At 32.2% G+C, this 72089-nt stretch overlaps 1 protein-coding gene across 1 annotated transcript; it reads right to left on the minus strand.

Moving 5' to 3' along the window:
• Positions 1-34603: 34603 nt before the first annotated feature.
• LOC143244842 (pancreatic triacylglycerol lipase-like) lies at positions 34604-58278 on the minus strand. The gene is made up of 10 exons (XM_076490240.1): positions 58049-58278; positions 57135-57421; positions 56643-56789; positions 53213-53321; positions 52848-52964; positions 51642-51758; positions 44021-44281; positions 41951-42071; positions 38413-38610; positions 34604-36391 (listed from the first exon to the last, which is right to left on the minus strand). Exons 1-10 carry the CDS (start codon positions 58152-58154, stop codon positions 36250-36252), a joined length of 1605 nt encoding a protein of 534 aa, XP_076346355.1. The 5' UTR covers positions 58155-58278; the 3' UTR covers positions 34604-36249.
• Positions 58279-72089: the final 13811 nt, after the last annotated feature.

Here is a 72089-nt window from a genome sequence, read left to right on the forward strand (position 1 = left end):
TCGCCGAGGAGAACGTTTTGCAGCAAACTGTGTGCAGGATGTTGACAGATTTGGTGGTGGTAGCGTCATGATGTGGGCTGCCATCGCCTACAATGCCAGGACAGACCTTTTGCACATTCGAGGGAATCTTACGGCTCAACGATACGTCGACGAGATTCTTAGGCCCCATGTGCAACCCATCATGGTGAACGTCAACGACGTTTTCAACATGATAACGCCCGTCCTCACACAGCCCGACTCACCACTGTCTTCTTGAGACACCACAACATCAACGTCCTTCCCTGGCCCTCCAGATCACCAAATTTAAACCCCATCGAACATCTTTGGGACGAGTTGGACCGACGTCTGCGACGGCGACAACCTCAACCGCAGACTCTACCTCAGCTTGTAGGCTGAGTGGACAGCCATTCCACAGGATGTGATTCGTCATCTAATCGCTTCCATGGGCAGGAGATGCCAAGCAGTTATTGATGCTCACGGGGGGCATACTCGTTATTGACGTTGGGTGACGTTAAACTTCATCTAGTGAGCGTGGACTTCGCCTTTGCGGACTTTGGATGTTCAGCAGTGAATGTGCAAAGTTTCACACATGTCATACAGAACTACCCGGAATAAACTTGTTAACAATTTGTCTCATATTTTGCCTTTTGCGTTTCTTTTTTTGAAGAGTATATATTGAATATTCCAGTTTATTTTTTTCCCTTGAACAAGTGTATTAAATGTGTATATAATTTTATATGTATCTGACGCTTTTGTTAAGAAAAGCATTCTTGGCTAGTGTATATTTGCCCATGATGATTTGTTGTTATCAACATATTTGTGCATAAATTCAATAACACAGATTAAAGTTCTAAAATTCTTTGTAAATAAGAGTTTGTTCTTTTGTGTAAGCGATTATTTAGTTTTCCATGGCTTATCAAGTTGTTAGAGGTAAATATGAAACGTACGGATTACAGCAGACATTAAAGGCCGTCTTTTAGAAACTTAAGCAGCAACTGCTCAAGTATATTTCACGTTGTTACTGAAAAAACATCAAAGCATTGTTTTGGAATTTCGCAAAAAGCTACTCGAGGGCTATCTGTGCTAACCGTCCATAATTTAGCAGTGTAAGACTAGAGGGAAGGCAGCTAGTCATCACCACCCACCGCCAACTCTTGGGCTACTTTTACCAACGAATAGTGGGATTGACCGTCACATTATAACGCACCCACGGCTGAAAGGGCGAGCATGTTTGGCGCGACCGGGATGCAAACTCGCGACCCTCAGATTACGAGTCGCACGCCTTAACACGCTTGGCCATGCCGGGCCAAAGCTACTTAATTTGCCTTTCTCAAATGATAGAATTTGTTCAGCAAGAAGAATGAGTAATTAATACACAAGGATCAGTTTGAATGTTGTTGTTTTTTATGTTAAGAGTAAACGTTCTGATAAATAAATAGGAAACAAAACCTGGGTTACATGTCACGGAATATTTTTTTTTTCATTCTAATATTCTGTCATAATGTACACTGAAACATATCTAAGCAGCTTTTTAATGATTACATTAAATTGCTCATCCGCAAAGAGAATTCACACATTATATTTTCGATTTCACTCTTGATGAAAAGAAAAGAAAAATATTTAATATAATTTTTAGTCATTTGACCCATTACATAATATCGAATTATAAATTAGGCGTACTGCCATAATATTACTTACATACTTAAACTAATTCAAAATTGTGGGTGACGATCCAGCAAATATCTTTAGTAACGCATTCATCTCAAAGATCTAAAAAAAAGCTTTATTTTTAAAGGTGTATTTTTGTGATTTGAAATAGATGGATATTTAAAAACAAATATTTTATTTCTTCAATACGTCAATATAAATATTTTATAACCTTTCTAAGATACAGTATATAAATTGTTTTTGTATACTATATAAAACCATAGTTATTCGTATGTCTTCGTATATTAATCATACATTTATTTAATACAAAACTGGTTATTCCATTTTGATATAGCTTTGTTCACATGCGGCTTAGCAGTAAGTCTGAGGGATTCTCACGCTAAGTACTGGGTATCGATAGACTGTGCGCAGAGTGCAGGGTTTTGCTCAACAACAAACAAACAAATAAAACGGCTTTTTATAGAAAAGTGACTCGAAGAAAATGCGTATTATTACACTCGTTATCTCAGAAAATAACTTGCACTCACCATAAAGCTTGTGAAGAACCTTTCCTCACTAAAGCCATTTGACATTTCTATAGATCTCAATCATTTGCAACTGATGTACGTCTAATGGGTTTTCTGTGTTTCCTCTCAAAGATATTTATTGTCAAGTGTATTGCAGGTAGTCATGATAAAATGAGCTTCAATAATCTACGTCAAGTTTTGTAATTTTTATGTGTAGCTTTCCAGAACTGCAGTTTTTTCCTTAACATGGAAAAACATTAATCACTTCTACTGGAATCTCAGTAGTTAGATTTAGGCTTCAGACGCACCGTAGATAGCGATACTTGTGTGTTGTCCATGATACTCGATGACATCATAGTTCCTAGAAGTGGAAACAGAGGGCTCTGGCGCTATACAATGATTTCAAAAGGACAGCGCGTTACTAAGCCGCCATAACAGGCAGACAAAATGTCAGCGACGATAAAGTAATAGTTCCACGTAGTGGAACTAGAGGACTGGGCGCTCTTAGGATTAGGTATTATCATAGTTCTATAACTGAAGGTCTCTTACTATAAGTGAATTGCCTTATTTAAGGTTTATAAGCATATACTTAATCATACTTTTAATTTCCTGACCTTCATCACTAATTGTTTGCTTCAGCACAGTACATAAGAATTTATATAGTTTATATACAACAGAGACTAATTTAGTATTTCAACAATTGGTTCAGACGGTGTTAATTGGCTTATAATAACTCTTTAAAAATGAAATATCGATTCAGTTCTACTTTTTAATAACAAGTTTAACATGTGAAATTTCGTCATACAGTGATATATAGGTATTATTTTAATCATCTCGTATCATAATGTTTCAAAAGTGGTTTTAAGCATTCTTTGATAGATTGCTTCTACAAAGTTTCATCATCGGTTTTAAGCATTGTCGTTTAACACTAATTCATTATTTCTATATTTAATTACATTTCCTGACCATTTATATGTAAATCGTCCTGAAAAGAACGTTTTTAAAATATCATGCAAGGGTCAAAACTTACACTTTTGTTAGTTTTACTTTATGATACCAGTATAACTTCACATAATAAATTATTTAACATTTAGGAGATAATAAATATGTGTAATCACTATTATAGAATGACAGCACTTACCATTTTTTCAAAAATCTTTCATCACAACTAAACTTTTTTAGATATATATCTACAACGATAATGAGCATATTTTGGACAATATTGTCCACTCACTCCAAGGAATACAGTCATTCTAGTACTTTTTCATTGTACGTTTATGTTTGACAGTTCTTCTTAGTGATTTTCTTATGTTGAGATTATTTGAAGGCATTCTTAATAGATCAAAATAGTAGCCAATGGCTACTAGATCAATCATTCTAATCTAGATTGACGACATACAATTATTTTTCTGCATGATCAGATAATTTATCAAAGACAAATACACCTCAAAAGTACTTTCGCATACACAACTCTTGTGAAAATATTGAATAAATTTGTAAAATGTCTACAGCTTCTTTCAGATAACGTAATGTGGAATACCTGCTGCATCGCTTTCAAAAGTCAATGAAACAAACGTTATAACATACTTTGTTTAGTCACAGATGTCAAAGTAACAAAACGTTGATTGTTAGAAAATACGAATATCCTCTTGTGATCACACTAATAGAGACAGTATTTCTGTAAACGGAGGAAAACCTCTTTGTCTCAAGACATCATCAGTAGTTAAAAAGAAGTTTATGTGTTTGTTTGGAATTAAGCACAAAGCAATACAGTGGACTGTATCGCAAGACAGTTGGTATGGGTATTAAAACAACGGACTATCTATACTCTGACCATTATAAGCATCAAAACTCGGTTTCTCGCAAGGTGAGTTGGCAGACATACGGCTCTGCCACTGGGGAACAGAAAAAAGAAAGAAAACTCTTATTAAAATAAAAGTAAAATATACTACATTGTCGCTATTATTTATATTACTGTTATATCGAAATAAATGGTTCAAACACTAACATATGTGTTTTACATAAATGTGATGTTTACCATACTTTAACTGGAGTTTTTCCTACATCACTGAAACTTAACAGTAAGTAAACAAAGTGTTTTCACATTATTTAGTAATACAAAACACGATATTTTATTTCTTAATATTTCATTAGACATTTTAGCTAACGTATATACAGCAAATGAACTGGTACTCATACTGTGTTAATCGCATTAGAATCATTTTTTTTCAAAATGTAAGAATATATTCAATTCTTATTTATGATATTTACATAAACATGTGACATGTATGATAATTATATAACACAACAAATTATGTAATTGGTATAAATTTTCGAAACAATGTTATAGTAGCATGTATTACTTTTTACCTAAAAATGAGTGCAAAAAATTAACTCATTTACACTGTACTATTTAAATTCATTAGTTTAGTTAAAAATCAAGATAATTTTTCACTAATGAAAAATACCAAAAACGAGTTGACAATCATAATCGTAAGAGAACTATTTGTTATAAATCAAGTGATTATTTTTCTTCTGTTTGAAAACAGATATTTCCTCACGAGGATTTTGAAATTGTTACCGTAACATGAATTATCTTTGACTTACTTTTTATAGATGCATCACAAATTATATAAAAAAATCATCAGTTACGAATAAGTGTTTTGTAATTTATAACGCAACAAATTATGTACTTGAGTGGTCATATGAAACTCATTTCTCATCATAGACTAATGTACCTCTCTTTAGTATCTCAGACTTAAGTGTTACACATATTGAAATATAACTTAACAAAACTTCAAGATATAGTAAAACACTATTCACGAAATTACCTTATTTTATAAAATACTGACTCACAGTGCAATCTAATAATATCCGAGGTATATATATTTGTTCTATCATGTTATTATTTACTATATATGAAACATAAGGGCATTCTTCTTAGTTATCAAAGTTTGCTTATTTCAGAAACTGCACAGAACATATATATCGTGCACTTGAAATCCGGAACTAAATTGACTGCCAAATATGTGAAAATAAACTGAACTAACATGAAACGTCATATTAAAGTCATGCACTACTTAAACAATTGATTAAATTATTCAATGCAAATCTTGTAAAATATGAGTTACTTGACTCAGGAAAATAGCTTATCGACTATTTCAAAGCAAATATTTTCTTACATACATTTTGAAACTATTACAGTAATGTGGCTTTTCGCTTAAAAATCATTCAGATCAGAGCTCTGTGATTTTTTCATATGAAAACACTTATCATCATAGCCTAATATACTATTTTCGTGTATGTAAATAACATCTTATTTTTAAGTATAACACGTTCTGAAACATTTGTTAACGAAACTTCTTGATCGCAAATATACTACTTATTAAAACATCTTTGTTTATATATGTAAAAAACGACTCGTTTGGGTTGAGAAAATATTTTACGTAGAGGAACAAACAACGTTTCGACCTTCTTCGGTCATCGTCAGGTTCACAAAGAAAGGAAGAGGTAACTTACCGGAAGCTGACCCCATATTTGAAAGAGGTTGTGTAACTGAGTGTCGGAATGTAGAGGGCGGGGTTAGATGTTTGAATATATAATTTTATATTACTTATTTTATTATTTTTAATACAGGTATAAAGGTGTTTCTTTGTATTGGTTTATTTTGGGTTTAAGTTGTTGTATAAGTAAGGCTTCTTTAATTTTGCGTTTGTTTATGTTTGTTTCTTTATTTAGTATTTGAGTGTTTTCTATGGTTATGTTGTGTTTATTTGACTTGCAGTGTTCGAAAACGTGTGAAGGTGACTTTTTATGTTCTTTGAATCTGGTTTCCATTTTTCTACTTGTTTCTCCAATATAGAAGTCGTGGCAGTTATCACATTGTATTTTATAAATAATGTTGGTGTGGTGTTTGTCAGTATAGTTTTTACATTGTATAGACCTCAGTTTTGTGCCTGGTGTTTGAATAAATTTGGCATTAACTAGTCCAGTAATTCATCTATGAAGATTTTAATTTTACAAAATTCATTTTAAGAATGAACAGTACAAATTAATTTACTCGTGAAGGTTATAAGTTGGATACCATAAATCTATAAAACATTACAAAGTAAAAAAATGTAAAACTCAAAAACATTACCTGTACATCTTCCATTACCAAAGTCTTCTAAGCTATCTCTTTCATCAGAAAATATCTCAACCACTGATTCCAAAATTGGGGGCAAAGCTGTTATCATGTGTTGAAGAACAGCCAGGTAGCACACAACAACTGAACTGCTGAGACTAGCTGTCAAAACAAATTATGTGCAACAAGATTAGCATATCAGTAAATTAAACTAACTGTGAAATTCTAAAGATACCACTTAACAACTGAGGATGTTGAAAGTCACAGTAATGTTAACATTAACACACAGTACAATACTGATCATAATAAGTATAATAACTTACAGTAGCTACATATTCTATACTCCCACACACAACTTAAATATGTTACCTCCAAGATTTAAAATTTCCAAGACATTAAAAACTACAATAATATCAAAACACATGGTTGTGTTGTGTAGCCAAAACAACCTGCAGGACACACTTTGAATTATTAACAGGAGTACAGGCAAGAAAGGGACTGAACATGCAACATAATAGAATGAAATAAAAACTGGCGGACAAACTTGTAGCTAGCTATACTTAAAGTTAACCTTTAAGTTGCACACTCAATTCTTTTTAGCCAAACATTGTTTCAAACCAAAGATATTTCTTATTAGATCAATAATAACATGAAATACAAAACTAAAAGCTGTATAATAATAAACAGTAGTTTCACATTCTATACTTTACATGTAATCAAAAGATGCTACCTTCAAGAACAAGAGATTCCTCCCAATATTTCTATATAATTAAAATTAATTTAAATAGATTGAGTAAATTAGATAAATGCAGGGGAACATTAAAGTTGAAGTGACAAATACATCAGGTAACTTAATATAAAAATAGAGTGCCTACGTACCATTCAATGACTACGGAAACATGAACCGCTGTTCATCTTAATTTAGGTAGGCAAAATACTTGACTATTAGGTATGCATATTTTATTCATGTCTCATATTACACTGCACAAAATTTTTTTTGAAAAGTTTTTGCTGATTGTGACAGGTATCTGGTGTATATGCACAAATATAGTTTTGGTTTTGCTTCATCACATAGGAAGTCTGAGAAATAGACAGTTAACTGTTTACCAGCTATAACGTAATTAATTGCGTTCATGTTTCTAATACGTTATTAGGTTCAACCTAAAAGTTTTGCTCCTGATTTTCGTTTGTATTCAATATCTGGTGCATCACGTTGCAGTGTCCAACAGTAGTCAGCAAGCATTGACGGATTCCAGTTGCCCTGATATCGTTTTTCCATTGTAGCAAAAACTGAAGATTTTGATGAAATGGTACGTGATGGGCAAATTTGGTGATGATCAGTAGCCAAAATCTATAAGGAACACCCTACATTATATTTATCAATATAGGTCTAAAGGTGTTACTTCGTATTTATAAAATACAATGTGATAACTGCCACTTCTATATTGGAGAAACAAGTAGAAAATGGAAACCAGATTCAAAGAACATAAAAAAGTCACCTTCACACGTTTTCGAACACTGCAAGTCAAATAAACACAACATAACCATAGAAAACACTCAAATACTAAATAAAGAAACAAACATAAACAAAGACAAAATTAAAGAAGCCTTACTTAAACCCAAAATAAACCAATACAAAGGAACACCTTTGTACCTATATTAAAAATAATAAAATAAATAATATAAAATTATGTATTCAAACATCTAACACCGCCCTCTACATTCCGATACTCAGTTACACAACCCATTTCAAACATGTGGTCAGCTTCCGGTAAGTTACCTCTTTCTTTCTTTGTGAACTGACGATGACCGAAGAAGGTCGAAACGTTGTTCGCGACTCTGCGTAAAATAGTGTTCTCAACCCAAACGAGTCGTTTTTACATATATATTTCTTTACAAGTGGATTTTCTCGACATCACTGATCTTTGTTTATAAATTACTGAATTATGTATATGTCTAGCTTAGTATTTTATCATAAATTGCGTTTTGTGAATCTCAGTTTTTAATGAGATGTACAAATCTCCATTTATACTTTTGACACAGAAAACTTATGTTTCATCATAACCCGATATGATATCATTAATATACGTAAAAAAATCACATAATTATCAGGCGTAATGAGACATTTATGAACAAAATTTCAAGATATACGTTTATGCTATTTACGAAAACTTTCTAGTTTAAACTTACTTCGTTACAGTTCGATGTAATAATACCTGTTTTTATACTTGTTGTAGGATATTATTAGTCAATTAGAATAAATCACCATAGACGAAACCAAAGGAGCATTCTTGAAACTAATCAGAGTTTCTTTATTTTAGAAACTACTCAAAACATATTCACTTGAAACCCATAAGTAAATTGACTGTACACCGTTGCTGTGAATATTAGATCTTGACTCTTGCATTACCACTCCATTATAACTTAAAACTGACTTGTTTCACTATATGCTATTTCTAATATATGTAAGTAAAGACTTGTAAAGTATCACACACTCAAACATTAAAGAATATTTAAGTATTTAACCATATGACTGCATAAATAAAACAAATCTCTATAGACTAAACAAAACTATAGACACTTACCAAAATGAATTGTACAGGACACGTCAAGGGAAAACATCTTGACTGCTACCTTCATCTTTGCTCATTAGTCACATGACCACTACTTAAGAAAAATAAGTATTTTGTTCGTTTGTACGAAATGGACAGACAAGCCAGAAAATATATTTTGGTATCTCTCAAGCTTCTTAGGATAAAAGAGAATAATATATGTATCTTTGATTTCACATTTTATAAATCCATGATGTTTACTGTCCATTATTACAAATTAAACTTTGCAAGCAAAACGTATTGTATGTCTACTATATATTAGCTCTTACAATAAAGAATGGATTCTCTATGTCACCGAACTTAACATTCACTAAAACAAAATTATCTATTCGTGCACTTTACATAACAATATAGAAAGCTAAAGATACATTCTCAGTATTTGACGATATATTGGGAAATTACTTTCAACTAATAAGCTATTACTTTCTGCTTTTTATCTAGAACTCATATTTGTCATTAAAATATTACTTTACAAATATAGCTCACATAGATCTACACATAGTCTAACTTCTTGAAGTTATAATTATTTAGGCACATAAACAAATAACTGTCGTCCGTCTTATAATTTGGACAGTATTCTACAGTTTTATCTGAGGGACGGTTTCCTCTGAGAATCTGACAGCATAATAACCATTGATACTTATACATAACACAAATTGATATATGTAGTTATTACCAAGATAAAAGTTTACTTTCATACAAGTCAGTGTATGATTATTTTTATAATTTTTCTGTCAAAAATTAGTTTTGTACAGTTTATAAAATGAAGAAACTTTGAAGAATGCCCTTATGTTTCATATATAGTAAATAATAACATGTTAATAGAACAGTTATATATACCTCAGATATTATTACATTGGACTGTGGGTCATTATTTTATAAAATAAGGCGATTGAGTGAATAGGCTATTACTATATCTTGAAGTTTTGTTAACTTATACTTCAATATGTGTGACACTTAAGTCTGAGATACTAAAGATAGGTACATTAGTCTATGATGAGAAATGAGTTTCATATGAGAAAATTACAGAACACTTATTCATAACTGATTATTTTTATATAATTTGTGATACATCTATAAAAAGAAAGTCAAAGATAATTCATGTTACGGTAACAATTTCAAAATCCTCGTGAGGAAATATGTGTTTTTAAGCAGTCGAAGAATAATCACTCGATTTATAACCAGTAGTTCTCTTACGATTGTCATTGTCAACTCCTTTTTGGTATGTTTCACTAGTGAAAAATGATTTTGATTTTTAGCTATACTAATAAACTTAAATAGTACAGTGTAAATAAGTTAATTTTTGGCACTGATTTTTAAGTGAAAAATGTAATACATGCTACTCTAGCAAATATAACGTGATTGGAAACTTTCTGTCATTTAAGTAAAAATTAAACTGTTTGTTGTAGACCGAACTTGTAACAAGTTTATCAACACCACCTGGAAATAATTAACTATGTTACCACTCAAGTACACAATTTGTTGCGTTATATAATGAAATATCATACACTTCACATGTTTATGTAAATATCATAAATAAGAATTGAATATATGTTTACATTTTGAAAAAAAAAATATTCCAGTGTGATTAATACAGTCTGAGTACCGAGTATCTGTCCATTTGCTGTATATCGGACAGAGCATGCAATAATTGTACGCTAGCTAAAATATCCAATGAAATATTGAGAAATAGAGTATCGTATTTCGTATTACTAAATGTGAAAACACTTTGTTTGCTGTCTTTTAAGTTCCAGTGATGTACAAAAAACTCTAGTTAAAGTATGGTAAACATTAAATTTATTACAAAATATATGTTAAAGTGTTCGAACCATTTTTTTTCAATATAAGGGACTCAGCATGGCTAGGTGGTTAAGGCACTCGACTTGTAATCCGAAGGTCGCTGTTTCGAATCCCCATCACACCAAACATGCTGGCTCTTTCAGCCGTGGGGGCGTTAGAATGTTTTGATTAATCCCATTATTCATGGTAAAAGAGCAGCCGAGTTAGCAGTGGGCGGTGACGTCTATCTAACTGTTTTTCCTCTAGTCTTACACTACTAAATTAGGGATGGCTAGCGCAGATAGCTCTTGTGAAGCTCTGCGCAAAATTCAAAAGAAACCAAACCAATCAATATAATAATGCAAATAGTAGCGACAATGTAGTACATTTTAACTTTTATTTTAATAAGAGTTTTCCTTCTATTTTTCTGTCCCCCAGTGGCAGAGAGGTATGTCAGCTGACTAACCGTGCGAGAAATTGGGTCTCGATGCTTTTAGTGGGCAGAGCTCAGGTAGTTCATTGTATAGCTTTGTGCTTAATTCCAAATAAACCGCTTCTTTCTAACCACTGCTGATGTCTTGAGACAATGTGGTCTTCCTCCGTTTACAGAAATGCTATTTTTATTGGAGTGATCACAAAAGGATATTTGTATTTTCTAACAATCAACGTTTAGCTACTTTGACATCAGTGTCCACACAAAACATCGAACGCCTGATTTTAGCGTTGTAAATCTGTAGACTTACTGCTGTACCAGCGGGTTCAAAGATTTGTGTAAACAAAAGTAGTTTGTAGGTGTTTGCTTATCATAAGTTATCCGACCATGCAACAAAATAATTATATGTCTTAAATCTTGATCCGAGTCATAAATCTGGTAGAAATGGGTCTGTATTTACACTTGTTGGGATGAGAAAAGAGAATATTCTGATATATTAGGAGTACCTCCACATAATCTGAACAGATGAAAATCATCAAGAAGAACAGTCGAACATAAGTGTGCAATAACAAAAAATATTACAAGGATGGTTTTCGTTTGTGTGTGTTAGTGAATATTTTGTACAGGGTGTTCGGAAAATCACTGTGCAGTTTTGTCTGTTAATAAATATATAAGTGCACAGTGACTTTCCGAACACCCTGTATATAATATGATTATTATAATTGTTGACATGTGTCCAAGAAAGCTCAGTTTTGAAAAATTTATAAAAAATGGTAAATTTTGCTCGTCTGTAGTAGTGATTAAACATATTTATTATGTAGTAAAATGTAAGTTGTGATCTCTTTCAAATAACGGATGACAGCAGATTTGTTAAAATCCTAGGGAGTAAAATTGTTGTTGAAATAACGGTTTTAACATAGTTAAATCTAGACATCGATGACGTAATCATGTGTAGAAGCATAGTGTCCTTCCTTGTCAAAATCGTTTAAGATAAAACTATAAATATCGTGTGTAAAATAAAATATTCTCTCATGTTATAATTGTATGATATACACAAACTACCGAAAGTGTAAGTTTTAATTATTGCATAATATTTAATTAAGCTTTGTTTCTCAGATCAATTTACACTTGAAAGGTCACGAAATGTAATTAGACATAGAACTAACGAATTAGTTTTTAATTAAGCATAAAGAAACATGATATGCTATCTCTGCTCCTCCGACCACGGGTTTTTAACCCTAGTTTCTAGTCTTCTAAGTCACACAACTTTGATACTGGAGTGCATAAAATTATTTGAAGGATAATAAATTAGTGTTAAGTGTACTTTTCGCAAGATGATTTATATAGAATTGGTCAGAAAATATAATTAAATATACTACTAATGAAATAGTATTAAGAAACAATACTTAAAATCATTTTCGAAACGTCATAATATGAAATGTTTCAAACAATGCTTAGATATTAGTGTATAATGAAATATCATACATTTCACAAGATTATGTAGTTATTTAAGAGTAGAATTTGATTAATTTTTCACTTTGGAAAAAACATTATAAGCCAGCTGACACTATCTGAATGGTTGTTGAAATACAAAATTAGTCTCTGTCGTTTATAAACTATATAAACTGTTATGTGGTGAGTTGGAATGAAGAAGTGGTAATATAAAAGATCAGAAAGTGTAAAAATATCTTTAGGTATATGCTTATAATCTTAGTAAGCAATCTACTTATAGTAACTAACCTTCTGGTTATGATATCACCCCTCCTTAAAACAGCCCCGTCCTCTGGTTCCACTTCGCAGATCTAATATATTATCATCTCTGACGTCATGACCGTCTGTAATAGTAGCCTAACAACGCGCCTTCTGTGATATTTTGTAGAATTATAACGTCTCATTTTTGATAACATCATCCTCTCTTTCCTCTGAGGTCGACATACAGTAGACGCGTCTGAAGCCTCGCTCTAACAACTGACCTCCATAAGGCATAATTCAACTTCTTGAATATAAAATTGCTCACACATAGAGAAACGAGATAACAAATTTCTCATTAGTGAACCTTCACAGAATCATCCAAACGTTTTAATCTAGCTAGTCATCTTTTGATGAACTTCTATCTTCATTTCTTTCTACTTCATCTTCTCTAAGGTGAAAATTTTCGCTCTGAATCTGTAGGGAATGTTATGAATATTTATCTATTATATGGAAGTTAACATTAAGGAATAATTAGTATAGATAGGTTTAAGTTCTTGTATTAGAAGATCTTCATTAATTTTTCATTTGTTTACTTTGGTTTCTTTGCTTGATATGGTAGTTTTTCTGTGGTTATTTGAGGTACAATAATTAAAACAGGGGAAGTAAATTTTGTGCTCATTCAAACTAGTTTCTATTTTTTCAGCTTGTTTCTTCGATATAAGAATCATTGCAGTTGTTGCATTGTATTTAATAAATAACGTTACTATTATGTTTTTCAGAGTAATCAGCCGTCTTCACTATACATACATATTTACTTCAAATGGGTTGTTCGTCATTATAAAATGTTGTGTTTTACTATAGCCACCAATTTCTTTCTACTGTATAACACTTGTTTTTTCATCAACCACTATTTGATAGTTTTAGCTACTATAGGAAGTGCGTTTATAGTTCGATACAACATGTGTAACTATTATCTTTATACTGCTGTTGTGCTAACGTGACTAAAATTTACTTTGTTTCTGACTACATCTTAACACTCGTGTTAAGATATTACAGTTCATAATATACTGGTACATAACTGTTTCTTAAACAAATGGAAATAATTGTTGTTAATTGTTGGAGTGATATTTTTAAATGTATGTAGAGAAAGAATAATTGAAAGTGTCGATAATAACACATTATGATCATTTCATTAAAACAGTAAATAAATTTCCATTTTTGTTTTATTAGACCTATCGTAATATTCTTGTAATGGATAAATAAATTTTTGTTGGAACTTGAATTTCTTTCATTTTAGTTTAGTTTAGTTATTTACCGTATGATATTATCTACTAATCCAAGACTAGCGCCAGTACTTTTTATTATAGAAGAATGTCTCCGGAGGTCCCCATGGGTTCATTTAAAGCGCAACTTTAAAACCTAAACTTCATACATAAACTCGAACTAAGCATCTTTGTATTCAAATCATTATAATTCGCAACATGAGTACGTTTGTTTAAATATCACCGAAAACAAAACACAATCTTGATGTTCAAACTGTTATAAAGTAATGTGATAATCACGGCGTTCCCACGAGAGCGTAGTTTCACAAACATTTCCTAAATCACATCACTTCAATGGTAGGATCTTTCATCATATGATTACACAGCATACTATGTGGTATGCTAATAAACACAACACAGCAGACTGTCACTTCGTTCATTCAAATAATGGATATAACCAAAATTCATGCGACAGCTAACAAGCGGAATAAACAGACTTTGTCCTTTCTCGTTACCTAATGAGGTCTGTTGGAGGTCAACTAAAGCGGGACGAGTTTATAACCGTAAATTAGTTTCCTGTTGGTTTATTGTTAAAATCAAAACAGATTGATGAGCTTTACTAACTGATTACTAGTATTATCTATGTTATGTAGTGTTTGATAACACCATCTGGGTTCCACATGTTCTTCCGCCATTTCCTTTTTGTCTTGTTGCCATGATATACCCAAACCTACCAGAAATCACTGTCACGTAACGCATAAGTTAGTTTGTCAAAATTCACAATGAAACAGTTCGAAGTTAATGTTTCGTTAGCTAAAATTGTCGCGTGTGTCAATCCTTATTCAGTCGAAATAAAACAGTTCACTCAACGTTATTTAATATCTGTAAGTCTATAACACACACACGTACAGATATATATTAATATTTATAATTGACAAGATACAAATGCTTATTTCTATGTCTATTTCATAAAAGCTGTACCTATATGATGTTTTATATTATGTGAGGCCCGGCATGGCCAGGTGGGTTAAGGCGTTCGACTCGTAATCTGAGGATCGCAGGTTCGAATCCCCGTCACACCAAACATGCTCGCCATTCAGCTGTGGGAGCATTATAATGTGACGGTCAATCCTACTATCCGTTGGTAAAAGAGTAGTCCAAATGTTGGCGATGAGTGGTGATGACTAGCTGCCTTTCCTCTAGTCTTACACTTCTAAATTAGAGATGGCTAGCGCAGATAGATCTCGAGTAGTTTTGCACGAAATTAGAAAAACAAACAAACTTATATTATGCTTTTTAATGATATTTAATCACTATACAAAGTTCATGTTTTATTCTGACAAATTTTAGGTTTATTCCAAGTGAACATCAAAGTTAAAGATAGTCAAAAATATTACACTTGAGTATGATATCTAAAATATTTACTTAGGAAAAGATCAATTCTGAAAACTAAAGGAAAATGCACAGCTCTGAATTTTTTTAAGAACCTGGTCTTTATAAATGAATTATTGGAAAAAAGAGAAAGATAAATTTTAAATTATTTATGTATAATTACATCCAAAATTACCCCATTTGGATATATATTTGAGTAAATACCCGTTATTTAATTTCTTTACTTTTGAGTTCCAAGACAGCTTAGGTTACCTTATTACCTCTGATTTATTATCGGTGATTTTCGGGCAGATTTTATTTGTGTTGCCAATCTTTTCTTCAGATAGCCGTTCCTAATTTAACAACGAAAGACTTGTCAAGTCAATAATATCCACCGCCAACTCTTGGGCTACTCGTTTACAACGGATAGTGGTATTAACCGTTAAATTATAACGTCTTCACGGCTGAAAAGAGCAAGTATGTTCGAAAACGAGGTTTTGATTCGGCGTGTCATAGATTGCAAATTGAGTGCCGTAACCACAAGGCCGTTTTAGGCCTAAGTGTAGTTATAGTTGTATAAAAGTAACTGTGGAACTTGGTGAATGTGGAAATATCTTAAATAAAAATTGTGTTATAAAATCTGAACAGAAAAGTACTTCACTTTATTTAATTATTATCTTGTATGAAAATATTTAATGTGTATTTTGCATTATATACATATGTTTCAAACATATTCTTGATGACGAGAAACATACTTCAAATAAAAATGTATCTCAGAACGGCTATCATAGGCATTAAAACTTTTACTAATAAAGCAGAAACAACGTTTCTACCTTCCTAGGTCATATTCAGGTTAACAAAGAGAGTTTGCAACTCACCGTTGCCGGGCACATGTCTTGAGGACGAGGGTATAAACGAGTGCAGGATTGTAGGTGGCGATGAAGTTACATGTTAGGTTATTAATCAGTATAGGTGTAAAGGTGTTCCTTTATATTGGTTTAATTTTTGTTTTAGTTGTTGTACAAGTAAGGCTTTTTCATTTTACGTTTGTTTATATTTGTTTTCTCTATTTAGTATCTGGGTGTTTTCTATGGTTATGTTGTGTTTATTTGATTTGCAGTGTTCAAAAACATATTTTAGTGTTTTTAAAGTTTATGTTATGCCAAATATACTAGGTTTCACATTATTACATATGTAACCAGCTTTATATATTTTGGTCATATAAAAGGCGCGTAAAATTATAGTTTAAAATGTTGTTTACCAGATATATAATAATATGTATTACAATAAATGTACAAATATGATGGCAAAATCATCAATTTACTTGTGTTTCTATTAGGAGGAAACTAAGCTTGAACTCAGAATTCAAGCCTTATAAACTCCACAAGCTAGGTCATTAAGTTAAAATAATTTGCAGGCACAAGAGTGATAAACGTACCATGATTATTTATGAAAAATCAGCATTAAAACAACAAGATTAACTAGTGTTACACAGTTTTAAATTGTAAATCGATTTTTATATCATTCTTTGTGCCTGGCATGGCCAAGCGCGTAAGGCGTGCGACTCGTAATCCGAGGGTCGCGGGTTCGCGCCCGCGTCGCGCTAAACATGCTCGCCCACCCAGCCGTGGGGGTGTATAATGTGACGGTCAATCCCACTATTCGTTGGTAAAGAGTAGCCCAAGAGTTGGCGGTGGGTGGTGATGACTAGCTGCCTTCCCTCTAGTCTTACACTGCAAAATTAGGGACGGCTAGCATAGATAGCCCTCGAGTAGCTTTGTGCGAAATTCCAAAACAACCAACCAACCAAATATCATTCTTTAAATGATAACAGTAATTTGGCCATGCACATTAAAAATGTAAAACAGTTACCCGTTGAAAATACGATAAATATCTTAAGATAACTTATTTAATGAGGCGAAAAATATCTAAAACAATTTATTCGAACTTCACACTTCTGCTCTATTTAATAGATTTTCAAGAAATATTAAATTTAATATCAGTTGGCTCTGAATGAAGTAAAGAGAAGACAATTTCACGATATTTATTAACTGCCTTAGCTTCTACCACAGGGAAATTTATATGTATAGCGTTTTGAGATGTGTTTTACTAACAACAATGAATCTAACATACGTTGATCCTACTAATTTATTCTTGTGAATTATTCAGCCCGCAAGCTGTTTAAATACTACAAAATAAACCTGACGCGAAATCTGTCATTTGATTTACCACTTGTCACTGTGTTATAACAATTTCTACCTCCTTGTTACTTACCCTGGGTAAGGACAAATTGAAGGAATAAGATGAGACGTTTTATAGTGGCAGAGTGTATATTATATTTGTGATGTTTTGAAATGTCTTTAACTCACCATACTTATTGTTTCCATTTGCTCTTATCCAAGGTTATTGATGAGGGATGAAGTTCCTTGAAATCGTCATTACTCTGTGACAAGTTATAAATAAAATGCTATATTGTAGTTTAGATTTGTTTTCAGAAGATTTTTGTGTCGTTGTTTGCAGTTCCAGAATCAATACTGGTGATAACAAGGACAACCACAATTCGTGAAGCTTTTAAACATGCTATTGAGTTCGTGAATCTAAGGCCAACATTTATAGAGCAGCTATACATGCAAATATAACGCGTAATGCTAATTTAATTCATTTAATCAAGTTACTAATATTTATTCAATGCTGCTTAGTCAAAAATTATTATTCCTCATTGATCTGTTAAAAATGATTCATGACGGTTGATAACATAAGAATACAGAAATATTTTCGTATATTTGAAGCTGTACCTAATCAACGTTATGTGTCAGAGGTATACCCTCTACTGAGTGTCTTCTAGTTATACAGAAATTTCATTAAATCTCACTACAAGATGGTTTCTCAAATACTTTTACTTGATAGACACTAGACAATGCTAGTTGCCTCAAGGATATCAATTTCACTTCATCGTGCAAGGATTAAACTATGTCTGAATTAAATATTTAATCCATAACGACGTAAGCCAATTTTATTATCTTGTTTACACAGTTGTCGGTACGCGTGACTAGCTTAGTTCTAACACGTTTTCCCATCAGGTATTAAATTTGGAATTGATAAGCTTCCATTCATGGAAGTAACTCTGAGAAAGACGTGATACATAGCGTTGAAAATGTTAGTTGTATAACCATCTATTTTTTCAAGAATGTTTCTTGAAATGATGCATTACACATAAACAAACATAAAAAGTAGTAACATCTCAGGCATGCTTTTTATATTGAGGAGAAGTCACAAGTAAACCGATTAAATGAAATCAAGTTACAATTGTATAGAAATTAACAAAATTAAAGCTGTGGGTTGTGGTATTCCATCCTAGAAACTTTGTTTTATGGCGCAAGGTAAATCCCGTTCAATTTAAAGAGAAATAATTGACTTCTAGTGCTTTCCTCCCCAGTTTTACGAGCTATTTGTTCTCACAGATGATTCCGGCAGAAATAACATACTTTATTTTTTACTCTTCTTCTTTATTTTTTCTAAACTCACCTCCAATTTTTAGAAACGTCCTTGAAAATTGTACTTACCAAGTGTTAAATCTACAAAATCCTCCACACTCGAGATGAGTTGTTTGAATGAATAATATAAGCGAAACATAGCCTTAATATTCATTACCCGATACTGGGAACTGAAAGGCTTATTCATATAAATAGTAAGTTGTTTGTTGTTGGTTTTATTCCAATAGCCTTCCTATTATACACAACTTCACTGAATGGTCATGTATGACCTTAGGGTGACAAATTGGTAAGAAGATCCACAGTTTTCATTCCACTACCAAAACAAATTGCACCCCACAATTCGGGAGGTGCATGCATTAGAAATAACGGTAATCTTCTATTATTGGATTAGAGTAGTCCAACTGTTGGTGATGAATGCTGTAAACTAGCTATCTTCTATTTAGTCTTTAAATTCAAAGTTAGAACAACCAGCGCAAATAACCTCTAATGGCTTCAGACAATTTTCTAAAATAATCAAACTATACTAAGTCCTCAAATACGTTCAAATGCTACTTGCTTCCCAGGATTATATATTATTTTGTTATTATTTCTTAAGGGTAAAAGATTTAAAGCGAACATACTTCTTGATTTTGACTTTTCTTTCATCAGGGATCATTTCACATCATAAAAGTAGTTTCTGTTAAAGAGCCAGGTGGATGTAAAGAAGTACTTTAGACTTATTTTCATTCTTTTTAGTTAAGGATTTCCTACTTCATCCAAATGATGCCATCTCACGCTAATTGGCTGTCTCAGAGAGGGAGATGATGCCATCAAAAATGATGCTGTTATAGTTCCGAAAACTGTCATCAGAAGGCATTTTGCTAGGGATGCCTCACCAGCCTATTATGACAAGTAGTAACGATGTCACAATTCTACTGAACCAGCATAACAGTTCTGAATATGACTATGATTAATCAGTATAAAACACTAATACATTAGTCAATTAATTTTCCTAAAAATTTAAATCACCCTAAAAAAGATGCTTAACACTAATTTATTTATTTATAGTTTGTTCTAAAAAGGATACTCAACACTAATTCATTAGTTAATCAAATAATTTAAATAATTCTGAAAAAAAGGACAAATAACACTAACTTATTAGTTCTATACATTTCAGGACCATTTCAAATGTTTTAAACACGCCTCTTAACTCTAGTTTATTAGTTAGTTACATTATCTTTCCAATTAAAATCAATCTAAAAAAGATGATATTGTGCATTAATTAAAACTTGCACTTTCATTAGTTTCGTTTTATGCCATAACTTAACAAACTAATTCATTTGCACATATTTTACAAAAGTGGATGGTGTGATATATATACATCGTGTTGTTGAAACAATTTGTATTTCAATGTACCTCAACACGCATAATCAATAAAGCATTTATTAAATATTATGCAATAATTGAACTTACACTAATGAGGCCTTATAACTTGGCAAAATATTTCATTTTACACATCATACTCTATAGTTTTATAATATAGAAGATTTACAAAGAAGGACACTATACTGCCACATGTCTATATTTAATTATATTAAAACCGTTGTGTTAATGACTGTCGGATTTTAACAAATACACTGCGACAGTGTCACTACTCTTCAACACGTAATAAATACACCAATGTATAAATTTAATTATGTTAAAATCATCATTTTGCATACTTTAAAACTTATACTAATGAAATTTGCTGCCACTAAAAATAACAAGTCAATGGCTTACTATTTATCCACCTATATAGCCTATAGTCTATATAGCCAATTGTTAGTGGCAAACACAACGCCCAATGTTCTTTAGGTATACCAATCTTGTAAAAGTATGAAATACATTTCTAAACTATTCCTGGATTCTTTCAGATAATGTTTTATAGGAAACTTACTATTTTTTTATTCAAATAAAACATGCATATTATTACAATGAGACAGTTATTACAGCCAATAATTGTCATCCTACAACTAAATATAACAAATAAACAACTTAGTGTTCACCATTATTTAACACACGAAACTACATACAATTTTGAGATTAAAACAACTATTAGGAAATCACTCTCATAGGATCTGAACACAACCATTTAGTAATTAAATCTCACAATGTGTTCACACACATACAGACAATAATTTTACAGAACACGAAACCACTGTGGAAATACTGACATACTATCGTCTACACTTACAACAACCTTTAATTAAGAAGGAAAGGGACCGCCGGTGGTACAGTGGTATGTCTGTTGACTTGTAACTCTAGAATCTGAGTTTTGTTATGGATGATGAGCAGAGCACAGATAGCCCATTCTCTAGCTATGTGCTTAATTACAAACAACAACAACGTAAGAAGAGAGGAGCGATTCAACTAATGAATTAGTATACAATTATTTTATACTGTGCTCAACAAACCTTTAAAAATATTCACTCAGTTGGGAGAAACTAATTTTAAAGTTAGTTCTTCTAGAACTCTCCTGATAATTTTCTAAACGAAACATTGATTGTTCAGCTAAGTAAAAATAATAACTAAATAATTTGTTGTTAAAATATCATTTACTTCTAGATGTATTATATTGCTCACGTTGTCAGTTTTTCTTTCCTGATCTTATAGATGAGTTATTGGCAACTGTAACTTGTATCAGTTTCAGATAAGAAATTACATTTATTGCCTCTTTACTTTTTATTTACATTTGTTTATAGAACCTTTCAGAAATTTCATTTGAAAATGAGTAAAGTAGACGAGAATAATATTTAGCTTGTATGTGTGTGTGTGTGTGTATATACACACACACACACATGGCCAAAAATATGTGAACATCCGGCCATCACACCCATTTGTGCTTGTTGAATATCTCATTCCAAAACTATGGGCATTAATATTGAATTGGCCCTCCTTTGCTGCTATAACAGCCTCCAGTCTTCTGGGAAGGCTTTTCACTAGATTTCGGAACATGTCTGTGGGAAATCTTTCGTATTCAGACACGAGAGCATTTGTGAGGTCGGGCACTGATGTCGGGCGAGAAGGCCTGGCTCGCAATCGGCGTTGCAGGCTAGCAGGCCAGTCAAGTATACACATATATACTAAGTAGACGGTTTGGTTTAAATTTTGGGCAAAGATACACAAGGGCTATCTGCGACAGCCATCTATAACTTAGTAGGGAAAAACTAGAGCCTAGACAGTTATTCATCACCACATACCACCATATCTTGGGCTACTCTTTTACCAACGAATAATGAAACTAACCATCACATATAATACCTCCACGGCTGAAAGGTCGAGCATGTTTAGTGAGACAAGAATACGAACCCGCAACCCTTAGATTGCGAGTCAAGCGCCATTACCACCTAGCCATGTTGGACCAAATTGGACGAGAACATTATTTAATATATCTAATGGTCCTGAAGCTGGACCAACATTGCGGTTAGGATACACCGTCTATCAATCTTAACCGCTGTTCGCCTGTTTTATAAATTTATACAAAATAAATAATACTAATAAAATTATTAAAAGAAATAGAAGTTACGAGAGCGAGGTCTGGATGCTCAAGCTCACAACGTCCCACGTCTATAACACCTTTTACTGCTTGCAGACAGTTGCGGGAAGATGACTGCTCTCCAAAGTAAAGAAGAAGAAGATAAAATACGCAAAATAAAGTACGACCATTTGAGGGTAAGATGAGCCTACCTCCTGAAGTTGGCATTCTGACTAGCATTATAGAGATAAAAGCATTGTTTAGTAGTACAAACAATGCTTCGCTTTCAGCCGTGGGAACGTTATAATGTTCGGTCAATCCCACTATTCGTTGGTAAAAGAGTAGCCCAAGAGTTGGCGGTGGGTGGTGATGACTAGCTGCTTTCCCTCTAGTCTTACACTGCTAAATTAGGGACGGCAAGCACAGATAGCCCTCGAGTAGCTTTGCGCGAAATTCAAAAAACAAACAAAAACAATCTTTTGGAATATACATAATACATTTTTTTAATTATACAAAATACACTACTATTTTGTATGTTTGTTCTGTCACATTGCATGTTATTATGCCACCATATCCTTATGCGTCGCTGATGTATATTTTATAGATTAGTGTAATGGTGTGTGAGTTAGACCCTTCGGCATACATACCCTCCTATCATATGTAAGTAGCTTAATCTTAACCTTATATGAGGTTACTGCGACTTGATGTTTTCCAGACAAATTTTTTAATGGAAACTACAAGGAATATTTATTTTTAACAAGTGAATTTATTTACTGTAAATGTTGAAGCTTTTTTGTGCATTTTTCATATGTTTATTTTTTAACTCTCTGCAAAATATTATTGCTTGCTTTCTTGTTGGGTTTAGAATTACTGCCATGTTGTGCACCACATAATTACGCGCTTAAGTTGTTTTTGAATATTCATAGTGGCTGAGCAGGAGGTTTCATAATGAACTCCAATTATCTATAACATCTGTGTACTTAGAAGCGTTAGAATTTTTTTCGTTAATTTTTTTTTCACAAATTTAATGTACAATAATGGACTTAAAACTGAGCCTGGCGATACACCTGTTTGCAGTCGGATAGTTTGACATATTGAGCTATATATTTTAACTTTGGCTGTACGATCATGTAAAAAGCTGTTATTCTAACTTATCAGCAGTTCTTGAATGTTTTAATGTTTAGGCTTAAATCTAAGGCCATTTGTGGAACAGAGTCGAACGCTTTCCTTACTGAAGGAAAACTGCGACTGAGACGTGCTTTCGGTTGAAACTTTTGCAGACTTTCTTGGGTAATTGTACAAGGTAGTCAGCCGTTTGCCGGTGTTTATGTGACGCGTTTTGTTTACTGAATTCACAAATAATAGGTATTTTTGTCCAACAGTTTGGCTATGCAACTGAGTAAGCTGAGGGCGGTAATTAAGTACATTATTAAAAATCATTATCTTTTTTTCGGGATTATTGTAATATTTGAATTTTGCCGTATGTTTGTGGAATAGCATGATTCAAGAGACAGGTTAAATTATTTCGTGAGGTGAGTAATTAGAAGACAGGGTGTGTTTTTGAGTACTATGTTGAGAATGTCGTCTTCACTTGGGACAAAGTTCTTAACCTCTTAATGTGGATTCTCATTTCAGTGTTATATATTGAACGTGTGATGTTGTAACTATGTGTTCTAAAATGGTCGTTGTTTGATGTAGACAGCTGCTTTGGCCTTTATTTTCAGCGACGAACTTTGACCAAAATCCTATGTTGATCTTGGTTCATGATATGTCCTAAAACTATAACACTGAATCAATAAGTTTTGTCCAGTGTTTTTAGCTGCATTCACAATATTTGCATGTTATTAGAGTGTTGACTAAAGTGTCTTTCTTTGTAGCCTATTCGGTCTCAGACGAACAATTCTGGCTAAAAGTTCAAACTCTCTCTTTTTTTAGACGAACACTTTGACTAAAGGTTCAGATTTTCTCACTTTAAGACAAATACTTATGGCTAAAGAGTTCAAGCTCTGTCACTCTGTGACAAACATTTGCGAATAAAAGTTTAAACCTTAGAACAACACTCAATTGTATAGGCTTAGGTGGATATTATATTGGAAAATAAATCATAGCTGAGCCAGTGTCTCTTTACAAGTCGAGTAAGAGATTTTTCGAACACCCGTCGTACATCAAAGGATAGAGCTAGAATATGAATTTTAGGTTATGAAAACACACACACATACATATATAGACATAGAGAGTGTTTCTATATAATTTCTAAATATATATATAATACTTTCCTCAGAGTTAAACTCATCCTTTATCAATCGTATTTCTTGTTTATTGTATGCTCCTGTAATTGCCTTAGACTAATTCAGGAATAGTATCTCTTTGGATATTTTTATTACTACACCTAAAACGTGTATACCTTCTAAAGTAATGTGCTTATAGATCCAAGTATAGAGTCCCATTATCACTACGTCATATCTTACGTAACGAATAAGTCGTGACGTACTTGGTTAAAATAAAGCTAGTTCAGTATTAAGGTTTACATGAACTAATCCCTTTTTCTCCCTATGTGTATTTATTGTTATTTAGAAAAACAACAAGTAATTGCTCCATATGCTCAAGTGACATATGTATCTCCATACTCCTGTAATCACATCAGCGATTTTTGCAATGAGTATTATCACTCTAAATCTTATAATTATCTTCTCAATAATTTTACTTTTCCTACAAAATGATTTTGGTAAAAGAAAACAAAAGTATTTATGGATCAACAAAAAAACAAGAGAAAGAAACATAATTCGTCGTTCAAATACTTAATTTGTTTCTTATAAAACATAATGATTTTTGTTTTTTAAAAATATTATGACTAATTAACGTATCATATATGAGTTATTTTCGTAACCTTCAAATACTTAAGAAATTGTATATTTTAAACAATCATTTTGCTGTTGTTGTCTCAAAATATATATTTAGAATTTTCAAAAAATATTAAGTATATGTATTTCCAATTGAACAAAAATTAAAACCTTTCATAATTTTACATGAAACAATTTTTTTCGTAAAAGAAACAGGTTAAACTACAAGATAATAGTTTTAGATGTCTAAAGATTTTTTTTCTAGTTTTGAAATATATATATATGTAAAAACAAAATTCATCAGATGTTTACAAGCCTGATAACTTGTGATGTGGTGTTACCTTTAATCTGTGACTCACAATCAAATGGGTCGCGGTTTCCAATCCCCATCTCACAAGACACGCTCGCATTTGTAGTCGAGGGAAGCGTTATGGTGTAAAGATCAATACCACTATTTATTGGTAAAGTATAGCCCATTAGGGCAGTAGGTGGTGATGACAAGCTGCCTTCCCTCTAGTTTTAGTCTGATAAATAAACAATTTTTTTAGTCTCTCACTATTAAATTAGTGGCGAATAACGAAGATAGTTCTCATGTATCTTTGCAGAAATTTTAAAAGGAAAGACTATTTTTTTTCTTAAAAGTTTCATTATTTTTGGTTTCTTACTGTTCTGCAATAGAAGCCACATTTAAAATAAGCCTGGAAACCCAGTTGTAAACTAAGTAGCCTAAGATTTTGGTAAGCTTATTATGTTTGAAAAATCACTAAACAATGTACAATACATCTCACAAGAGAAATCACTTTATTCCGAGATTTTGTTTCGAATACAAAGTTCACTGTGTCTTGCATCTACGAAAATCATTTTACAGAAAAAATGAATTGTTCAAAATAATCACAAGCTTTCATTTTATGACTTCATAAATACTATTTTTTTATTTAACAAGCGCTATGCGATGCTGGGGTTGAGTATATTATATTAAAATAATTATGAGCAAGTCACGTAGCAACCACAACCAATATAAAGTCACAGTTAAAGGGAATGTATGAGAATTACATTTTGACAATGATTGATGTTTCATTGGTTGTGTAATGCAACTCTAAAATGATCACTTTTGGGAATAGTATGTAACAGCATTTTGACATCAGAAATATGTGTTATGGTAGGGTATATAAACATTAGAAGATGAAGATAACCATTGCACTTAGTAACATTAAAGAAGGAATGCGAATCAAGTCGGGGAACCTAAGAATATGTAAAAAAGTAACCTGCAACAAGTCAAATCCCAGTCATTATAAGCAAAGCCCGTTGTCATGGATCAACTGAAAATCCGTGAACATAAAGTTCAGTGAGAAGACTTGTCTACGTTTCCCAAGCAACAATACGTATAGTCAAGAAGGATTTCTGTCTAGAAAAGTGAAAAAAGTGGTGTGTTCACAGGTTTCTTGTAATAAACGCTTGTTTAAAGCGTTCTTTAAACTGTCGTACACATCAGGCTGCTCTAGTAATGTAACGTGTATTTATGCTTTTCATGTGGAGATATAACGCAAAGATACTAGACACATCACCTACGTATTCTCAAAGTTAATCTGAAGATGATCTAAGAAGGTCGAAATGTTGTTCCATACTTAATTTCAATTAAAAGTTTTAATACCCACACCAGTCGTCTTGAGAATACAATTTTTTTTCAAGTGGGTTTCTCATTATCACGAATTACATCATCTATGTATTGCTATGCAATTGAAATGTTGAAACATTCTACGGAAACCGACTGCCTTCAAATCTGGATTGATTATAGGATTCTGCAGAAAGAAGCGGTGTACGTTAAATATGAAAACTTTGCGTTGGAGCCTTTTAAAGTGTAAAAATGCGCTGCAGAGTCATTATCAAGATTCATGGTTGTCAGTTGCAGCATCACCAGACATAGCTACATGAACTGTAACAACGTGGTGAGGCTTCGAAATATTTTTTATATAAAGCCTTTTACATTCAGCCTTTATATAAGTAAGAATTGTTCTTCAATTTCGCACACACATACACAAAGAAACATATAAATGTTTTGTTTTTACTTAACTTCATTTAAACAATAATAAAGACCTATCTTTAGCCATATGGTCTGTGGCGCTCTTACCATTAAGTAGAATAAATTTGTTATATATATATACGAGGGCTGTTAAAAAAATACGCGGACTGTTTGAATTGCGCGGCTCCAGTTGGTTCCAGGGGAATCCGCTTGGTGTCGCTAGGCTCGCACAGCTCAGCTGATTACGACGCCATTTCCCGATTGTAGATATCTTCATTTGTGTATTAGCTACGCGGTTTCAAGTGAAGTGCGATTTTTTTCGTTTAGCGGATTTCAGAATGAATGACCTGAAGAAGGAACGACTTGCTGTGAAATTTTGTGTTAAACTTGGAAAATCTGCGACTGAAACTTTTGCTATGCTTGACACGGCTTACGGTGATGTTGCTATGAAGCGTACGGCATGTTTCAAGTGGCATGAACGTTTTAAGGATGGTCGACAGTCCATTGAAGATGATGAGCGTCCTGGACGTCCTTCCACGTCAACTGACGACCCACACGTCGACAAAATCAACACCCTGGTGCGGGCAAATCGACGTCTGACTATCAGGGAGCTTGCTGAAGAGTGTGGGATATCAGTTGGATCTTGTTAAGAGATTTTGACCGAAAAATTGAAGATACACCGCGTTGCTGCGAAATTCAGCCCTCAGAACTCGTGAGTTTTTGGCCAAACACTCGATCACTGTTCTTCCCCACCCCTCCTACCCACCTGACCTTGCGATTTTTTCTTGTTCCCCAAACTCAAAAGACCCTTGAAAGGAAGAAGATTTGAGACGATTCCCGAGATCAAGGCAAATGCGACGAAGGAGATGGAGGACATTACAAAAGAAGCGTACCAGGACTGTTTCAACAAGTGGAAACACCGTTGGGATAAGTGTGTGCGTTGGGGAGGAGAGTACTTTGAAGGGGTCCCAGACCTGTAACTTCTAAATAAAGTACATTTTGTTTTATGACGTCAGTTCGCGTATTTTTTGAACAGACCTCGTATATATGTTTACTTATTCCAATAAATGGTTTCCTGTACATGACGTTTCGAAAGCTAAGTCAACAAACAAATTTGAGACTTTTAAGTTGTAATATCAATTTTGAAAAAGCAAAATACTATTACTTTGAGAATATATTTTATTATATAAAACGTTAGTTGCTGTGTACGTTTGTTTAACTGTCACCAAAGGGAGCTAAAATTGTGAAAGGCACTCTGTCTGACATAAACGGAAAAGAATATCTTTAAGGAAGTTAATAAGAAGTGAGGCTGTTTGTACAATATTAAATTAAAATTATAATAAACTCTTAATATGCCAAATAGCAGTAAAAATAAATATAATGTTTTATAAATTCCCATTCTTATTGCCCCCCGCTAGTACAGCGGTATGTCTCCGGATTTACAACGCTAAAATCAGGGGTTCGATTCCCCTCGGTGGGCTGAGTAGATAGCTCGATATGGCTTTGCTATAAGAAACACGCAAACACACCCATTCTTATTAGCGTAAACATAAGTAAAACTTTAGAAGTTCCCAAGGGACTTTAAGGACTTATAACGTTAAAATATGAGGTTCTGTTTCCCATGAATGGCAAGAACACAAATAACCAATGTGAGCTTTGTGCTGAAACTACGCAAACCATAAAGAATGGGATATTGCAAGTAATAATATTATCAATAAAGGGGGTACCCAACAGATGAAGAAAGGCACTCTATTCTAAACAAGTAATAACATAAGAGTAGCTTATTAAATAAGGTATACGGAATACCAGAATTAGTTTTTAGTTCTGATGTACATCAGTAGTGTGCTTAGATTAAAATTTAATAATTATTATAACTTAATCACTTGTTAACTTGTTTATCAACAGTTTTGTAAATACTCTCATAGCAAGTAATATTCATCGTTATTTTGAGAATAATTTTGAAAAATGGGAAACTGAGCTTCTAAAGCATTAAAATCATACAGTATGTTATATTAATTAATACTCAATACGTTATAAAAATAATGATGTAACGTGATTAGATAAAGTTATTCAATTTATAAAGTATAAAACTTATTACTCTACCCTGCTGGCACAGCGGTAAGTTTTTCAGATTTACAACGCTAAAATCAGGGATTCGATTCCCCTCGGTGGATTTAGTAGATAGCCTAATGTAATTTTGCTATAAGAAAACACACGTGCGCCACAATATTCCATAAATAACTAGCTCTGGGCAAGCTGAAGGGATGATTAAAAGATAATTCGCAAAATGTTATTACACTCAATATGTTATACAAGAATAATATTTCAAATACAGCGATTAAAATGGTTACATATTTAATTTAATGCGATCTGATTAGATCCAAGGTGTGAAATGCGAGCGATTTTAAGAAAGCAACTTTCTTAATATAACAGCTTAGTGTTCAAAATGTAAAGAAAACAGGAACACACTATCACAAATTATTTGCCTTTTTCAAAACATTTTCAGGTTTTTATAAAGGCAGTTTCTTTACAGTAGATGTCTTTGGTTTGTTAGAAATAAATTTCAACAACAAATGGACAGCTATCACTTGTTTCAAAATAGTACATTCAAAACAAGCAAAACATATGCACGAAAATTCGTGACGCTATTGGTTATCGCACTTGTATCCTGAACTATAAATAATTGTCTTTTTTTTTACAAAGTATACACAGCAGATTTCAACATCCTTTGACGTGACTAATTATTCTCCTTTATCTCCGTTATTGCAATACAAGCTGTTAAACTTGCTTTAGAAATTGCCTGTTACGACTAATTCGCACGCAGTCTAACTTCACTTTTACATTCATTATCACTAATTTTCTTACTCGACTTAACTTTTTCCTCTCCATATATGAGACTTAGAACTTTCTACACACTATGAAACAGCAAGAAAAAATTCGAAGGTTCGAGTACGTGACGTCAGTTCACAACAACTGAAGTACCCAACAAATGATTATTTAACAGTATAGCAGTTATGTAAGTAGATTTACTATAATTACCCCTTTTAAACATAATTTACTTTAACACTAACGCCATGTAATCCGTCTAAATCATAACGTCTACATTAAACTTAGAAAAGAAATCAAATAGTCATATATATCAAACATATTAAAATGGAAATTCCAGAATCTTACTTTTTTGTAGTTAAGCGAAAATCTAAACAATGTGTAACTTGCATTGTACCAACCACTGGTATCGAAAGTCAGTTTTTAGAGTGATAAGTCCGCAAACATACCACTGGGAGTCCTAAATCACATAGAACTTTTTATTCATGCAGCTCATATCTGTAGTTAGGTAGGGTTTCTATAAATCAGCTGAACTGAGAGAGAAAAACTGAAATTGCCTAAATTCTCTGTTTAATCGTGTCAAGAATATAATACCGCACTTCTCAGATTGCTTAGGTTTTCTTACAATTAATTATCATAAATTACTCTTTTGTAAGTATCAAAATATATTCATTATTAATTTTGAAGCTAATCAATAAAAAAGGTGTTAATCTTAACTCTTTCAAAGTAATGAAAATGAGTTAATATTTTTCATAATTTGAAAAATAACTAACTCATATTGATTTGTTTTATATTACACACAGTTATAGCATAATTTCACAGATTTTTACTTAAGTTCCATTGATGCTCCAGTGTAGTCTCGACAATTACGCATATGAAAATTAGTTTTCAGAAGCACTGTGGTAATGACATTTTTAGGTTTAACTGTTCAAATGTGTAAAAATTAATATAAAATTAATGTATTAAAATTCATTTTGCGAGTCGTTAAGAATATTAAAGGCAGAGAATTAGTCTTATCATGCTAACAAATTCTAAAAATGTACAAAAAGTTCGTAGTTCAGCTCCTCAAGAAATCTGCGTCATCACTTTCCACAAATTGTCTTTTTTTCTAGTGGATAAGACTGAGAATAATAAAAGAACCAAAGGTAGTTTTGAAATCAAACTTCTTATGAAACCGATATGTATGCTGAGTCTTTTATTACGATTTATATCGAAGAAGACTGCCTTATGATATTGAATGCTATCAGTTTGCTAATAAAGGATTCTTTAAAGATAAAGTCTTAAAATGTAATCGTATAATAGTTGGTATATTTATTGAGAGACATACAGTTTACCGATAGGAAAATCGTATATTAGTACAATTATAGTTTAAAAGGTCGTTTAACACAAATAAAATCACCTTGTTTTATTTCAGGGTAAAGTTCTTTTATAAGGTGTTAAACTATGTCTGTAATTAATTATACTTTTTTTAAAATATCAGTATAAATAATATTATTTTTAAGTCATGTAGTCTCAAGGTTTTGAAAGAGGAGTAGTAGTGTGTAACAGTGTTTCAACCATAAGTCCACCATAAGTATTGTTGGCGACGCAACAAATACTGTAATGGTTGGAACACTGTTTACACAAACAATTTCTTACAACAGCAATTGATGTTGAGCGAAGTCTGGTAATAATTAATTATAGTTTTAACAGTAGATTCTTTATTTAGTTACTTAAGGTTTTTCAAAATGAGGCTCGTTACTGAGCGAAAAGCGATTTCATCATTGGATATGATGGATTAAAATAGTAAAATAAATTCAGATTTTAATTCAACTTTCGATTAGGTACACTGCCACGAAAACGCATATTATCTCTGATTAAAAAACAAAATAAAACATGACCTGTTGAAACAGTGTATTGGTAACAAAAAACAAATAAACTTTACACTAGCTGTCATATCAAACGAAGCTTAAAACTCATTTGTGTTAAATTCTTTATGATTATCATAGCTTTGCTGATGATATTTAGTATTACTCAGAAAATGAAGGGTTTCCATTTAATCATATTTTATCATCCAATGTCAATAGATTATATTAACATGTATTTAGTTTTGAAAGAGCTAACTCCAATTTACATATTTACTATGGTTCTTTTTCTTGGAACACACCTAAATTCACTCCTTTCATATCATCTGGTGAGACAACGGTAAGTATTCAGATTTATAATGCTAAAATCAGGGGCTCAATTCTCCAAGGTGAACACAGCATATAGCCCAATGTCGCTTTGCTATAATGAAAAACATATATTTCTTTTGTGCAGAGCTGTGTGCATGAGTTGTAAGCTGCAAAGAATTACAAAATAGATACGAACAATGCCAAAAGTGCTTTTTCATTTTCCATGTATAAAAGAATCCTAATTACGAATTAAACTTGAAATGCTTCTAAATATTCACAGGTATTAAAAGTTATTATTTTATATGAAATACCACTTATGATCATATGAAAGGTTTTGATGGGAATTATATATATATATATATATATATATATAGTAGTGTGCGTGTTTTTTCTAGTAGCAAAGCCACATCTATCTACTGAGTCCACCGAGGAAAAATGAACCCCTAATTTTAGCGTTGTATAATAGTAGTATTTTAGATCAAAGTAATTATCTAACATATATAACAAAATGAGCGAAGAACGATGGTTATTATTCATACCAATATATATAAAAAGTGAAAATAAATATAATATTTATCCTCGGTACAATTTAATAGTTATATATTAACTTAAGACTTAGAGATATACTTCCCTAATGAAAGCTACTAACTAATCAGTTTTTCTTATTTTTAGAAGCTTCGATCAATGAGTTTAATATAACATTTTTGCCTTGGTAATTACCTGTTATTTCAATAACTTCAGCGTCAGTAGTCAGATCTGTGTTTGAAGATCCAGAACCAGACCTAAGAGCTCTTCATATGTTTAAGGCGCGTAATTAAAAAATAATTACTAATTCTGCAATGAAGATTTCTGAAACGTTGCAACATCCTCATACTAACTACATATATCAGTTTTGTAATATCGCCTGTTTCACAACAAAATGAGTTTCTAATATGTTTAAGGATGTCGATTTGTTTCATAGTTCTAAATGTTCTTTAAACTCCGCCTAGTGAAAGATACGCTTTAATGAATGACATAATTTCAATTTGTCGAAACTTAAATTAATGACTGAATGTTTGTATTTCTCGAATCGATGTTGATGTACATTAAATTTCGTACAAATATACTTGAGACCTACCTGTTCTATCCCTCCCTAAATTGAGGTAACAGGCTAAAAGAATTACAGCTGTTCAACACCACCCAACGCTAATTTGTAGGCTACTCTGATCGAATAGTGGTATTTGACTGTCAATCGTATATCACTTCAACGGACCTAATATACTGAGCTCGATTTATTTTTTCAAAGGAAACACAGTGAAAATCAAGAATTCTCAGATTTACAGTCCGCCGTACTTACCACGGATCAATATAATTGTTTTATTTCTTTAGGCTTAAAGATGTTTACAAAATGCAGCTAAGTCTAAGCTAATGTTCAAAACTTAGTTCATAATAAGAATAATCTGTGAATTTTTTAGTAATTATTACTTGCCATTTTAATACTGTGATATTGTTTTAATATTAACGTTTATGCTAGAAATATTTAAGATATTTTAAGAGGTAATTGTTTGAGTTTCTTATGGTATGTATATTGAAGATACAATTGAATGTCCTATTTTGTAACGCTAAATATTTAGAGAAAAGATTAAACTTATTTGTTAAATAATTACAATTTTAAAAAATATGATACTTTCTAAATTATCGAGGGTTTGCCTTTTCACTATGGAAAACCGAAGCCTGTATTTTAGCGTATTAAATCCTTAAACTGACTCTTTTGTTATTTATGGCAGTATAACGACATTGTATTTTTTATATCATATTAAATTTACGTTTTGCTTAGAATCAAAGCCAAATTTCTGAAAAATACATCTTATACAGATGTGTGAATCAAATAACTTTTGATTTACCAGAATTTCGTTTTTGCAAATCGTCTATACAAAACAACTGCGGCGAGGTATATTAAACGAATAACGTCAATTAACGACAAGGGTTTAAACATTTAAACAAAATCGAACCACAGATTTTAAAGCTGTGAATCCATATATTTACCACTGACCCACAGGAGTGTGAAGAGAGTGTATGCTGAAAATCAAACCGATTAATTCCTTGGTAAAACTATGCAGATAAATATGTTTTATTAGAATGTTTTATGGATTATATAAATAAAACAAAGATTTTATCTATCAATAAAGATAGGTATTGAAAGATATTAATTATTTATAAACTTTTTAAAATAAATATGTGACATTTTTGCATCCGTTAAGTTCGCTATGGGATGAATTTGTTACTGTTTGTTACAAATAGAATACAGATGAAAAGTTTGGATTTGTTATAAAATAAAGTATCATAAGAAAATATAAGTAATTATGTAATTTATTTTGACTATCTGCCAAACTATGTTATACAACCAGAGAGTCCACAAATGAAATACAGACAATAAATTTCGTTAGTAATGCACTAGATTAGCATAAAACAATAAATAATATAATATTGTCATTTTGTGTCAGTTTTGTGAAGGTATTGAAACTTTATTATTGGTCCTACTAAGGTACAGTTACGACAGAAAGTGTTCGTACCCCTGCATCCCGAGTAGTGTTTTGCTCATAACTTAAAAAAAATATCATGATTAGGCTAATAGACGTACAATATATTATAAATATTATACTAGCACACATCTACATAAACTTTTATGTAAATTAAACGACAAATAAACTGTTTATAAACAAATAACCAAAAATAGGAGGAGCAGAAAGTGTTCGTACATTTCAAAATGTGTGAAAAAACTGATATTCCCGTAAAAAAATTGTTTAGTTTGCGAATAAACTACATTATACCATTCCACTTATAAGAAGAATGATGCTTGGAACTTGCGGCTTGGGCGTCGTTGGATTTTCCAGCACGACAATGACCCAAAGCACACATCGAAATATGTGCAATTTTCGTTGCAGAGGAACCATATAAGCGTTCTGGGGTGGCCATCGCGGTCACTCGATCTCAACCCAATTGAAAACGTATGGCATGAGTTGAAGACCAGGCTTCATTAGCGTCATCCGAAAAATTTGCAAGAGTTGGAGGCCTTCTGTAAAGAAGAATGGAAGAAAATACCAGTCGAGTACTGTCAAACGATCATGGAGGGCTATGAGGAGAGACTGCACCAACTCGTAATTCACCTGAAAGGCTACACAACTGACCATTAAAGTGGACACACGAACACTTTCTGCCCCTCCTATGTTTAGTTATTTGTTTATAAACAGTTTATTTGTCGTTCAATTTACATAATAATTTATGTAGATGTGTGTTAGTATAATATTTATAATATACTATACTTTCATTATCCTAATCGTGATACTTTTAAGTTATGAGGAAAAAACTACTCACGACGCAGGGGTACGAACACTTTTTGTCGTAACTGTATTTTCAACATACAGGAATTATCCTGGGGAGAAAGATGGTTTTCTAAATTTAAATTGTAATGTGCATATGACTTTAGAAATGTCAACTACTGAAATGGCTTACCGCTATCATAGGTTAAAAGATCAAAGACTACTCAGTGAAACCTGTCATATCGTATTTAAAACCACTGTATCACCGAACTCCGGGAAACTTACAAAAACATGTTGAGTAATATGTTATAAAAATGAAAGAACATTGATATCATTGTGTTAACAATACAAGAATGTTCAAAAACATACTGTAATTGAACTTCAAATGATATGTTAATACAACTGATACAATTGGAACTCTTGCAAAGTAAATTCACCTGCATTAGTATGAAAACCTAAGGACTTAAGGAAAAGATGATATTCTCTACTGAGACATAAGTTACCTCACTATTTGAAAAATGCATATAATTCCGTTGTAATACCAAGTATTTCTTTGCAATACCGTTAACTGTGACTTAGTTTTGAAAGATCATAAAAACTTTTTTAATATAAGTCGAGAAATCATCTTACGTACTATTCATTTTAGAACCTTACGCAAAATACAGAAATCATTTGAGACTAGTCTCTATTAAAATCTTCTGAATTACGTTTATTAATCCTTTTGTCACAGCTGTTTCTTGCCTCCATGGCTACTTTGACGCCACTGTAAACAGGATCGTCTTCATTTCCGCAAGTTCTCATAATCTTCTTTTGACGTAAGCTAAAATTGTAACATTTAAATTAAAATGCGCATATTTACTTATCTTTTAACTAAAAGGAATTCACAAAACACTCGCCGTTAAATCACTGTTTTTATTGTAACAGCACTTCTTTAAATACAAGATTTTTAGAATAATACAAAAACACACACTGAAACGTATAAGTCTAACATCATTTAAGCTTTCATTAAGTAGAGCCTATATTCGATAAAGAGGTAAACTAGCAGTGTAATTTGGGTTCGTTTTACATATTTAGTATTGTTTGGGTTAAACATTACTGTACAGAATATTATCAACAAATGAACTTATAAAGCCATTCTACAACCTAATCTTAGATCTTTTAACAACTTTAATAAGCTTTTAATATGTTTTTATACAAAATGCCTACTAAAGTATACCTACATCCTCCTTTTGTTTACATCTGTTGAAATGAAATGCGTGTGCACGTGCCATTAAATAGGAAGGTGCGCTCTAATATTAAGGACACTAAAAACTGAGTAGTGTCATAATAGATTACTTTAAGTACCTCTTTATCTCTTTTAAGGAGTGTCCATTTTGTATATATATATATATACCTATCAAATGTCCAATTTTATCTAAGTATATTGCATAATTATCACCCTTAAAGCTGAAAAGTGTTTTAGTGTTCAACTGGATAGAAGAATTTATTAAGAAAGAGCAAAATGAAAGCTCGGCACGGAGCCTAGGTTAAGTGAATTCAACAAAACTATGAGTGGTAATGTAAGTGGCGTTAAGAAGTAATGAGTTGGTGGGCACACTACTGAATGTGAATTATTAAGATAAAATATATTAAGCGCATGGCTGAAAAGTCAAAAGAATACCTATGAATGCAAATCAATTTTACAGACGCATGGGTGATAATCTGTGACGAATAATAATTGAATAAACAAGAATAATATTGGATGTGCAGATTAGTTATTGAACATGGGTGATAATCTGTGACGAATAATAGTTGAATAAACAAGAATAATATTGGATGTGCAGATTAGTTATGAAGAAATGAATAGTCGCATATAAGATCCTTTATATGCAAATAAATGTATGTAAATACATTGATGAGTTATATAGTATTTGGATTATCTCTGGAACGCATTATAATTAACCTGTATTCACATAAGTGTTAGACCAATGAGTAACATTAATGCTATCGGTCTATCCTTACAAAGTCCATTAGCCTCTTGCCTTCTGGCATCTTTACTTCAACTAGTTAGATGAGGAACAGCAAAATTTTACAAATTTAAGATCTAGTGCGCCGACAAATTCACGTGAAAATACAATACGGACAGGCTCATTGTTATCTGTAGTGTAATATTGGAACAAATTTTCTGGCATACGGGGAAAGAAAAAGGGTACAATAGATATAATATATTTTTTAAATGATCTCGAGTATGAAGTATGACTAGATATATAGATTAATATCTGGAGGAATTTCCAAATAAACAAGAAACTGGTATGTGATTGGCTGGATTGAAGCACAGCTCACCAGAAGAATAACTGGTAAATAGAAAAGTAGGTTTATAGACAGACGTGTGAAAATGTTATATATTATGGTTGAGTATTTACCTCTAAATATACAATTAAAGCACAAAAATAGGTATGTAAATAAAGAAAAAAACATCGAACAATTGCACAGATTAATGGATATATAGAAGTCCTTACAGAGCGAGGAGCAGCAGGTAGATAGTTGATTGGAGGTAACAATTGACGAATAAAGTAATTTATGTAAAGATAAATAAATAAACAGAAAGTTGAGAGGGAGATTAAAAGATGGATGAGTGACTCAACACGGTGTTTTAAGTGCATGTCATATTATATGGATGTACTATTAAGTCAGTAAGTATAAAAATAATTGAGTTAAAGGGTAGAAATAGTTTGACTAAGGAAACAACGTTCTGGTTACTAGAAACATATATACACATTGACGGGTATAATAAACGTAACCTCTATATCGTTTGAATTTTCAAATCACTGACAAGCTAAAGTCATTTGAATCAATACTTACATGTTATCGATTTCGTTCATTGGAGTAACTTTAATATATTCCACGTATAATCTAGGTTTTCGGAACAGTATCCAAGTTAGAGGGTTAAAAATGGTTGAATGATGTTTCCAACTGAAGCCAATTTTAGTGATGTCACCAATATATTTATCAGTTGTTACTAAGTAGGTGTACTGGGCACCATGATAGAACTCTTCCAAACTAAAATATAATCAGAAAAGAACTACTTTAATCTATTGTTATTGTTTTTAAAGTAGAACTTGTTTATACTAGTTGCAAAAATATATAGATTATAATAAAATACCCATTTTATTATCTCTTACTAACACGATTATTTTAAGGCCAAACATAAAGTAACTATATAAAAGAAAAGCGTTTTTAATTTGCAGTAAATTAATACCTGTAATAACCACTTTATTTACAATTCAAATAATTATGCTTTATTTAAAACAGTTATTAATTACTAAAATTAAGATAATAAGTAATTGCTCTGTACTAAGCGCATTTGTAAAGGTTGAATTAAGACCGAAAAAAAGGGTAACATCACGTTTACAAAAAATACATGATGGTTCAATGAAAAAGTGAACTTCAATTTCGAGTTTCACGTTCGATTAGCTAAAAAAAATCATATGTTAATCTTGTTCTGTGATCTGTGATGTAAGATTCATCATGTGCAGAGGAGCACTCAAATTCACTATGTATCGTCTATGATTTCATATCATATAATTATTTATCACTCTCTACGAGAGTTACGTAATTTACTTTTTATTCTGTGGATAACTTAAACTTTTACTTTACAGAAAGTAAGTGGTCTTGAAAGTATCACGCCTTTATTTAGAGTAATAATTTGTTCACTGTTTTACAAATAGTATTTTAGTAACTAGTGTGTTATCAGAAAATGCAGTTTATTACATGACTTGTTTTCTGTTCGGTTTCATTGACATCATGAGCTGATGCATTGTTTCGTGCATGTGATTAAATGCTATATTAAGTGATGACTAATCGCATCTTGTCAGGTTTCGAATAGAGCTTCACTAATCTGACACCTTGTATCCAAACATGTTTTGGCTTATCAGCGTAACTAACTAGGTACCTTGAGTGCTGGCCTTCCCGACGAAAGGTTCATGTCATTTGTTCTCAGAATTACCATCATTTGCAATTCAGACGACGAAAGATCCCCTAGACAAAGCCTATTAAGTTTGTAGACTGTGAGCATAATGATGTTTGCTACAATATAAAATTATTTCGTGGGTCTGAAATTGTATAGATATGCCTTAAAAAGCAAAGCGCATGCTTTTTCAAGAATTAATGTTTATGTGAAAAAATATAAGAATTTGATAGTTAAAGAAAAATATTCCAAATATTCCGTTCAAGTACTTTGTTGACAACAAATTGGTTCAATTTCCTTTTTTTCAATAAAGTGCACCATACTTTACTTTATCCTTGGAAAATAATACTTGTTTGTTTGTTTTGGAATTTCGCACAAAGCTACTCGAGGGCTATCTGTGCTAGCCGTCCCTAATTTAGCAGTGTAAGACTAGAGGGAAGGCAGCTAGTCATCACCACCCACCGCCAACTCTTGGGCTACTCTTTTACCAACGAATAGTGGGATTGACCTTCACATTATAACGCCCCCACGGCTGAAAGGGCGAGCATGTTTGGCGCGACGGGGATGCGAACCCGCGACCCTCGGATTACGAGTCGCACGCCTTAACACGCTTGGCCATGCCGGGCCTGGAAAATAATACAGATGAACAAGATGTGGTTGTATTTTCTTGATGACGAGAAACCAACTTGAAATTAAAATGTATCTCAGAACGGCTGGTATGGGTATTAACACTTTTACTAATAAAGCAGAAAACAACATTATGGCCTTCCTAGGTCATCTTCAGGTCAAAGTTGTTCTCTGTTTTATTACTAAAAGCGTTAATACCCATACCAACCATTGTGAGATACTTATATTTTCGTTTATTTTAAACATTCATAAACTTTAAAATTTGTTTGAATAAATTGTTGATAATCAATGAATCTACTGGTTAGTTTTGCTGAAATTAAAATAACATAACGATTTTATACAGCTGAAAACAAAAAAGGTTTCTTTAGCCTTTACTTGATATTACCCCAAAACATTCAATCTGCCTTTTCGTGTCGGAACATTTATCTAATGTACATAGTATTACTTGCCTTATAACATAACTGTAAATGTATAACAGTATGAACAAATTCCAAGTAATATTAATGTTATACCTTTGTCATAAATATATTATATTTTATATTAAACAAAATTAAGATGTTGCTTTGTAATGTTTAAAATATTATTTAAAGCGTTACTACTTTCAATGAATACATTTATATACCATACTTTGGCCCGGCATGGCCAAGCGTGTTAAGGCGTGCGACTCGTAATCTGATGTTTGCAGGTTAGAATCCCCATCACACTAAACATGCTTGCCCTTTCAGCTGTGGGGGCATTATAATGTGATGGTCAATCCCACTATTCGTTGGTAAAAGAGTAGCCCAAGGGTTGGCAGTGGGTGGTGATGACTAGCTAGCTGCCTTCCCTCTAGTCTTACACTGCTAAATTAGGGACGGATAGCAGAGATAGCCCTCGAGTAGCTTTGTGCGAAATTCAAAAAACAAATAAATATCGTACTTAATGCTTACAATTAGGATAAAAGTAGATTTGTTGATAATTTTACCTAATTTGAATTTGTTATAGTGAACTTAGAATGAAAAGAGAACCTCGAAAAACAATTACTGCTCGAACCTGGTTCTTTATTCATAATTCATGCAAAAACTAATTCTAAATGCGCTATTACACAACAACAAGAATATATTTTCTTCATCTTAACATTATTCACGGTTGACCAAGAAAACTTAGGAAATGTTTGATCACTTAATAAATATTACTAAGCAAAGTTTTGGCATAATAATCGACTAATTCTTACTTGTAACTCAGAGTAACAATTGATAGTTTCGTGCCTGAAACCTGCTAGAGAAAGTAACATCACATCTGGGGTTGAAATAAAACATGAACTCAATTGAATTTAGTATATTAAAAATTGGAAATGTTCAAAACTATATAATTTTTTGTTTACATACAACGGAAAAGTGGTGTATTTCGTGTTTGTGTATCACACCTGTACAAAATGAACTTCTATATTTTGGGTATCTTAGATATTCATAAATCTATAATTAAGCGGTTCTACTGTTTCGCATTTTGGAAGAGATTATTACACATTATTGAAACTACTAATTTATATAACACTTTTAGTAAAATTTATAAAACAGCATTAAGATCAAAATAAGATTGCACTTCTAAACTATTACCTTACCGTAAAATATGGTTGACTGGAAAAGTAAGAAATACTTTATCATTTAATAAAACTTACAAAGCAAAGTTCTGCCTTAAAATGTTTAAACATAGACTATAAACTTTAATGTCTCGTGCTTTACATGTAGTAAATTTTTCATTAAATACTAAATTAAGTTAATGTTTCTATTTTATATTTCTGAACATTAATAATCGATTGTTTCTTACTCGTCACTCAGAGTAAAGTCCACTTCTCCTTCATCACCCTTCAAAGATAAATACAAGTGTCCCCGCTCATCCCGGCTCTTGCTGGGTTTGAACAACTTTACGATAACCTGGTAGTGAAACACTAACAACAAACTGGTGATGTGTTACAATACATAGAATTGGTCTTCTGCTCAAATACACATAATACTACATGTTAAGCAGCTTCACAACAACTTGGTACACGTGCATTGATAAGAAATTTATCATGCTTTAAAATACACATAACCCTAGACACTAACCTGGAATAAAATTGCAATACAATTATTAAATAAAGTACAGAATTGAATATTATGTGATCAGAATTCTAAGATTTAAGCTGTAACATCATTATATCCTGTTAAAGGCACAATACTTTGTTCTAATATATGCGTTAATTTTAGATAGTCTAAAAGAAGTACATCAGAGATGAATAATAACAGCGTTTTCGTTCTGTGTTAACATATTTTTAATACTGATGGATTCAACAGTAATGTTATAAACCTTCTGTAAGTTTTTTGTTTGAAATATTAAAAATGATTTAAGAATATGCAATAAATAACTTAAATTGATTTAAATATGTTTTCTCTTTTTGTAGACTAGCATCATTACTAAAAAAATTCACAGACACATGATATAATAAAACATTTTTATAATTTGGAAAACTCTTAATGAAACACAACAATGTGTGATATGTTCCTTTATTGTTTATTTAGAAAAGCAGCACATGAGGCAAACGTGAAATTTTCAAACTAAACGTGATCTCAAGAACGTATCTTCCAAAGGCCAAGTCATGAACCACTGTGGTTCATTAGTAGCCTTTTTTAAAATTCTCAACTATTTTGTTTACCTCTTTGCATCGAATAACAGTTTTGATTTATTGCTTTTATCACTTGCCCAAAGTTGAGGATGGAGAGTGTTCTCCGTTGTATCAAACCCTAGAACCTTCGATCCCTGGTACATACTAGCTATAAGACCACACCTAATGTCCAAATGTTATGTTATTGTTCGTGAACATAGTAAAAGACAAACACAAGACAAGTATTTGTACTATTGAGAAGATGTTAAACTGATAAGCTTGATGATAACGAACTCATAATTTATGTGCATAATCTCAATAATTGATTTAGCAATATCCTTGTTGACGAGAAACCCACTTGAAATAAAAATGTTAACTTGAAGATGACCTAAGAAAATTGAAATGTTGTTCTCTGCTTATTAATAAAAGTGTTAATACCAATACCAGCCGTTCTGAGATATATTTTGATTTACCAGTAATGTAATACTCGATGATAACTGGCTTAACCCTTATCTATAACAGTTAAGTTTTGCCGTCACAATATTTGATAATAACCTAATAAATAGTTAATTAACGTCGTCCTTATCAATAGCAATAAAGTCATCGTTATTTACTCCAAAGATTCTAGATAACAACCATGACATCACTTCACTTACGTAATAACGGTCATAACAATAACGCAGAAAATTCTATAACGATTTTGTCACCAAGAAAACATTGTTAATATCGATAGAAAAATAACTGTAAAATATTTCATGTCAATCTTGTAACTAACTCACAAGCTCTTGCTAACAGATGTGTGATTACTTCACAGAATTTCTCAAAAAAGTTCTTATCAATCCAAAATACGTTGACAACAACCTTACTTTTTGGCAAATAAAGGGATAATGATTCATGTAACTAATCATTGCTTAGCTTGCTTACGTAAACAACGGAAAAAGGAGTTAAAAGTAATAACTTGATTTCATTCTTAAAAATGCAAAATGAAGTTAACAAACACACTTACTTCAGACAGTTCAAACTGCAGAAACTCAATTAATATAAAACTATCAGAAAAGTACGATAAAAATAATCAGAAAAGTTTAACTATTTTTTTTAAATCTTAAGTTAACTTTTTTTTACATGGCTTTATATTAAATCATTTGGAACATAACATGACAAAATCACTGAAATAGATTTGATATCTATACTTTAGGTTTACATAAGCTAATAGTAGGAACACATCACATACGTAGGCTTCTCCAAGAACCACTTACAGCAGAATGGAGATGATCCACTTGTTTTCAGGTACATTTTAACTGATTTACTATCATCCTTGTGTGGTTTGAATTTTTCTGCACGTAAACCCATTACTGCACAGCGACTTCCATCTAAACCACAGTCGGCACATCTACCTTTTAGGAAGGTTTCCCAGTCCTGACAGACATACCCCACAGGCACACAGCGGTGGGAGTTAATACTATGGTGAAAAAAATCCACTGCTCTTTGGTGGTTACAGCCCACGAACCGTCGTATTCCTTGTTAAAAATATTACGTTTAACTACGTTGTCCAATAACAAATTTTATATAACCTAGCACTAAAAATTAATCGTCTAATTTCTATATATTTAAGTTAAAACTGTAGATTTTTTACCCTAAGCATTATCAAACTAAAGTCACGTAAAAAAGTCTTCAAAATATTTAGTCACATGCCAGTTTCACAAATAATATACCTGTTAATTTTACCCTTCCATATCAAGTAAAAAAAAATATCTGGCGATTTTTATAAAATGTCTTTATATGGAATAGCAAAAATATCACTTTCATTATCCACTTGCTTAAGCTATGTAATGGTTGAAAGCTTTATCTTCGTGCACCTTTAAGTCGTTGGCCTCATTTCCAGATGGATTTCCCTTTTAATCATGTTGTATACTGTTGCCTGTAGCATGTGTACAACTTTTGACGCTGACTTAATGTTCATGGATTCTCACCTGTTACATGATTTTAAACTTTTTTTTTATCGCAATAGTGGTACGACATCTTGTAATTATATCTTTGGATGGTCCCAGTATCCCATTTCAATCCATATTATTATTTTGTACGGAAAGATGTTGTTGTTTTGAATTAAGCACAAAGCTACTCAATAGGCTATCTGTGCTCTACCCACCACGAGTATCGAAACCCGATATGTTGTAAATCCGCAGACATACCACTGAGCCACTGTGGAGCAGGGAAGATGTTATGCCACCATCTTCGATGATATGTAAAGTTTTTATGTTGTGCTTTACATCAATCTCAGTTTTGTCCCAGCAATGCATTTAAATAATTTACTGGGCTTGGCTCTTATTCATGTCATTCTACGAGAAAGAGAACTTAATGCTTTGTTGGATTTTTTTCTGTAGATTGAATAATACTCTAGCTAAAAGTTACTATACTCTTTGCACATGCTACGCTATAGACATATAAACTACTCTCTGAACGTTTAGCTGAGTGCTAAAGCTAAATATGGATTTATGTGTAATTTGCTTTTATAAATAAGGCTGTACTGAACCTGAGAGAGCTAAACTTTAGCAGATTCTATTTTATATATAAAACTTTACGTAGAGAGCTTTAAAAATCTTACATGGAATTTAGTTGATTTAACCAAACGTTCAGTTTAGCATTTTTTAGTTTTTAATGTGAATTTTGTTTTTTATTAACGATCACCATTAAAGATTTGAACATAACGTGAGTAGGTTTCAGCAGACATTTAAAATATAGTTTATACAATTATGTAGTTTTTATTTTAGACTTTACTTCTAGGTGTTTGAGGACTTTCGTCGATTTTTGTGAACTATAGCTTTAGATTTAAGATTTGTCTTGAGTAGAAGATATGATTCTTAGGGAGATAGAGTCAATCTAGGGTGTTCTATTAAGTAAACTAAAGTAACACTATTAAAAACCTCATACTCAGCCCTTGTAATTTATATATTTATCAAGCATTCTCTTAAACTCACTTAAACTCGCTTCCACCAGATCCGAAAGCAAACCATTCCAAAGACCAATTACCCTGTTGGAAACATAAAACTGTCTAAGCTGAAGATAACTCCTACCTATCAAAATTTATATTTACATCTCTTAGTTTTACCATGTTCACCATGAAGTATAAAAGAAATGATGCACTAACACTATCAATTCCTTTAACAATATTAAACACATCAATCAGATCCCCCATTACTTTTCTTTCTTCAAAAAAGCTATTTCTGATATTTTAATCTTTTTTCGTATAACAAACTTTCCATCCCAGTAGATCTCCTCTGAATTATTTATAGAACAATGCAATGTCCTTCCTAAGGCATGGAGCCCAAGCCTGAAATACAGTATTCCAAAATATGATCTTACCAGTAACCTATATAACTGAATTATAATCACTTTAGACTTGAATCCGATATTTCTGTGAATGAAATCTAAAATAATATTTGCCCTAGCAATAGCAACAGCACACTGTTAGGATGGATTAAGAGGTTGATCAACCACAACACCAAGATCTTTTTCTTTCATAACACTGTTAAGATTATACCGATCCCAATTATACTGAAAATTCAAATTATGATAACCCATATACATTATCTTACAATCATTATAACTAAAGCTCATCTGCCATTTATTTGTTTAACTCACTAAATGAGCTAAATCCATTTGTAGGGAATCAGCGTTCTATTCAAAGCCAGCAACACCCAAGACCTTAATATCATCAGAAAATTTAATTAATTTACCGACTATTCCTTTGTCTATGTCATTGATGTATATCAAAAACAGCAAAGGTCCTACGATTGAGCCCTGAGGTATTGAACTCCATTTATAACAACCCTCTGCTTTCTTCCATCGAGCCAATCTTCTATATAATTATCCAACTTGTCTCCCTCATCTGTGGGGACAATTTTTACAAGCTTTATATATGGCACCTACTTAAATCTTTTGGAGTTTCAAATACATCAAATTTACACCCTCACCCTTTTTCAAAGATTATCAAAAGATTTGTAAGGCAATGTTTTCCATTAGTGGAACCATGTTAACAGTCAATAAAATTCTAAACTTTGTTAAATGACCTTGCAGGGCATCTTTTATTAGATTTTCCAAAACTCTTTCCATAACTAATGTAATAATAATCGATCTACAAATAATGAAGCATTTTTTTATTTCTTCCCTCGAAACGAAAAGCAACATTAGTTAGCTTCAAATCCTCCGGCACCTGTCCACCATCCAAGGACTTACAAAAAATAGTAACAGATGGCTCACATATCTAATCCTTAGCCTCCTCCGAAATTATTGGGGAAATATTATCTGACCCAGGTAAACTTACCTTACAGTCAAATTTGAATTATAAGATAAATTAATCAAGGTAGTGAGCTTTAACTAAATAATCTTTGTCAAATTTACCAGTCAGGAAAAAACACAGATGAAAGAATACTCTCTCCTTGGAACTTCTAAATCTCTTATTTGAACCTTCCATCTTTTTAACATAGAGTAAGAATATTTTATGTCATAATTATCTGTTATATACCATTGCCAAGTACAAACAATCTTCGGTAGTAGTATCATACTTTTAATGTCAAATCATGTTTCTGACACAATCCGTTCTACAGTGATGTTATATTGGCTGTGGTTGGCATGTGACTTGCTGATTAAAAAATGTATATTTATGCAAATATAGTGTACTCAACTCTGTATTTATCCAGTGTTTTTTTAATTTCCCTACAGGCCAGTTTTTAACCGAAAGTTGTCATAAACTTCTGCTGGTCCTTTTGCTTAGGTAAGTGTTACATGCAACAATATCTATCCAACAGAAGCTTCTTTCAGTTTAACCTTATGTCTGTTTATCCCTTTGAATGAGACAAGCTGTGACGGATTTATTGTCATATATCTATTTTAATATCGATGTTTGTTTAAGCTAAATTTATATCAGAAATGTACAAAATTTATACTATTAAATCTGTTTATAAAACTCCCGCCAATTCACTAACGTTGTAGAAGATTTTCGAGTGTAAGAACCAGTAACATGTGTGAACGTAAACATTAGTGTATATCAGTATTGTTATGCAGGCTGAAATTTCTAGAAACTTTTGTCACATGTATAAATGTAACCAATGCGACGCATCAAGAAACAGTGTATATTATTGGTTTGCTATGGTTGGTATACTATAAATCTCGGAAACTATAAATGTAATAATTGCTTATTAATTGAAAATTTCAGATATCTGATCAGGAACGTTTATAAATTTCGAACATTAGAAACCATTTAATTTCAGTGGATTCACATTACACATTATTATTTTTATGAAGTTATATAACTTCAGCAGCGAAAAACGTTTCGCTTCATCAACAAAAATTGCAGAGCTAGCTAGCTCCCTTTTAAATGAATAGTACCTACATCAACTCGAAATTAACTCACTCATCGTGAACTATCGATAAGACATCAGTGAATGTTCTGACCAAAAATTAGACTCGATATTGTTTTCAAAACTTTTGTACATAAATCATTATTAGTAATAACCGTTATTGTAAATTGTATTATTATTTGTATATTAAAATATATTTGTATTAAAAGAAGAAACTGTGTGTATTAATCCTGTTGGAAAGTGTTATAAATCTGATACATGTCGACATTTATTTAACTTCTAAATCTAAATTACAATTTAACTCAGTTACAGGTTATTTTAAATTGTAATAACAACAAAGCCCATATCAAGCTGTTATGAGTTCAGGGTTATTTCTCTTGGACTAGTTTCTTGGTGAAGGTAATCAATGGATTATTGAAGATTTCATAAGACAAGTTTGTATTTTTTTACTATAAAGTGCAAAATAATATTATTATGCCGTCTTTCTCCTGTTTGGACAGCCTCTTCTATCCCATCAGCTACTACGAAGTCACAAGAGAAAGAAACAGTCTGTAAGATTTGTATTAAACCTCACCTGTATGTGATTGCTTATTTTTCATATGCTGTTTACGTTTGGTTTATTCTTTCGTTAATAATCCTGATCCTGCATTTTATCGAAACTTATACTTTTATTTTGAACATCAGTTTAATTGGATACCATATCACTTCTTAGGTAATTAGTACTGACTTTCATAAAGATTACAAAGTAGGAATTTACAGTAAATGTTAACATTCTAGTTAATTAAATGTGATGCCTTTTGCAATAATTGTTAATACTCTCTCTATCTAATTCTGTGTTAACAATGTATCTAGTTGTTCTCAATGTAAATTAACTCCTTAGGTTTTGTTTCTATTTCAAATAAAAAGCTGCACAATGGTTCATTTGTTCTATGTCAACTACAGAAATCGAAGGGGCAGTTGCGCATACCCGTCTTTAAATGTAAACTAATAGACTAAAAGGAAGATACATAATCAGTGCCACCCACCGCTACCTCTTGAACTACACCTGTCTTACCAGACAACAGTCACTTTTATAATTAAACCACAGCACTTTAGAGGATCGTTTATGAGGCAACTGTCAGCGAACCATGAGCTTTCAGTTTCACTGACCAATCACTCTAACCACTAGGCCTTTCACAACCTTGTCACTGACTATTTGTAAAGTACTAGTACGTTATGCTATTAACGTTTCTTGCTGTTTCTAACTACTGGAACGTATGTTAGCGTTGTTTCTATCAAGTTATGATGTATGTTAATGATAACAACATTTCTGTTCTATTCGTAATGTATGATAGCGTTGTCATAGCTATTACAAAACTGTGTTAACATTATTTCATGATATTTACAAATAAGTGTTAGTGCTATATGTTGTCATTTCCAATATATGTTGAAACTCTTTCTGGCTACTTGTGATGTATGTTAACTTTATTGGTATTTAAAATTTATGTTCATGCTGTCTATGCTCACATGCAATATCTCTCAACACTGTTACTGGAAACAATAGATGTATAAAAGCAACAGTTTTATATTAAACACAAAGCAGTACAATGGACTATCTGAGCTCTGCCCACCGCGGAGATCGAAACCCGATGTTTAGCACTATATGCTGTCAGAGTTATCGTTGAACCACCCAGGAGTAAAAGTAATAGACAATAATTTAAATGCTTAACCGTTCATCTACACAGGTAAATAATCCATCATGTTAGAACGTTGGTTTTGCTTCTGAAGTTATGTTTAAAAATTGTCTTTCAAGTATTCATTAAACATCTTGAACAAATAAAAGGATACAAAGTAGGCTACTGCAAGTTGAGTAACAACTTATTTATATAACGCAACGAATGGTCTGACGTTTCACTTTACATTATTAAAACAAAAATTCAAACAAATAAATAAAGTGAAAACAACAGCTTATACTTTGGTGTTTAATGTGGATATTTTAGTTCAATATTCTGTTCCCGTATCAGTTGAAATACCGAATACAGTAATGAAAAGAATGTTTTATTGTTCATAAACATTTTTTTCCGAGCCTAAGATCCGTATTTTTCTAATAAATAAAATATTACCTTTATCATTTTAACTATTAAAAAGCTAATGAAAATACCACAGAAATAGAACAAAGTACCAGAAGACTTGATATTAAAGAAACTAGTTTCGACACATTTGTGCGTTATCTTCAGTTTCACTTCATACAGAAATATAACGAGAAAAAAAGGGCCAACAACAAAAACAAAAAGAATGAAGAAGTGATTGAAGAAAACACACGGTTATATCAATTTATTTTCTTGTATATATAGCCTTTTGAAATCGTCTGATATTTTTTCCATTCACTGTGGTTTTCACTAACTTTTTAACTGTTACGTATAACATTGTGTTCTTTTATGACTAACTATTAAAAGCTTATGCACATATACAAGGAAATTTCATCAATAAATTGCTTTTTCTCTTTAGCTTATTAGACCTTCTAGTTGTTACATAAATTATTAAAGAAAAAATGGTTATGAATATTTTCAATATAAAGTATCTGTTTCCATCAGTTTTAAAGAATTGTTTTCTGTTAAAGAATTTGGCCTTAAGAGCATATAAAAAATGTTAAAGCAATAAATCATTATTTTATGTTTGGTTTTAGTAATACGTTTTGTCTATTTTCAAGCCAAATTAAAGGCAAGGAAAACAGGGCAGTTGCCCAGGACTTCTAAAAAGTTAAAAATTTAAAAAAATAGATGAAAATAAAAGAATATAAATAAAAATAGAATAATTGTTTTTAAAATAAATAACTAAAAAATTTTCAGGTCTATGAATACCATTGTATATGAGTATAATATGTTTAATAATATTGTATATTTGTTCATAGTCTTACTTTTTTATCTCACTTAGACCTTTGCAGAAACAAATGCTATGGAATTTGGGCGAAGTAGATCGAAAAGTATAAAAGTACCAAAATGCTCACAAAATGAGCCCTTGCCTTGAGTCCTCTTTCTCCTAAGTGGGTGTGTTTTCATATAGCAAAGCCACATCGGGCTATCTGCTAACTCTACCGAGGGTTTTTCTAAGCTCAGCCCTGTTTGTCATATTAGGTTACTGGTTTTTAAAAAAATGAAAACTTTAGATAGGAAGCCTCTTTCTCAATATTTGTTAAATTGCAAAATGGTTTAACACTAAAAATTAAAATCATACGTTACATGATTATCTTCGGTAAATGAAACATTATTTTCTATATTAGTAACATTGAATAGAATACTTATTTTTAAAATAACGTGTACATAGTGTTATTGGCACTTGTTTGTCATTTAGAAATAACCAAAATTTTACATTACTGTAATAGGAATTGTACTTCTGTCTTTTAACTGTAGTACTGAAAGAAACAATAAGAAAACCAGATTTCTACATTAACATAACGAATAACAGAATTACAGATATAACAATTGTTGTCTAGAATTTCTTTCAAGACATCACTTGTTATCCTGCTTTCAACTTTTCTTACCTTCTAGCAAACCATCAGTAATGAAGGAAAGAATTTGATCCTTTTTGCAACCTGGTTGATTGGTCCCATCATTAGGGAAAAAATCCACGTGTCCAACTACTTGGCTCATTCCCAATCCTATATAAAAATTCATCAGTTTTGTAAATTTTAAGATATTTTTGCAAATGTTGTCACTGATGTAGTTCTTTTTTTACTCTGTAAACATAAATTTTCCTCTCAAAACACAAGATTTGGTCCTTGTTTAAGTGAAATTGGGAAAATTAAATTATATTAAGGTTTGACCACTCATTAATCATAGTAGCACCGACACCAAAAATTAGAAATCTACGTAAGCAGTTTAATTAATTTAAATTCAAATAATACACCTACAACATTACATTCATTTTTTTTTACGTTATCAATCTTGACCTTTTCGGTGTGTAATTATGTGGAAAAAATATAATTTATAATTTAGTATTATAAAAGCTACCAAATCAGTAGAAATACCAGTGGAAAATTTCAAGACTTACAACATCATAAAACTGGTTTTATTACCGACGGTTAGCAAAACAACAATAGCCCACTGTTTAACTTTGTACTCAACAAGAAACACTCACATAACATACAAGAATGGTTTTAGTTTTCGTTATTTCAAAAAAATTAGTGCTACTCTAATTAGATTTAATAGATGTGAAATTATTTGTTTTAACCTACTCCTAGACTTTTGAAATTAATTGACCCAGGTTTTGAGCGTTGTTAGCTTTCTTCCTACCGTTGAGTCACCAGTGGACAACACGAAACGAAGAGGTTAAACGCTTCTCTAAACGAATTATTTTATAATATTATAAAATATACCTACACAGAGATATTAAATAACTTCCATGATAACTGATATAATTATATGTGCTTCACTATATGTATGTTTGTTTTTAGATAAAAACAAAGCTACGCAATAGATTACCTGTGGTCTGCCTACCATGCAAATATGCTGCTGTACCACTAGGGGCATATATGTGTGAAAAGAATTACATATTCATATTAGAATTATTGAAACCAAATTTCTAATTAACATAGTATATTATCCGTTATGTAATGTATCCTACATTTTACTAATATTATTCAATATTTTTATTCTGAAAAGCAAAATTTTCAATGTAAAGCCTCGCTACAATTTCATCACAGGTAGTTACTTATGCATGAACAATTTTTGAACGAAAGTTAACTTACCCATCAAGAAAATCGTCTTTGCGTCAGTGTGGATCACATCAACGAACATAGCATCGGAAGGATCAATTCTGACTTCTGCTGGCAAGTTTTGAAAGTATGGTTCGGCTGGATCAACAGCTTTATCAAACAAATAAATAATTCTATATTTTCAAAGCATTCATGCTAAGACGTGAGTAAAATTTTTATACATTTTGGAAGTATTTACACATTTTAAATACAATCAATTTTTCAATTTCAAAAGTCAATTGTACTTCAAGTAAAGTATGACATTGGATTAAATAAACATACGCAAAAGTGTATAGCCTATTGTGTAGTTTTGTGAGTAACAACAACCAAAATAAAAGCCTAAGGCAATACTTACACACCTGTAATGTGGCCTAATCTATTTATTCGTTCACCAGCATATCCCGCTATCTGAGAGCCTAGACTGTGTCCAATAATATGACAGTCTTCTGGATTTAGACCGATCCATTCCTGTGGAGGTTTAGAATATTTTGCTATGACTACTTATTACCACACATAGACTTAGCATGCAAAACAAAGTACATATATTCTTTGATAGATTGTTTAGGCAGAGTATTCATGATGAAACTTTGTAGAATGGACGACAACTGCCTGTTGTGGAGACAGAAGCATAGAGGACGATGTTTCGAAAGTCTTTCGCCTTTCGTCTCTAAGTCAGTGTGTGTGTAGGTGTTGTTGGTCTTTTATAGTATCCTCTACACTTGTGTCTCCACAACAGGCAGTTGCCGTCCATTCTACGCAGTACATATAATTTTTTTTTCCAAAAAGATTTTCTTCAATATATCTGTTTATATGTGTATCATCATGGGCTAAGCAAACAAATAAAAAGAATGTTTTTGTTGTTTTCTTACAACAAAGCCACTTCAGACTATCTGCTGAGTTAACCAAGGGGAATTGAATCCCCTATTTTAGCATTTTAAATCCCTAGACTTACCACTCTACTAGAGGGAGACAAGATCTATAAAATAATGATTATTTATATACCCTATGGTTTAATATCATTAGAATTAGTTTTTATTCATCATGTTTCTGATTAAATTCTCATACAACATCCGCTATTTTTGTTCTTGTTTGGTTGTGATTAACATAATAAAATTAAGTTTAGTTTTTTGTGTCTATAGATAGCGTAGATATTGATTCTCGTTGTTAAAATACCTATTAATTTATATATTATACCTATTCACTTCTGTGACACATTTTTGCTATTTGTTTTTGTCCAAGAGTTGTTGTCTATTCACGTTATTATGTTTTAAACTCCATTAAGAATTGTTTTCTAAAGTAATGAATCTTTGCAAATATATGTTTTATTACAATGTCATTAAACCACAATACTAGTTGTACATGGGTCATAATCAATATACTGGCTCTTTTTATCTTATAAAAATAAGTAAAACTTCCAAAAGTTGTCTCATTAACTTCTGAATTGTTTTTGAAAAAGAAACAACAATATAGAATATGAAATCATATCACTAGCAAAACCGTTGGATGTACTTTTACACTTTTTTAAGTATATATTTTTAACTTCTTTCCTTTGTATGCTATAAAAGATTGTTAGCGACAATTGAAAATGAACTGATTCATCAACATTTGTGAAAGTTTGTAAACAGAAGTAATGCCAAAAAATTATCCCACCACATAACAATTATTGTATTTGCTTATTGATTCATCCACACTAAATATCCTTTACCACAGATTTGTGGTATTAAATTTACAGCACATTTACATTCAAATTAATTAACCTACCTTCAAAATTTATTAGTAAAAAGAATTTGCAGTTTTGAAACATTTTGTTAAACACTATTTGAAAGTCCCGAATTTTAGTATAAACAGTAATTGGTTATGTTTTTAAGTATACGAAGAATGAATAATAAATTTTATGTAATAATAAGAAATAAAGTTCTTGTTGCGAAAATACTGTGAAACAAATATCTGTTTTCATACATAAATATGTTAAAGCATTTTTTTGCAAATGCACTGCACTATAATGGAGACGTAAGACATATGCTGTACCTTTCCTATTGTTATTAACAGAAAAAACTCCGTCTTCACAATGCGGATGTAAATTGTTGCATAGTAACAAAAGTCAAACATGATATTGTTAACATATAGATGTTGTTTGTTATTAAGCAAAAGCTACACAATAGGCTATCTGTGCTCTGCCCACCACGTCTATCGAAACCCTGTTACTAGCAGTGTAAATAAACAGACATACTACTTTGCCAGTAGAGATCTGACATATAAAAGATAACTTGAACTTGCTAACAGCCTTTATATCAAGCAAAAAAATAGTATTCGTCTTGAATAAAAGTTTAAGGGTAACATTAAAATATTGCCTTCTAAACTTGCAGTTGAGACAGGGAAGATATCAATTTGTACATTTTTCTTTTCAAAAAAGACAAAGAAACTGAAAATAAAATTATTTAACGAATTACGTAAAAACTGATTAAATTCTCAAACGTATAGGCTATAAAACTTTATAAAAGTTGTTTATTCCGTAGCATATAAGAACATTATATTTACGATTTCCTGTCATAAAAACATTATCTAAGAACAAAAGCTGCCACTACAAACGATATAATATAACATTAACATTACAAACATAAACATCGCCGGTTTCTGGGCACAAAGAAACGTAAAATTTTATTATTTGTTAGAGCATATTAGTTTCAGTAATACAGTTTCTATCATCGGAACTATTGTTTACATTGTTAGCTCAGCCTCAGCTAACGTCAATTTTTTTTTGTGGTTGTATTTTTATCATTTTTCTAATATAGTAAGGCAATGTACCTGAAGAGAAATTACGATATTATAGTCTTTAATTTGAAACTATCGGATCTGTAAAATGTGAAAGTTTAATTAGTGCATTTGGCAAATATAAAAGTTTAAACACTGTCATCAAATAAATACCTAGATAGGCAAAAAAATTTGGCGCCATTAGTGAGTTATATAATTAATTCAAAGAAAAAGTTTGAACTTTGGTTAAATTAACTACATTAATTAAATAAATAATCATATTTTCAAAAATAGGACGCAATTTTATGAAAGAAAAATAAGCATATGTTGGAAAACATGAGAATTTGCAGTTTTGAAAATATTTATTAAATACTATTTGAAAAGTATGGATTTTAGGATAAACATTTATTGGTTATATTTCTGAATATAAGAAGAAGGAATAATAAAAAAATCTTACCAAATCACAATAAGTTATATTTATGTAAAAAAATATTGAAGACTGATGTGAATGTAGAAGAAAATGATATAAATTCGTTAAAATTGTCTAAATGTTTAAAACTAATTTATTATTATTAAATCTAAAATCAATTAATAGGTAAAACCTTCAGTTGCAGCTCTATTTCTTCGATTAAACGTATTAAGATTTTGTAAACGATATCTTAAGATATTGTATAAATTTCTTTACATCTTTGACTAAATATTTTTCCTTTTAACTGTAACGAATGTTTTGAATTTTGTTTACTCTTCGCGTAGATGGCGCTAATAATTCAAGTTCACCTGTTTACAAACTTTCTATTACGTTTAATATATTGCTAACTTTAAGCAATTGGTCTCGTCCCATCTCACATAACTTATATTCAACAGTCAATATGGATTGGATTAACTTATTGCTCAACATTGAATCTGAATGCATTTTAAACTGAATATAAGTTGATAGTGCGATTTCTATCCTGACAGAATGGTTCGAGCTTTTGTTAGGAGACAGAGTAGTTTTTATGTATTTTTTTATGGATGAAAATATTATGTAATATGAAGTACCTCTAATCTTGATATCAATAAAGCGATTTCGGCCCCGACAACACGGGTGTTGGCTGTTGCTTGATAATAAGGTAGTTTGTTTCCACCACTCCAGTCGACGATTATAATGTTGAAATCTCCTCCAAGAAGAAGCTCGTCTTTGAGACTCTATAAAACAAAATATATTTTGACGTTATGTTGCCGTTCAATTTCATACAACAGAAAACAAAAAACTATTAAGAAACATTGAAGAAATTATAAATAATTAACTTGATATCTGTAATAGAGTACTATTCGAATTTTTTCTTTAAGAAAAAAATGTTTTGTATATTCTTTACGATTTACTTCTCTGCGTGTTTTCAAATTCAAATAAATATACACAATTCAAATTTTATATAATTGTAAACGTAAGAATTTAAACTAGTTTCCAAGAAAAATCTTTTAAAACGTTTAATAGGTAAAACAGCGCTCCAAAACAGCACATAAAGTACTTTTATATACATTTAAACTCACCTTCATCCAGGGTCCAAACAGATCATTATCAATATAGCCATGCACAATAAACTTAGTTGGGCGACTTATACTGAATTCAGACTTCAGAACCGAATTTCTGTCTGAACTTTTCAGCAACCGTTCGTCTTTGGGACGATCTCTTGTGTACAGGTTAAACTGGACATTAATGATTTCTCGGTCATCAGGGAGAACATTGATTGGCCGAAAGAGAGGGTGAAAAAACACGCCACCAGTTCCAAAACATCCGAGTTCATCAATGCACTTTATTCTCTCTCCATGGAAAGTTTCTTTAAAAAATCAAAATGTTAAATATTACAAAACATAAAGATATATTGTACCTTTGTATTTATTTATCACACCCTAGTGGCAAAGCAAAATGTCTGCGGCTCACACCGCTAGGAACCGGACTGTGTGCAAAGCACAGATAGCACATTGTGTAGCCTTGTGCTTAATTCATACAAACAAACAAACATTAAAATTTATATTCTTTATTCATTCTACACTTATTGTTTTCGGACTTATTAAATGATTTTGAAAGGTTTTTTATATGAAAGTTTAGCTATAAACGTAAGCAATATCATTTTATTTTACTTCAAAGCAGGTAACTAAATTATATTAAAGGTGAACAGTTACTGATGCCGAAACTCTTGAGCTATGGAAGCTATGTACTTACCACAAACACATATATGTATCTACAGTTGAAAAATATATAACCTCAATGAACCAGAACCATTATTACTTCTTTTAAATAAAATGTGCACTAATGATTTCTCTTCAGTTATTGCAGACAAATATCTAGTCCTTCTTTTTATGTATATGAATAGTCAGTACCATTTAAACCAGTTCAAAAGTACTTAAGCACAGAAATACATTTTATCTTACTCCTTTTAATGTAGGAAAAAATGAGCTTTTACCATTATTTTGGTAATATTTGTGGAAATCAACTGCTGAAAGCACCTGGATCCATATAGTAGTGAAAACGAACAGCAAAGTAAAGTGTAACCCTTGAGGTTTCAACATTACTTTCAATAAAGTATACGTCGTCTATCTGGAAGAATTGTTTGAGCAAGAAAAGGGGTCTAGGATGACTTCTATTCCAACACTAACGATTCTGCCATCAAACGTCTTAGTTTTATCGAAAGTAACTTAAGCGCAGCATCAACATCATATGCGTGATAATGCACTAAGTTTTAACGATATCATTATCAAAGACATGATTAATACCATATGACAGATTCTCACGGATACAATTAATCATGTATTACTAAAACATAATAGTTATATAACAAGGCAAGTTACAACTTTCAAAGATCGAAAAGGATTTTCTTTATTTTTAACAGTTGCTTACTTAGGTAGGGGCTAGAGGGAACTGGGCCGACACAACCTTAAATTCGCCACTGATTTTTGAGTTGTAATATTTGTCAATTTCAATGAAACATGCACGATAACAGAAACTACGTCATTGAATAGTTCCATTTACTGGCATTTATAGTAAAATTTTTGTGATTGAAATTTTTTTATCTAAATTTAAAATACATACGTTGGACTTTTTATTAAATTTTGTTAAAATGTTCGTTTTCGATGCGTTTATCATTTGGTACTGTCACAAATGTTTATGTTGTTTTTAAAAGTTATGTTCGCATACAATTTTTTTTCTGTCTTGACCTACTTATTTAGAAACTTTATGCTATTAATGTTACATGAAAATAACATCTACATTTTATTTTAAAATACGTAAATAGCTCACAAATCGATTGGAAAATAAAATGTGCTTGAATTCGATGACATTGTATGTTTTCTATTTACTGAGGTTATTCGTAATTTAGAAGAATGATATTTGTATATTTTGCTGCTTATAAAACTATACTTACTCAGTTTTGTATTAAAATACTGGCAAAGTTATTCGAGGGCTATCTCCACCAGCCGTTCCTTATTTACAGTGATGAATTAGAGGTAAGTCAGTACTACCCGTATTCAACTTTTGGACTATGCTTTTACCAGTGAATAGTGGTATTGACCGTCACATTATAACGCTTCCATGGCTAAGAAAACGAGATTGTTCGGTGACAGAGATTCGAGAATACATTACCCTCAGGTTACAAGTTGAGCACTCTAATCACCAGGTCATATATTTACTCTGGCGTCGGACATACTATTATTAACGCAATATTGTTCAACTCTTATACTTCCAGTGTAACAAAGCTTTTATGAAGGATAACGAAAAAATCTTAGATCATATTCTTCACAAACTTTCCATAGAACTTTCTTTACACAAGGAATTTATTTTCCAAAACTTCGTTTCAGCAGTCCAAAGGTACAAAAATCCAATGAATCTATCTCGGGAAACTGTGGATTTATGTGGTAGAATAAGAAATCAATAATGACAGTTTCTTCTTCCAGGTTTCTCGCTAAATTATTCATTGATTTCAAAACGTGGTTAGAAGGTTGCAAACATTTATTGTTTATTATTTTACTTACAGTGTCAGAAAATACGTACATATTTATTGGAATAGCTATTTTTGGATCGAAAAGTTCTCCTTCATAACCCTACACTTCAATTTGCGTATTAAGATATTGCTTCTAATTGGGTTAGATTTGAGTTTAGAATTCGTTAGTGGTTTAAAAATCCTGTTTTTGAGATTTCTCCTGTTTCTCCATTCAAAATATCACATTATTTGAATTTGCATTATTTAACAATCTCGTTACGTGAATGTTTTCTTTCAGAAACACATAATATATACGTTTATTCGTCCAATAGCACTCTTATCGGAGTATAGCATTGCTAAATGGTTGAGAATTCGACGTGAACCAGATATATAGTTGCTAAACATGGCGTCATTCCCCACATTTACGATGATATGATCCTTTATTCTCACATACAAATCGTTTGAATAAAATACAAGTTCATTTCTGCATTCGTGTTTGGTGCGTTAAAGAATGAATAGCATTAGTTTTATTCCTTGTACAAGTTACAGTTGTGGTCAATTGGAAAGACATCAGATATTTAATAACCAGTCTTTTTGTTAATTTCTCTTGTCTATAGTGGTTGCTAGGCGTTTTTATAAATAAAGATTGCATAAAGAAATATCCAAACCGACAATGTTTTTTTCTTAATATTTAGTCTTGTTAATCGAACTTAGAGAAGTAATAGAATATCTTACTTTCTCAAAAAAGTGTACTAATAACCTAGGTTTCTCACATATCGAGTAATTTATGTATGTTTTATGAACATAAATTGCGAGTAAATTAACCCTAAAACCTTGATGGATCAACAATGTTGTTCTTGTTATTGGGTATTAGGGTGACTTTCAATTATAGCTTTTATTACTAAAGAAATAAATAAAGGTTTAAGTCAATATAATTATGTTTCTTTCAGCAGAGTTTTTCATGATGATATCGAATGCGCACTGTGGGCCATCGTTCTTCTTACTTCTTGAAATAACGGCCATATCGGGGAGTGGTAGTACCAGCTTTTACGTGTGATAAGCCTATCGGCCAAGGTTACCAAACAAAACAATTTAATAAAAAAACACTAGATAACTAAACAAAGTAAAAGACATGGTGAGTAAAGTCTAATGTGAGTTACTTATAAAAATTGATACTTAACGTTCTATGATTTATTATCATTAGCTCTTCTGTTATATTCAACTAATGAAAATCGTATCAAGTATTTAATTAAAAGTTGCTTTAGCAGCATTTTAAAGGAATACGGCCAAAACGTTTGATTTATTTTAACATCTTTTTTTAACAAGTGGCTAACAAATCAGTTTCTATAGACTCAGTGTCGACTGTATGAAATTAAGTAACACTATATAGCAAAAGAAAAGTTTTAAAAATGTAAAATTAAATATAAATTAATTAATACAGAGTTATGTGAATTAAGACTACCCATGCTCTTCGATGGCACAGTTGTAAATATGAAGGTTATAACGTTTAACGAATCGGGTTTCGATGTCAAAGATGAGAAGATTGTAGACTGCCCATTTTGTAGCCTTGAACTTAATAACAAAAATCTTACATACACGGTCTCGTAGAGAAAGATAAAAAAGTAAAGCATGTAAAACTGAATAATGTTTGTGTTACTGTGAGATCGAAATAAAACAAACTCATTTTTACATAATATACTAGTGACTGCTGCATAGACAAACGAAATATTGGATGACTCAGTGGGACAACAGACATAAAATATGTTTTTGATCAAGAACCTACAATTCCAGAAAACTGTCACTAATAATAATTACAAGAGCAATATAAATACTAAAGTAATTAAATACATAAAATGATATGTTCTAACAAAATAATAAATGCATTTTCTTCTATTCATTGAAAGGCCAAACTACAACAGTTTGCATTTTTTCTGAGATGCAAAAACCTGTTGACTCTGCCCTGAAAGCTTATAGTCGTTATAAGGTATTTGATCGGTCTGCTCCATTTATAAATCTTATTGAAATCTATAAGTGAGGAAGAAGCAAAACGAGATTCGCTGTTTTTCTTATTATTCTAGCAGTAAACTCAACCATGATCAGGAAAAATGCATAGCAAGTATTCTTTCAAAAACAATTAACATTCACTTTTTCTCCCTCTCAGCAACTACAGGTATATTAAGACAACTCAAGCACTCACAACTAATTAAACTGTCACATAATCATTTCATAGGAAATTCTAAACCAGGTGTAACTATTAAACATATCTTGAGCTAATTAAATAAGAACATATTTTGCAATAAAATTCTTTTCCATTTTTCTTTATATCAAAAACAACTGAATTTTATTCCTTCCGTTTATAGACAATTTATCGTCTACTTCGTTCAACGAACTTATTTAATTGACAGAATCCAAGCAAAGTACTCAACTAAACAATCAATAAGCTTTTACTAGATTATTTGGATTTCTCCTGCAAATAAAATGTTAACTTTTACCTGCTTTCACAATTAGCCTCCAAGTGACTCAGCAGTAAGCCTGTAGCTTATGTAGGTAAAAGTTTGGTTTCGATACCTGTGGTGGGCAGAGTGCAGACCCATTGTGCAATCTCTTGCTTAACGACCAAACCAAAAGTCACAGTGGATCTTTCATTTTATCTTAACAAAAACTACATCGTTCTTTCCAGTTCTAGATCTAAAATCACATTAGTGTTACACTGTTTATACATATAATTGTGGACCAGCTTATTCCTGATTCTTAAAATACCATAGCTTACCTCGATTAGGACAAATTTGTGCTACCGACTAAGATTTACTTGCTGAGAGAGTGGTAATTAATTTGTGTATTTATGGCAGATAAGAGAAAAACCAAAGCAACTGTCCGAGGACCCTCAGTTTACTTGAATAAGCCTTTTTTTTAAAGCATTCTAGAGCTTTATGGTCTTTCTACCAAACCAAACGACTGAACCTCAGTCTTATCTCTTTGGGACTGCTAAAAAAAACAAATTACTCCCTAAAAATAAACCATAAAAAATAAATATGTGATTTACGAGCGTATTAGCTTGAAGAAAAAGCAAATAATATAAAAGTAACATAGCAAATGATGGCCAATACACCGTCAAGTACAGCTCTAATCCAGTAAAAGATGATTAAAGAATAGTAATGGACCTTTAATAGATGTTTACAAAAAGTCGGAAAATGAGAAGTAGCTTCTAAATGGCCAGTATCTTGAACTTACAACAGCTGTAGAGATGTTAACTTCTGACTCGCTACAGCAGAGAATGGAAAGTAAGTCTCTGTAGTCAGGATGAGAATTCTTTACTTTTTGAACGATCGAATAGAAAATGTCAGAAAAAATATTACAGATGTTTTGTGATACACCCTCTGTACCAAGACGTAGGATTTTCATTGGGTTTTATCTGCCCAGTGCTCTGATTGTCAACGTGAAGAAATTCAACCAAGCGGGGGTAGACCGCGGGAGTAACTATGACTCTGAGGGCTGGGTCTTGTCGTGTGAAGTCCGACGCGGGTGTGGTACTGCTCGGGACTGGGCTAGGCTAGCCTTCGATGACCCAGTCGAGCCAGAACCAGCGTCGGGACCTTCCCGTGAAAGGCCTCAGTTATGCGACGTGCTGTGATCCTGCCTGGCGCGACCGTTTCAGCCAGCGACTAACAGACGACTCAGAAATGGCACGGACCAGGATAATCCGACTTCTAATTAAAACAAAGCATTGTGATGGCCGCTGGACAGAAATAAATTGAATCAAAATGCACAGGTTATGTTTACAAGCCTACAACTAAAAACTCTAAAAAAACTTAAACAAACTAGTCTGGTAACAGTCTGTATTATTACCAGTCTGGTTTGTTTACTTATTTTAGAGTCCCTAGTTGTAGACTTCAAAAATATAATATTTGCATTTTAATTCAATTTATTTCTGTATTTTTTGTCAATCATATTCCTCTTCTATAAATTAATAATTTTTATCAATCTTGTTTCGTCAGCTTTTAAGTCCCTTTATAAAGAATAAGTTTTAAACTACATACGGGAATATGCGTTCATACGAATGTTACATGTTTTTCAACAGTTTACTGAATTCGTTGACATTTTTCCACCCGAACATTATTTACTGAATCAGGTGGCTTTATGCTCATAACAACATCACATTTATTATGTATTTATAACTACGTAAATCAACTTTCAGTGAAGAAATATAATCAACTTTTAAATAGGTTATGGGCATTCACGGCATCTCATTTAGTATATCTGTATGGTTTTGGTGCAAAATATCCAGCCAGTTTTGCTATAGGAAAATTTTGATTCTGCCCAACAATCGTTATATCATTTTGCTTATCATCAATGCTTGAGTGGTTTTACCTATTGAAAAGAAAGGTTTTGAGAGTTGTTTCAGAATAAATCTGCCTTTTAAGGTATTTCTTTACCCACAAAATATGTTATGTTAGAGTTTTAGGTAAGTTTCTGTGCGATACATATTATGAACCATTGTCTTGGTGTTTGATCATATAAATTAACTAATTAAGAAAATTAAGTTATGTTTCAAAATTACTTGTTAAAAGTAGATTTCTTGGTTATTCTTCCTCTCATAGTGGGATTTTGGTCTTATAAACCAGGAAAGGACAGGTTCACTTGTACCTTTTCCTCCTGTCTTTGCTGTTGATTTTTTTCCTGGTGAATGTTGATGGTGATGTTATGTGAGGGTCGAAGTAAATCATACTTGCTTTCAACCCTTTTAATTTATGTATTCTCATTAACATTCTTGTATTGCGTATATCGTCTCTAATATTCGGTTTTGAAATGTGTTTCATTAATCGAACACTTTAGTATATACAGTTAATACTTTTCTCCACTTCTCGACTAAAACAGGAACGGTTTTCACATAAAAACCCTTTCTTAAATGTTAATATATTAGTCCAAAACTTTTATAGTCTAGTGGTAGGTGGTCTTATGAAATTTTAATTTATAAAATATATATTAATAGCAGAGAGGTCTACTTTTATCATGTACGTAGCAGCGATCAAGCTCTTTCTCCGCTGGCCAAAATCTTAAGGCCAATGAACATAAAGAAAAAATATCCATTTTGCGTTGTTAGACTCAACCACTTATTTGTGTAAAGCTTCGAAAGATGAAAATAAGAAAAGGGAAAATAAAATTAAAAACTTTTAAGCATTTAATAGGAAAAATGTGAACACTATGAAATTAGCCTAAATACTAGCTGATCAAAAGTTTAAGACCATAGTAAAACAAAGCGTTAATCGGTAAACACGTAACAAAAGTTAGTCATTTGTATTCAAGTATTAGCGTTGTCAACATCTCCCACTGACATCTTCTGTGTTACATTGGGTAAAAACATGGCAAATGCCAAAATGTTGACAGAGTTTGAACGTTGCAGAATTGTAGAGCTGCAAAATCAAGGTCTTTCTCAACGTGCCATTGCTGGTGAGATTGGGCGTAGTAAAATTGATGTTGCAAATTTCTTAAAAGACACCGAGGGATATGGAATGAGAATTTTATGTGGTCGACCCAAGAAAATTTTGCTGGCGTTGAGCAGGAGGATTCGACGGGTTGTCCGGCAAGACACCAGCCGATCGTCGAACCAGATTAAGGCCCTTACGGATGCAGAATGCAACTCAAGAACAATAAGACGGCATCTACGAGAGAAAGGCTTTAAATATTGTAAGCGTCTTCAAAGGTTACGCCTCCTTCCACACCACGAAACAGCTCGATCAAACTTTGCTGAGAAGCACCAAACATGGGACGTAGAAAAGTGGACGAAGGTTTTGTTCTCTGATGAGAATAAACTTAACCTGGATGGTCCAGATGGCTTCCAACGTTACTGGCACGATAAGAATATCCCACCGAAGACATTTTCTACACGACACAGTGGAGGAGGTTCCACCATGATCTGGGGTGCTTTCTCCTTCCATGGAACAATGAAGCTTCAGGTTATACAGAGACGTCAAACAGCAGCTGGCTACATTGGCATATTGGAGAGAGCATTCTTACTGCCTAAGGCCCTTGCTTGTGTGGAAATGGCTGGATCTTTCAGCAGAACAACGCTGCAATCCACAATACCCGCAGGACAAAGAACTTTTTCATGGCATATAACGTGATTCTTTTGGACCATCCAGCGTGTTCGCCCAAAATGAACCCCATTGAAAATGTTTGGGGATGGATGGCAAGGGAAGTCTATAGAAATGGACGTCAATTCCAAACAGTGCATGATCGTGAAGCAATCTTCACCACTTGGAATAACATTCCAGCCAGCCTTCTGCAAACGCTTATATCAACCATGCCAAAGCGAATATTTGCACTTATTCGCAATGACGGCCGTGCAACTCATTACTGAGACCTCTTGTTGGGCATTGTTTCCCTGTTTGGGGCTTCTTTTTGGTATGGTCTTAAACTTTTGACCAGCTAGTATTTAAGCTAATTTAATAGTGTTCACATTTTCCCTATTACGTGCCAAAAAGTTTATCATTTTTATTTTCCCTTTTTTATTTTCATTTTTCGAAGTTCTACTCGAATAAATGGTTGAGTTTAACAACGCAAAATGCATATTTTTTCTTCATGTTCATTGGCCTTAAGATTTTAACCAGCAGTATATAATAGATTGGTTTTTACTAATTTTTCTAAAAGTATTTTGTTTGTTTGTTTTGGAATTTCGCACAAAGCTACTCGAGGGATATCTGTGTCAGCCGTCCCTAATTTAGCAGTGTAAGACTAGAGGGAAGGCAGCTAGTCATCACCACCCACCGCCAACTCTTGGGCTACTCCTTTACCAACCGAAAGTGGGATTGACCGTAACATTATAACGCCCCCACGGCTGAAAGGGGCGAGTATGTTTGTCGCGATTCGGGCGCGAACCCGCGACCCTCAGATTACGAAGCGCATTCTAAAAGTAATTTAGAAAATTATGCAGGAGTCTATCGGTTATGGTTTGTGTATTTGCATATTTGTGTGTAAGTAGTGACGATGTACTCTGAGGGGCTTTGTACCCTGTGGTAATTATTGAATTTTGTATTGAATGTATTTTATTTATGTGTTGTGAAAGACTAGCGGCAAGGCGGCCCATCATCATTACCCAAAGCCAAATCATAACCTGCTCTTTTACCAACGTCTCCAGGTTGTAAGAGCGAGCAAGTTTAATAAAACGGGGATCCACGACCTTCTGATTGCGAGTTAAGCGCCTTAACTCTGTCATTTTGTATACATGTTTCATTTCTATTTTTAATATAATTTTTATTTGCGCTTTATCTGTAGTTTTCACAATCTTGAGCTAAAGTTGCCCCTATCTGTAGTTTTTCACAATACTGAGCTAAAGTTGTCCCTGAAATATCATTTGATTTTTCTCAAGTACTCACATTTTGTTTGCTTTTTATTATCTTTTTGTTCTGTAAGCTCTGAATTAAAAAACATTATTTAAAGTATCTTTCTATCATAACTTAGAGATAAATGTTGTTTCAGTCTAGTCAATAATGCTATATATAAAATATTCTTCAGTTGTACTCTAACTGTCAAGTTATTTCATACCTGATTAAAACAGTTATTTCTAAAAGTATTTCATAAAATTTTGTTTGTTTGAACACTAGAAATAGTATGCCATTTTTGAGTTGAGTAACTAGTCTTTCTACATTCGAGTTTTGTTGTTGTCTACACAACGGATCTGCATAAACTTTATTTAACGGGCATTGTCTAATGTGTCATTTTGTATTTTGTTGGGTTTGACATGACCTTTTAGCATTGCTTATAGGGCATATGTCTAAAAGGCGTTTTGATTGTATTTTGGATTTACCATATCCTTTTTGGGTGTAATTAAATGTATTTATGTGTTGCTTAGCATATATGAGATGTTCTAATATTTACAAATTGTAAATTCATAAATATAATATACTTAATTATGTTTGTTTTACAAATACTTTAAATGCAATCGTTGCAGTTTTGTTTGTTTGCTGTTAAGAGTAAAGGTATACGATGGGTTGTACGTGTTCTGCCCAGCGCAAGTATAGAAACCCGATCGCTAGCATAATAAGCCCCCAGACTTACCACTGAGCCCTTTTAGGGCAAAAACTTATGGAATTATCAAGTTGCTCACAATTTCTCCATAACCAATTAAATGTACTTAAATGGGGTATATCTTCTTCATGTGATTTTGAAAGAAACTATTCACTCTCCATTCTTCAAAAAGGAAGCCCACTTGACGCAGTTCACAAGAAAACTGTACGAAAAACAAATAATCTGTTTGTTTGCCATAATTTCGTTGTTAGAGATAATGGAAAAGTAAGCTAGTTATCCTCTATTTCTAATAATTGTAACTTCGTTTTTTTAATGCTTCAGTCATCCTGAGAGGTATTAGTTTTAGGAACACTAATTCGAGACAAAATCTCAATTTGTAGATAATTATGTCTGATGATGTGCATAATAAGATAAAAAACTCTTATTTTTGTTATTTAATTAATAAATCGAACTCACATTCACTAATTCATCTCAATAAATATTTCAAACACTTTCACCTTTTATTTCCAAAGCTAATAACTTGAAAATACAAACGAAATAACACATTAAAATTAGAACCCACATTTTCTTTGTCTTTACTCCACACAATCAAATTAAATTTTAATTGCGTAGTGCGGACTTCAGCGAAAACTTTTACATGAAAGTGTAAGAAAAAAGTAGAATTAAATATAAAGTCCTTATGCTATCATGAAACTTTTTAGAGTAAATATTTTCTGCCTTAAAACAATTTAACATTAAAGATTTGGTACTGAAAGAGGGCGAGAATTGAAAACTCTGTTAGAGGAACCTTCCTTTCAACTATAAGCAAGCAAACAGAATCAATATTTAGCTTTAAATAGTAATGTTAGTTAGAACATGTATTTAATATTATGTGCTTAACCTTCAGGATACACATGTTACTTTACTAAATATAAGCTTTATTAGGACTGTTATAAGAAGATGGTATATAAACTCTTGTTAATATTTTTATGTGATACGTAGTACATATGTAGATGTTATAGTCATCTCAACTATGTTATATCTATATTGTTATAGTAACTATTATACCAGTTACGGTACATATATTTGTTTTAACGTAACAGTGTTGTATTCCTTGCTATTTTAGACTTAGTACGCTATTTTTATTAGTTTCTGAACCATATTAAAATTGTTTAAATGCGTTTTTATCAACTACTCTATACCGATGTGGGGTTGGTAGTTATATCATTGACGCTTTAACAGTTGTGATTAAGAAGATATGTATTTTGAGTATTTTTACACATCATTATTTAATAGACCGTATAACAAATATCTTAATTGGATGGTTATAATCAATGATACGATAACTTCCTGACTCAATAGCTTCCCTATGGTATGATTTTCTTGATGAAGAAATGTTATTGGAACAAACGATACTTTTCCCAAATACTAACTTTAGCTCTGAAACAATTATTTATATCCTTGTCACAATATGATTATATTAAATATCACCATAAAAAATTCTTAAAAATATCTTTAATCTGTTACAATCTGATAATTTATTTCAAAATACTTAAGTTGTTAATTATTCTGCATGTAGTTGCAATATCCTTAAATATTTATCATACAAAAATTATAACTTTCCACTAATCCTCAACCTTAGATATAGATTAGCTATATTCTCTAGGAATGACGTCATAAGGCTTAAACTTTCTTGACTGTGTTTCTTTATCATAGGCCCGGCATAGCCATGTGGTTAAAGCGCTAGACTCATAATCTGAGGATCGCGGCTTCGAATCCCCGCCACACCAAACATGCTCGCTTTTTCAGCCATGGGGGCATTATAATGTCACGGTAAATCTTACTGTTCGTTGGTAAAAGAATAGCCCAAGAGTTGGCGGTGGGTGGTAATGACTAGCTGCCTTCCCTCTAGTCTTACACTGCTAAATTAGGGACGGCTAGCACAGATAGCCCTCGTGTAGCTTTGCGCGAAATTCAAAACAAACAAACTTCTTTTTCGTACCGTCTTGATGCGAAGAAACATCAAGAGAATGGGGTTTATCTCACTTGAATATATTTGGAATGATCACTGACATACGTAATCTAAAAATTGTGAGCTATATTTCTCACTATCACTGTGAGCTGACATGACAGCGTAGTGCTTCATTATTCATGTTTGTGACATTTATCTTCCGTGGTATTCTTTGATAACTTTCCCTTCACCTCAGCAGCCATCTAGAGGCTATTCGGTGAACTAAGAGGCCAGACTGTAAATTAGAAACTCAAAATCACACTTATGTATAATTACAGATAAGGATTTTGTATGTTTTTATATCTTTTATTTGCTTTACTGATAAGACCACATTTTAAGGTTATGAGTAAGCGCACAGAACCTGTATTAGAAGGATACTTAAATTGTTAGACTTCATTGTACCAACTAATTATTAAATTACAGTTTGATGCCTTTGAACAAAGAGTTGTTTATTGTGGAGTTTATTTCAAATATGATTTTTTGTTTAACTCCCTCTTGCTGTATAGTTTGTAAAATATGACCATAGATAGAGTTTATTCGGATACCATAAAGCACTTACAATGGAAAGAATGAAACCGCTATAACGAGTTGGAGACACGATGAAAGGTCTAGAGTAAGCAGACACTGGTTTAGACTATGAGCTTTCGCTGGCAGTGTTGACAGATATTTCCGTATTATTGGCCCATCTCCAGGACTGAAAAGCGGACAAGTAGCTAGAAAATTTTCGGGATGCTATTACATGACCTATGCAAGTTAGTTTTCGCATGCAGTATCAAAGAGTAGCAAAGACAGGTCATAGTGGCACTGAGCATCCCGCAATCTCTAGAGTTTCTGAGTTGCTACAATTACACAAGTACCGTAATGAGATATGAGTGATTGGTAAAATTTTCCGTAAAATGCAACATTTCTATCAAATAGAGTAGCTAGTGTCTTTTCATGATCCAGTGAGCCTTTAGTGTAGTTTGTTTAAGGTTTCTTAGCTTGTGAGCCATACTATTGACACTTTAAGGTTGCACGTGAAGGTTGAGGTTAATGCAGATTCTAATAATTATGCATTAAAGTGTTCAGCTCCAGAATTTGTCCAAGGATGCTGCATATGTCTGGAAGAATACAAAGTCCACCAACAAATGCTAGTACTATTTCATAACATATCAGTAGGAAAGCTGGAAGCAGGTACTTATCTTCATTACCATTTAGTAAACCTGCCAATATGTAAGAGAGTGCTGAAAAATGACTTGGACTATTTCCTCAAGAAGCATTAGCGAATCGCTGGACTGATCATCACTAAATCTGACATGTACAGACCACAGAAGAGTGATTTGATATATGGATCAGCGTTTATATCTTCTTCGCATATTCTCCCCTATTCTCACGTTCCTTATGTCATACCCATGCGTTGAACGGGTGTGCTAACTAGTAGAAATACATAGGCGAAAACAAACCTTAATAATATGTCGCATTATACCTAATTTTAACTTGTTCAAGAACGAGAGTCAATGTTAAACAAATATTTATTGTGAACAGTCAGTTCACATCAAGATGGAAAATGATGTTCTTACGCCAGAGACTTACATTAAACATCCATACTTAAACTTGTTTATTAACCAACTATCCTCATCTTACAGGATATGGTCAATGATCTTAACATGGATCTTTTTCCGCGTTAGAATACTTTGCATCTGTACAGGAGGTGGCACGTATTTGTTTTATTTTTTTAGTAGTTTATGTATTGATCCTTAATTTTTATATATAAAAAATTGCCAGGAGCTCCAAATCAAAAAGTACTTCATAAAAGCTACGATTAACCTTTTTTCTTATAGGAAAAAAATAATAATTTCCTCAAAACGAAATAATGCACCAATTCTGTAATATAATTTTAATTAAAAAAGCAAATTTTTAATGCTGCAAAGGACATTAATTTTAACACTGAATGCCATTTAAGTTCGATTTTGTGAGAGATTTGCCTTCATGAATAATATTAAAAGTTGTTTTCTAAATGTTCGTAAACTATGAGTTGATATAGTTATTTATTATTTTAAGCAAGTGTTCACAAATATATGATTAGGTCTAGACTGTAAATAAAGCTAACCTCATTGGATCTAAGTTGCGTATGAGAAGTGTGTGTGTATAGCAAAGCCACATCGGCTATCTGCTGAGTCCACCGAGGGGAATCAAGCCCCTGATTTTAACGTTGTAAAACCAAAAACTTACATTTGTCCCAGCGGGGGACCACTGTTAAGATGTTGCGACCTTTTTTATTATTATTATTTTCCTTTATTTATTTATTTAATATTGAAAATTTACCAAAAAACTCAATCATTGTAAATACTTAAACGTACTTAATTGAAAACGTAGAATTAATTTCGAATGATGCAGAATATTACTTTTTCGCAAATGCTCATATGTATACATTATTTATTTCTTCTTCTATACGTGGCCCGGCATGGCCGGTTGAATTAAGGCGTTCGACTCCTAATTTGAGGGGCGCGGGTTCGAATCCCCGTCAAACCAAAC

Source organism: Tachypleus tridentatus, chromosome 2 (genome assembly GCF_004210375.1).
Source record: "Tachypleus tridentatus isolate NWPU-2018 chromosome 2, ASM421037v1, whole genome shotgun sequence".
In the NCBI taxonomy this organism is placed as follows: Eukaryota; Metazoa; Arthropoda; class Merostomata; order Xiphosura; family Limulidae; genus Tachypleus; species Tachypleus tridentatus.

Excerpts from the sequence above, each read along its gene's own strand:
- LOC143244842 (XM_076490240.1), bottom strand. The coding sequence starts at position 58,154 with ATGTTGAAACCTCAAGGGTTACACTTTACTTTGCTGTTCGTTTTCACT. Across the intron at positions 57,422-58,048 it reads CAAATATTACCAAAATAATG|AAACTTTCCATGGAGAGAGA; the intron begins GTAAAAGCTCAT and ends GATTTTTTAAAG. Across the intron at positions 51,759-52,847 it reads AAAGACGATTTTCTTGATGG|GATTGGGAATGAGCCAAGTA; the intron begins GTAAGTTAACTT and ends ATTTTTATATAG.